Source organism: Buteo buteo, chromosome 4 (genome assembly GCF_964188355.1).
Source record: "Buteo buteo chromosome 4, bButBut1.hap1.1, whole genome shotgun sequence".
NCBI lineage: Eukaryota > Metazoa > Chordata > Aves > Accipitriformes > Accipitridae > Buteo > Buteo buteo.
The window spans coordinates 24,132,219-24,204,124 of record NC_134174.1 but is presented as its reverse complement, the minus strand read 5'-3'; the positions used below and the strand labels follow the sequence as shown (position 1 = coordinate 24,204,124).

The following is a 71,906-nucleotide window of genomic DNA, read 5'->3' as shown; positions in this document are numbered from 1 at the left end:
CGTACTGGAGCAAGTCCAGCAAATTGCTACAAGATGAATAAGGGATTATAGCATTTGTCATGTGAGGAGAGGCTGAGCGAGCTGAGATTGTTTAGCTCAGAAGAGAGATGGCTTTTTCCCGCTGTCATCTCTGGGCAGTTGGGGGAAGTACATGAAGCCCTGTTTTCTACAAGACTCATCAAGCAGATGCCATACAGATGAGGTATTGCTTGTGAAGCAATTTGAATGAACAGAGCCATACCTTCTTTCCTGGTGATCAGATCTATGATCTAAGTCTAGCTTATGAAAATGCTTCTTGGCAGGGTTTCTTTAGTTACCACATCAGCAGCTGTGGAATGATGAAATATCTGTATAGATATTTAGACTTCAGTCCATCCACTGCTTCTACACCAAGAACTTGTTTGCCTCCTGTGATTGATAAGGCTTTTTGTAAGATAATAATGAAATGGACCATTGAAGACTAGGCGAGTGAATCCAAAACAGAACTGTGAGAACTCCTGTCCACTGCTGCTTGTTCATCATCCCAAGAGAACCAATAAGCTTGATCATGAAAGAGGATCCAACTTTTTTTTTTTAATTAGTATGAAAGCAATAAGCAGTCATCACACATACCTCTTGATCCTAGGGTCTTGGGTGTCTGTGGTTTCACTTTTCCTTTACAGTTCTTGGCCTTTCTGACTGGTAGTTTAGCTTTCACACTATTGGTTTCCATTTCTTCCAAAATGTTGATGAAAACTTGTCCATTGAAGAAACAATGAAAAGCTTTCCTGTAAAGGACAAAAAAAAAAAAAAGCTAAACTAAACAAAAAAGTGCAGAACTACATTTGAGCAGAGCTCAGCTGTTTGTGAAAGGACATGGAGAACTCTTTGCAGATATGTGCATGGCGCTGTGGACACAGTGTGGTGCAAAAGCCATTTGTATTATGTTGAGGGAAAGAGAATGACAGGACCAAAATCCTAGCTGAAAGTTTGTGCCGGTCTGTGGAAGAGAGGTGCTGATGACATTCATGGTAGACAATGTAGAACGTGCTTGAAGTTCCTTGACTTACGGTCAGAAATTGGGCTCTAGCAACTTAGGGGCAGTGCGACTGAGAAGACAGTGGTGCTGTCATGGCTGGTGGGACAAAGCTGTTGCAGTTCTAGCTCTGCTGTACATTGGACCTCACCACCTTTGCTACATTTTACTTCCCTTCCTCACCTGTCTTTCCTATACCTGCAGATGAGTTCTGAAGGGATGTCTGATACTGCACAGGTGTACTTTCTGCTCCTTCTACTTGCACTTCCTAGTCCAAGACTATAAGCTTCTGTTTTGGAAAAAAAAATTAAAAAAAAATTCCTCCTTTGCTGCCAAACCCTCTTTCAAGAATCCCTGCTGCTATACCTGGTGCTTGTTTGCCAGTCTTTCAGCTGTGTATGCTTGTGTCTTTGAGTAGCTGGTTTCATTCACCTGTGCTGGCACCTCTAAGGCAAGAAAATTGAATGGGCTGTTGTTCCCTCCCCAGTGTGCCCAGGAAGAAAAAGAATAAAAGGGAAAATATCTCTACTGCCTGTTGACATCAGAAATGATAGATGAGGAAGAAGCAAAGTGGGGTCTGCAAAACTGACTTGCTAATCTGGGAACTTAAGTGTCTGAGTTCTGGCATTTCTTGAAGATCCCTGTAATGCAAAACCTCTCCTCTGGGAAACTCAACTCCTAGAGACCTCCTCCTTCAGTACAACTTTTCCATTTGTCTTCATTTCCTCCTAGCCCTCAGAAGAGGCAAATTACCCTTAAATGAAGAATAATCCCAGAATCATCTCTAGAGAGTGTGATGTGTGTGACTAGGGGCAGGATCTAGTCCACTTGTTCACATAGGTTCCTTCATTGTTTTGATCCCCCAAAGGTCTAGATTTCAGTCACACTACTCTGCCTCCCCTCCCCTCCAGATACTTCCTTTCACACGTGGTTTTCTCCTACAATCAAAGCAAATCTGGAGTTTTCAGTAGATTCAGATGTGACCACACAGCGAATCTCATTGTGCTACTACTACAACAATCTCTGCTGTGAATCTGGCTTGAGGAAGGTTCAAGTCTCCATTGACCTTTCATTATACTGTCAAACTTTTCTGGGTATGCAACAATTTGATGGATAGAGGCGTCTTGCCATTTTATTGAAACAAATTAAAAATATAATCATGCAGCCAGAGGGATGATGAAAAAAATGCAAATGGGTAATAACTGCAACCTGTTGTCTGTATGCACTGTTGGGGGAAGAGAGATCTACGATTCTGTGCTGTCCTGGTTTTGGCTGGGATAGAGTTAATTTTCTTTTTAGTAGCTGGTAGTGTTATGTCTTGGATTCAGCATAAGAATGTTGATAAAACAGTGATGTTTTCAGTTGTTGCTAAGCAGTGTTTATACGAAGTCAAGGATTTTTCAGCTTTTCATGCCCAGCCAGCAAGAAGGCTGGAGGGGCACAAGAAGTTGGGAGGGGACACAGCCAGGACAGCTGACCCAAACTGTCCAACAGGGTATTCCATACCATGTGACGTCATGCCCAGCATATAAACTGGGGGGAGTTGGCCAGAGGGGATTGCTGCTCAGGAACTAACTGGGCATCGGTCGGTGAGTGGTGAGCAATTGCATTGTGCATCACTTGTTTTGTATATTCCAATTATTTTATTAGTATTGTCATTTTATTATTGTTATTAATATAATTATTAGTTTCTTCCTTTCTGTTCTATTAAACTGTTCTTATCTCAACCCACGAGTTTTACCTTTTTCCTTCTGATTCTCTCTCCCATCCCACTGGGTAGGGGGGGAGTGAGTGAGCAGCTGCATTGTGCTTAGTTGTTGGCTGGGGTTAAACCATGACGGTGCCCATACAGTTTATAAATTTTACAGTGAGTTATTACAGAAACGATGAACAGAGGGAGAGAGATAATTCAAGATGCAGGGACTGAAGATTTGCAGTTCCCACTCCTAGCTGAATTCAGTAAATGCAAACCAAACTTTTGTTTTTATTAATCTGTCCTCAGAGATTTTACATTGCCAGCCACCCTGTGGCCCACTTCATGGTGACTCTATTTTCGTGCACACTCTTATATACCCCTTAGATACTCTGTGCCATTATCATAAGGCCTCTAGGGAAAGTGACCGATCCAGGTTTGAACCATTTCAAAATTAGGAGGAAAGTGGATTCAGATGAGATACTGCACAGAGGAATGCTTTAGCTACTGGGCTGCTATGTAAAAGTTGATGACCGCACCATGACTACCACACTACCATTATGTTCTTGAATAAAACTTAAGTGTGACTTCTCACTGTGGGTGTATGGACAACCTCAGCTTTCCTAATGAATTACACCCTTGGGCAGATTTGGATTTGGAGCCATTTAATCTGTAGATCTCAAATGGCCTCAAGCAACATACCAGTGGCCATATACCAAGATGACACGTGGCTTTTGACCCTGTTTAAAAGAGCTCTGGACAGAAGATAGAGTGCCTATAATATTTCAGATACCTCAGTGAGTTAAATGATGTACATGGGTTGTTTTCTTGCGTGTGTACAACAGTCCAGGTTCCAATTTTGTGTAATCTTGTATCTTCCCTTAAGTGCTCTGTAAAATTAATGAATTAAGACCTAGAACTTCATTTTGAGATAGAAATATTACATATAGATTACTGTTAAGAGAAGACATTGTGAGACTGCTCATGTTTACAGACATCAGTCACTGGCACAATCAGGACTACTACCGAGCATACTCATTCTGATTGATGACTCACTGGATACCATTCTACTGTCAGTTTTATATCTACTTTTTATATATATACAATTTTATATATATACACAGTTTATTTTCTCTGTGATTGTACACTGTGCTTTTCCTTCAAAGGGGAATTTTATTCAAAGATTACAATATATTCAAAATCACAAATGGTGTTTGTTTCATGGTTAGAAATGAAGTATTTATCATCCTTTACTTTATCTACATTTGTCTCTTTTTCTGCATTAGGTCTCAGAAGTTGTTGAAAGGTTTCCTGCAGCCTGAAATGACAGATCGCCTCATATAAAGAACACCACTATTTTACATCTAAGGAATATTGCTTAATAGATATTAATCTGAAGAAATATATTGTATGGTAAAGCTTTTGACAGACTGCTGACCTTCTGAACACCCAGAGAGCATTTAATTTTTGTCTGATCAGAAGCACCTAATGTCACTGCACATGCTACAATGGAAACACTAAGACAAATACAAAATTTTGGCATTTGTGTTACCTGTACATATCCTATAGCATCTGGTATGGTGTTTGCCACTCTTCTAGTTTCTTGCTGCTCATCTCTGAACATAAGAGCTCGTCCACTTGTTTCTAATTCACCTTTCCTTTCTATCTGGAATGCTCCTACAGAACTTTGTACTGAAAGGACTGGAGTGCAGCTGGATATGAGATTTTTTTCTCTCATTGGAAGCACACTGAAGACATCCATTGGGCAAAACATCACTCTTTTCTATCCAGACAGGCTTGGCTACTATCCTTACAAAAATGAAGTCACAGGAGAGGCGTTCAATGGAGGACTCCCTCAACTCTCACTGCTGGAGAATCATTTAAAAAAAGCCAAAGAGGACATCCAGTTCTATATTCCTTCAGATGAACAGTTTGGATTGGCTGTCATTGACTGGGAAAACTGGAGACCTGTGTGGATAAGGAACTGGGGATCAAAAGACATTTATAGACAGGAATCCATTGAACTTGTTCAGCAGAGAGACCTCAGTCTGTCAGAAGCCGAAGCCAGAACTATAGCTAAAATGGAATTTGAAGCTGCAGCTAAATCAATTATGTTGGAATCTTTAAAGCTGGGCATAGAAATGAAGCCAAATCGTCTGTGGGGATATTACCTTTATCCAGACTGTTATAACTATGATTACAAACAAAACCCACATAATTATACAGGAACCTGTTTAGATATTGAAATAGAAAGAAATAATGAGCTTAATTGGTTGTGGGAGAAAAGCACAGCACTTTATCCATCTGTCTATCTAGAGACAGCCTTAAGATCTTCCAGAAATGCCCAGCTCTTTGTTCGCAACAGAGTTCAAGAAGCCATTAGAATTTCATATGTCTCTAATTCTACTCATCCCCTTCCAGTTTTTGTATATACACGTCCAGTATTCACAGATGTGTATGAGGAATATCTCTCCCAGGTGAGTGGAGCTAGACCTTAAATATTTCATATTTAAGTGGAAAGAAATTACCAGGTGACACCTATCTAGCAAATACGCTAACTTGTATCAGAAAAAAAGTGTGTAGATTTTGTATAAAAAATTAAATTAATCCATCAAAGAAATTTGATCAAATGGAACACTGAGGTCTATTTTTCAAACCTTCCTCATGATATTTATCAAATAGTGTTTTATTCTCTGAGTAGTCTTCACATGTAGCAAAATATTACAAAGCTAGAAAGCGTATTTAGTACATTAAGTCAGAGAAAAGAAATCTAAGTAACATCTTCCAAAGAGAATTAGTAAAACTGGGCTGGCCTAATGTCTGCTTTTTAGGTTATAAGAAAAAACAATAAAAGGAAGTCTTTCTTCTCCTTAAAAAAAAGTTTAAAAGCTAGTGAGAAAATTACGTCCTTAGTTGTACTCTAGTAGCTTTCTAAATGGTATTTCAGTATCTCATGGGTTAGTCAAGGTTGGGCTCTGATTAAGGTCTGATCATCTTATTCCAGTTCCAGCTACACTTTTCCCTTCACATTTTTATAAACACCCACCCTATGAGATATACCACCAATCTGGGGAATCTCCTCCTGATCATCCCGGCCATGAGGAAGGGGAAGTTAGAGGCTGTGGTCCTGGTGACTGCATTGTGTCTGGTGTCCTCTCACATTCTGGATAGAGCATCACCAGGCATTGCTCCCAGCTCCGTGGATACCTTCAGGGAGCAAGGGGTGCTATCAGGGTCCCTGCTGAGCTCCTAGTAAATAATTTAAACCCTGTAATGCTGACATTCTTCCTTTTCATGTGTTCTGCCCGGCAGTAAGTTGTTTTTCCCTTGTTCTTTTTCTACCTGTAGTCCTCCTCTCCGATCCCAGATGGGCTTTAAGATTTTGTTAGGGCTGGGCTAATAGCTGACCCTAAAAGGAGAACTGAACAAAAACAAATTTCCCAAATCAATCTCTGTAAAAGGCCAGAGCCATTCTCTGAAGAAAAGAGATTTCTGTTGGTGAAAACTCTTTCTCTTTCTACTTTTCTGCTTTAGCACTTTCTGGTAACTGAAATTAAGTTAAAAAATAAAAAAGAAAAAAAAAGCTGTGTTTTCCAGCTTCTGCTTCAGGCAGCATTACTGAAACCAGTTACAACCAACTCTGAGCAGCCAGGAGGCAATGCAGCAAAATAAAACTTAAAATGCTTGGAGGAGTGTATGTCATATGCCTAACCACTGGCTCAGTTTTACAGCCTTGTTTTTCTAACCAGATGACATATATCAATTGGATATAGTTGGCAACATTTTCTGGCATCACCTGCGCAACCCAACCCCAGAAGAAAATAGTGTGAGAGCAGAATGTTTGCATTGTGTATAATTGCTTGCTGTCTTCAAAGTAGTTATTTTGGATATATAATTTAACTATATGCACTACACCTTTTGCCCTTATGTTACAGCTTACTTACATTAGTATGATTCTTTGCACATTTCCCCTCAGGATGACCTGGTAAATACCATTGGAGAATCTGCTGCACTGGGTGCTTCTGGAATTGTGATCTGGGGTGATATGAATTTAACACAAAATAAGGTATGCCAGATTTATTATTATATGATATTTTTAAAGAGCAATAAAGTGAAGAGGATATAAAGCATTATGATTACTTACATCATATCTTCTACTTTTAAAATTATGACTCCATATTGCCAGCAGTCTTCTCTAGTCAAAACACAAGCATGTTTGAGGCTTATGAAGATTGTCATTGACTACACAGAATGAATTCGATCTTTCACAGTATCAGTGTTGGCTCTGAGTAACTGGACAAGCTACCACGATAACTGTAGGCAGGTTAGCACTTGTTTAGTTATTTTGGGGAAAGAATTCCTGTGTCTTTATTACATTCCAGTCATGAGGTACAGAAAAAATTACTTGTGCATGCCCAGAATAATTTTTAAAAGACTATTCTGCTCTTTAAAGTGGTGCACTTAGCAATAATATTTAAAGCACTAGGAGGGATCAGTCTGTGAAATTTCAGCTGTAGCCTGTTCTGTGTTCTAAGTAGTACTTCGATTAATTTCATTGTAAGAAAGATCTGAGTCAGAAGAGGTAAAAAAATCCAGTTTGTTTTAGGAAGGTCAAATACATAGTTTGAGAAACACTGTTAGGAGGATGTTCAAATAAATCTTTTGAACTAGCTCATTCATGCACGGGCAAGCTAGGTACAACAAACTACTGTATGGGAAGACTCTTAAGTCTTCTAAGAGCAAAGAACTGAAACTCTTCAGCACTGCTAAGCCTTCTGTCACAGAAAGCATGGCCAAATAAACCTCCACAGCTCTGTAAAGGTCAAATTCCCAAAAGCATCCCACTTGGACTTTTTTGTATGTGCCTGCCTTTGAGAATGGATATCAGTTGCACCTGATGGTTTTTTGCCCATTACCCCAATACCAGAACATAGATGAGCAACAACTTTTATTGCTTGAATTTTGAGATTTGTGTGAGCAAATAGAACTTTCCACAGCCCAGTCAGACTATGTATTTGTGCACTAATTGCACCTTTTTTTTTTTTTACAGCTATCACAGTCAGTAGCCTTTCAGCAATGAAATATTACTGTGAGCCTCAATTCTGCAAGAATTGCATCAAGCAAAATTTCTAGGCAGGGTTTTTAGATATACCTAAAAGAAGAACAAAACCTACATACACCTCAGATTCACTGAAGTTATCTCCATGGGGGTAAATATTAGCTGTATCTATATGTGGTATTAGGCAAATGCCCTAAGGAGACACAGTATCGGAAAGAAAGAGTTCCAAAAGCCTCTGGTTATTAAACTGCACCAAACATATACAGAATATATGCCAACTTCATGATCAATTAGAATGATCAATTCTCTTAGCATACTTTCAGTTTGACCATCCTCCCAAAATGCTTTCCATTCAAAAATGCTGTGAAAGCTCTCTACTTCTGCAGCCTAGCTATTCAGGTCAGGGGAAAATTGAAGAGTCTCACAGAGATGATTTGATACAAAAATTATTTGTTCAGGCTGAAGAAGTGAGGTTTTTTTTAAAGATCCCTTCAAAGCATTCAAGACATAAAAAGGAACTTAGATCCTTCATGTAACTTCTTTAAATGCATCTGATTCAAAATGCTACATGAAATATACAGATAACATGAAAGCTTAAAGTTGTCTGCTTTCAGATATAAGTGCTTTTCGTAACATCTCCAGCAACTACCCAACATAAATTTGCTGTGATCCTTGAACTACATAGCAACTTCTCAGATAAATCTGCTTCCAACAACCAGTTATATAACTGTTATCAAAACCTCAGGAGAAACATTCATAGATATCCACTACAGTACTGTTATTAGAACAACAGCATTTTAATGGTTTCCGTACTAAACTATGCAGATATGATGTTCTTTTCGCAGAACACCTGTAGAACTCTGGACAACTACCTTAGGAGGACTTTGACCCCATACCTCATCAATGTCACAATGGCAGCCAGAATCTGTAGCCAAGTGTTATGCCAAGACTCTGGTGCTTGCGCACGGAAAAAATGGAATTCCAGTGACTATCTTCACTTGAACCCTGAGAATATTGTCATTCAAATGACAAAGGATGGAAAATACACTCTACAAGGGCAACCAGCATTTCAGGATCTGCAAACGTTCATAGAGAATTTTGATTGCCACTGTTATGCAGGGCACAGTTGTGAACCTAGAGCTGATATAAATGACATCCATTACCTCCATGCTTGCATTTCAGAAGATATTTGCATTCAGATATCCTCAAATTCACTTTCTAATACAGAAGCATCTGAAGAAAAGATCCTGTCTAACAGAACTGTATTTTCATTTACCTCTCAGAGTAAGGTGACATTATCTACACATCCTGAAATAGAAGATTTCCAATCTACCTTTAGAAATAATACACTCAATACAACAACTGCAGAATATAACACTGTCACAGCTGCCACTAGGTATGATTTAGAAGCAAATGATACTCGTACTTTCAGTAGTTCTTCATCCTGTAAGACAAAGATGTTTAATCTGTTTTGTTTAATTCTAATTTTGAGAACTCTAACATAAATGACGCACTAAAGTGAGAATACTCTCTTCCCTGGCTGCGTTTGAAATTCTAAAGGTTTTATTTACAAAGAAAAATCATTCCTGAAAGGCATATGATCTTATCTGTATCAGGTAACCTTTTCTATTCCATAGGTGACACTTCAGCTTGAATGTATTTCTTCAGTTTAGTTCTATAAACTGCTATTTGTGCCAAAGATACACTGGTCTGTATATACTGATTATACCATGTGAAAGGATAATGCAGAATAAGGAACATTTTTTTACAGTTTATATTTTTAACAGTTATATTTGAAAAAAAAAATTGTTGATAATGCTGTTTTGTATACTTCAAGTTAAGCCAGATAAATACATCTCAAGTTGGATTTCATCGAGTCTCAGCAGTCAACAGGTTTGATACTCTATGCGGGAATGAATTTCATTCCATATGAAAATTAGATCTTAAAAATATTTGGCTTAACTTTAGATCTATGGGACTTTGCAGCATAAAATATATCTGATTAATGTAATGTTTCTCCACGTTTCACAATATCTACAGGGACACTGTGGTTTTTCTTTTAAATAAATACATTGATAACTATTCAAAAGGTTCTAACTTTGATGTAAATGTTGACTTCAAATATTACAGCTTCATTATTTAAAATTTGAGCTGTAGTGGTTTATCCTTCTTTTTTTCTTCTCTTCTTCTCCCAAGGCCTCCCCCTGATTTCATATGTCCCCTCCCTTGGCTTTCAGTTGTTTTGTCTGGCCAATACTCACAACTCATCTGATCTGCCTCTGCACTCCCTACTGGCATTGGTCACCAGTCCTAGTTTCCCCGTCCAGCCAGCCCTAGCAGCTGGATAGGGCTGTCCATGCCATTTGGACAAAAGCCTGTGAGCGTGGAACTTTCTCAATGCCTGACTATTTCCTGAGTAGTCTCTTTGGTGGAAACCAGTTTGTCGCTTAGGAAAACCCAGCAGTGGAGGCTGCAAGGTAAGTGACACTGGGGACCTGGGACTCTCTTCACTTCCAGTGCCCATGATCCCCAATGTGAAGACCACCTTTTTGATCTAGTCTGCTGACAGAACTGTACTACTATTTGCTTAATATTATTCCATTGCCAAAAGCAGTGTGAAAGTAGCAGAGACACCTCAGAAGAAAACTACTCCCAGTATGATATCAGGAGTCTAGTTATGATTTACGTATAGTCACTTTAAGCATTTAGAAGCAATTAACTGCAGTTTATTTGATAAAATAACCTTTTCAAGTTATTATGTCAGATGCTTAATAGATGGCTGGACTTCTGATGGGTGAAGAGTGGCTGCTGGCATGGGTACATCAAAAAGTCTCCCTAGGGCTACGCATGATCTGCATAAATAAATCACCACCTCCCACAGATACAACCTGCCTTACTAATGGAAATACCTGGGATTTCAATATAGTAACCCTTGATTTACAGAAAATTCAATGCCTTAATCTAGCAGAAAACATGTATTATATCTATTGCCTTTGAATTTTCAGGTTGTTAGTCATAACAGATGTGCAGAAAAATAGATGAAGCCTTTAGACTTAACATGGAGAAATAATGTTTTGTGGCTTTTGGCCAACAAGTTGTCAGGAGGAAGTGACAATTTTCTCACCACAGCTACGGTGTTGAGTCCACAAGTCAAAGCTATTTCTGCTATTAATGTTCCAAGTAGAATCATGAATAAAAAATATCTATGTAGCAGATTATCTGGCACAAAAGAAGCCAGCTGGTTTTGATCACCTCTGTAAAAACATGGTTTTTTCACTGCAGCTTTGATATTAGTTATTTGATCTTGGGTAAACAAAAGCCATGGTATCAAAATTCCTGTATCTAAGGTCCTTCCCTCTTACAGTGCACTTGTGGTAACTATCAAAGCATGTTTCTAAAAACTAGAAACATCACTGGTAATGCCTTAGCATATGTTGTATGACTTACATAAGTTTTATTTTTTCAACAGAGCGCTTTAACATGGCTAAAATTTTATGTTGGCACACAGAGTTCCAGTTCAAAGGCTGCACTGCTTTGTTAAATGTTTGGCACAGTTTCCTGAGGTTAGGCTTGTTTGTGTCTAATGCACTGAAAGACGCTGGATCTGTAACACTTTGTAATAAGAGAGCTCGCAGGTTCACAAAATGTACAAGTCTTGCCATAAATATTTTTGACTATCAGCCAAGTAATAGCAAGCAGAGCATTTGTGATGGGGAAAGCATGAAATCACCAGAAAAGGAGGAATGAGAAGTTAAAATCACAGAAGACTTGAGACAGAGCACCCAGGACCTCTCAGTGGATGCAGACACAAGTGAAATGCAGAAGGGAAAGAGTGAAGCAGTGGGGAATGTGGACAGACCAGTCTCTTCCCATTCAACAGTTTTTATCTACCTGGCATTTAATACCAACAACCTTTCCCCAAGACTCACTGTAAAGATAAAGGAACACAGTAACTGATATGCTAGATTAGACCTATCCATCTGATCCCATCTCTTTTTTTCTTGAGGAGCAGAAAAGTAAAAGGAAGGTGAGAGGAAAGCAGACTATTGCAATAAACTGTGCACAGAAGTGTGTCTTCCTAAGCTGCATGCATAAATAGCTAGCTATGTTGTGCTCTTATGCACAATGCTTTACCAACCACCTTTAGAAAGTTCATTTGGGGCGTTTATGTTACCTACATGTATCTGCAATTCATGTTTTAAATCCTACAAACTTCTTGCCATAGTGAGATTCAGGCCAGCTACGTGCTGTGTAAAATTACAGTATTTTCCAAATATATTATTTTGCTCTGTATTATATTTGTCTTGCCTATATTCTATGCTAAAGAGTCACCAGGGAGTCAGCTAGTCTTTATGGAGTAAAGAAGGAGAAAAGAAGGAAAAAAGGGGTGCTATGCCTTGCATTGCTGGTGACTATCTTATGTTCAAAGCCAAACTTATATTCTCCTGAAGCGGACCACCCCCCCCCCCAAAATCACCTTCCATTCACTGCATTTCCTGTAATCATTAGTTGTCTTTGTAGCATTATAGTTTCAGTTGCTTATGCTCTTGTATTTTTCAGAAGATTAAATACTAGAGGAACATTAATTTCACTTTCATTGTCATTCATTATTTTGTACTTCTCCATTCTAGGCAGAATTCAGGCTGGCAATACTTAGGGACTGGGAAATGCTAAAATGGGTTTGATGAAATGGTCCAAATGAAAGTTGTTTAGCTACCTCAAGTGCCCTCGTTCAATGTCTAGAAATTTTGCTGAAATTTTAATTTAAATTCTGCTTCTCTATCTGAAGAATCTGGATCTGGTTTATTGTGTTGCTTATTCTTGGACACCCAAAGATATTGGCACTTTCAAGAGAGATGCCTATTGGCACTTACAGAATCTAAACAGAAGTGAAATCATAGTCTAGTCCCTGCCTTACAGTTTCTTGCTTCTCTGTATTAATAACAACAACACAGAGAGAGATTTTGAGAGACAGGCCAATAAGACCACTTCATAGACAGACTGGGATCCGACTAGCATCCCAGGGAGTCCAGCAAAATTTGCTTGAATCCCTGCATCACACTGGGACACCCTGTTGTATGTATATACCAGCAAAGAACTGCGTGGAAGATTTCAGACCTGTGCAGTATGCACTAGACAACTCCCAGACACAGATTAGATTTGTACATGTACCTATCTGTCACTTTTCAAAACAAACAAGACAGCAAAGACAGTTACATAATTTCAAAACATTTTCAGTTATGGAGCACTGATGACCTTTTTAAGAAGACAACTAAATTCCATCCTTCAAGCATACACACTTAAAACTTACTAGAAAGGTTTTTCACAGTGTGCTTGTGCAAGCCCCTTTGCACTGGCAGATAGTCATTCTGCCAAAGCAAAACAGCCTGCAAAATTAGGGTCTGAGATTTCAACAGTTGTGGGTTTCATTTGAAAGAATAACATCGATACAAACCAATGTTTATTGCATGGGTTCAAAAAAAAATTACTGCTTTATTTAACAATGACTTCATCTTTCTTAAGGAAATTTCTTTTTTTTGTTCTTTCATGACAGTTTTTTTCCTGTCCTAGTCAAAACAGTTGTATAGGTGGCTGGAAAAAGATTCAAAAAGTTTATTGGTCTAACTTCATCCCTTAACACTTCTAAATGTTTCCTGATGCATGGCTATCCCTGACCTTTCTGTCTGTTTTTCTGGAAAGACTCCACTGAAATTTAACCCAGCATCATGGTATTTTTTCTTTATGATGATAGTCATGCACACATGCAGTATTCAAGATCAATCCTAAGTTTTTGTGTATACCAGTCAAGGATCAGGGTCTTTAGAGAACAGTTCTTTTGTGTAGGTGTTCTGAACCTTTCACAGCTACTCTTCCCTTCAGTGTCAGTAGTACTCAGGACTGCAAAATCTTCCTGCATTTGTTGTCCCCTTGTTGCATATGATAAAGGGCAAGGAGGTAAAGGGCACCTATCAAGATTAGCATCCTTAAGGGAATAACTTTGGATTTCATTATGTTCACTAATGTGTTACCACCATCATGGTATATTGATTACAGTTCTCCTTGGCCAGTAGTAATTACATGACATTTTTCAGTGTATGCTTGTATAACCCTTAGTTTTTATAACTGATAAGGTATATATTGATTAGTAATCGGACACAAACAGACAGTACGAAAATTAGTATGAATCACTACTTCATATATTCAGCCAACATTTTGTTTCTGTGCTCACAATTCCAGAGCGTCGTGTTCAGCAGCATATATATGTGGACATCAGACAATATGCAGTCACCCTTCTCTGCCTTTGTTTTCACCTCAGAAAATATATTTATTCAACAGAACTTCAAGAGCCTACAGAAGAAATATACGATAAGTTGGCAGTCTCCTTCTGAAGCACACTGCTCCCTCAGGCTACTAGCAGGTTGAGGCAAGATGATAGCTTGCCAGTGTCAAGTGATGATTTCCTGAGGCAGGGACCTAACAACCACCCATTTAAAAGGAGGCTGAGGGGAGCCTGCAGTCCCATAACAATAATATTGTTAATGTCACAACAAAGCATGAAGTACCTTACTGCTGGGACAGCTAGTAATTAAGGGCACTGGACTAATAATAGACGTAGGCCGTCTGTAAATCCTATGCATTGTTTCAATATGTGCTGCATCTACCAAATTTAGGTATCCAAAACACAGAGTTCTTGAGTTAAAAACCTTAATCTGCCCCACTCTGCCAGTGTAACAATCCTTACAGAAATCCTTTTTCACCTCTTCCCTCACTGAAGCGTGACAAAAATTTAAGATACATACTGAAGAGTCTCCAAGGCGCCAGCCAGCAGAGGGCATGGACGACACACCCAGTCACTGGCGGGTTCGTTACAATGCTTTCACTGAGAAGTTCAATACAGTCTTTCTATTCTCTTCAGCAAAGCAGCTGCTAGACTCTGGCCTACAAACAGAAAAGACAACTAGTCTCTCACTAATGCAGTGCCTCATTAGCAGAAAAGATGTACAGCTTATTCTACACGGTTTTTTTCCCCAAACATCTGGTATATCAGGACAAACCTAAAAATACTGGAGTGAGACATCACCTCTTCTCATGCTCTCCTCTGGAGATTTCATTCAGCTGAAGGCTTCTTCTCATTAAGATCTTCAGCTGTCACTAAAATCCATGCTCTGGATGGCAGATAACATGATCTGATCTCTTTGGTAGTACTCCAAAGTAGAAATGTGGGTTCCAAATATCTTGTTTCTCCCCAAATGTGGAAGTATCTGGATATGCAGTGTTGATTCAGGTCAAGTTTTGCTGACCACATATTCATAGCATCACCATTGTCATCATCTGAAACATAAGATCCATTGTTACAAAGTTTTATAGCACAAATAAGTCTCTGCAATGGAGTAAGCTACTTTACTATCACTTCAGAGACAGAGCACTTGGAAGACTCAATATGCTAGGTGCTGCATGGCCATGTAATACTGCTAAACTGGTCCTGAAGCATGTAAATCTCAGTAGACAAGACAGAAAAGTGAAATACTTTATCAGTGGTTAAATGTTTCCCAGAAAGATTAAGTGGCTTGTCTACAATCACATGGGATAATGAATTGTGGCCTTCTGTGCCCCAGCTCAGGCTTTTAGCTACAAGAACAAATATCCTCTGAGCTGCTAATTGTAGCAAGGTAGCAATATTTTTACATAACAATATTCTATTACCAAACTGTCTGCAAAATAACGAATTGCCTTTCATAATCATAGTTTTGCAAAAGATGTAACAGATTTTAGAACAATGTAACAGATCTTTGAAGTTGGACAAACTCTCCAAAACTTTTTCATATATTATATTTTGATCCCCTAGACACTGTAAAAGACTTCAGTCAGTGTACAGCTGAATTAATGTTTTAGAATTTATCTGCCCATCCTCTGCTGGCCTTTTATGATGATATGACTAAAGTATTTTTTCAGAATATGTTACTGTACCTGCAACATACTGTTTCTTTATGCTTCCATCACTATGAGCCTCAAGCACTACTGCAGAATTTAAAAATTCTTGCAAAAATAGACTGCTCAATTTTATGTGAGTTTTCCCCCATGCAGCAATCAGAACCACTTTATTCCCAGAAACCACTCTCACGAATGGACTGTCTTTATTCCACACATCGCCAACTGGGTGATATGTGGAGATGGGAGAAATTCTTGTATTTTTCAGTTTTAAGGCAGTCAGAAACATTTCACCTATTCACTCTAAAGTCAAGAAATGCTTTGGCTGAAATGAGTTTTTAAAAATAACATGATACATAGCAGAAAAATAAAAGAATAGTGTTTTGCCTGTGAATTATTTCCTGGTCCTTTTACCCATCCAACCAGAATAACCCATTTCCTCAAGGTCAACTTTTCCACCCATGTCTCTTACCTTTAATGTAAATGGTAACTGCCTGGTAACTTTGTCATTGCTGGCTGAGGCAAGGATGTAGGTATGTATTGAATAGCCATCCGGCTGCTAAGAGGCAAGTAAACCAGCAGAGTTCTGCTACACTCTCCCTCAATGCAGGATCTGATCAGGTTCCTCTCTTTCACCATGTCACCAGTTTTGAAGAAACTTTGAGAGGTGTACCATGCTCTGAAACTGCTGAAGACACCATCACTGCCTCAGTTTTAAGAGTGGCATCCAAAATTCTGACTCTAACCCAAAACACCAATGCTAGGGAATAGCATTAGGACAAAGGGACTACCTTTATGAAGGGCAGCACCTTATGCTACTGGGGGGAAAAAAAAAAAAGAGCCTCTTTTTGTTTGTCTGGGACTTGCAAGTTAAATCTGCCTGCTTTCCTCCAGATTTTATATTAAGAGAAGCAATGAAAAATAATTCTTTAACACTACCATTGGGTAGCAGCCAGCTCCAGTGCCCAATTTCCTTCTGGGAATGTTCAATTAAATTTATGAGAGTAAATAAATGACTATCTGTAAAAAAATCTTATCATTACACTGAGTCATTTTGACTATATCTACAAGCAGGGCATGAAAAAGCATAGTTTTTTACCTTTACAGCTAGCCCAGAACCAATAGCTCCTGACAGCAAAGTCACAAGAGCTTCCAGTTTTTGTGGTCTGGCTGATGTAACCAGTGAGGTTTGTCACAAATTGCATTCTCTAAAATGCTGAATTACCTCTCTAAAAAGAGCCCGAAAAACAAATTTTAAAATGTCTTGATGAATTTGCTATGTTTCAATAGCAGAAGTATCTATATTACATTTTTGAAGTGCCTGTATGAAAGTCCTTCATCAACCAATACCACCAGCATTGTAACCTTCTAGAGCATCATGTATAATTTCAGCTTCAGACAACTTCAGAGACTGACGGATGGATCCAGGTTAAGTGTTAGCTCTGTATTTACGGGGAAAACAAGCCTTTCTCTAATGCTGCATGGCAAGACACTACCCTAAATGTTGCTTATCCAGTGCAGGCAGAAGATTCCTGGTGAAGTGGCATGTCCCGTTGTTGCCCACTATACAAAACCATCGTCACAAGCATCTCTTGTTGAGGTAAGAAGCACGCTAAGGGAGACTCGCCAAAAACCATCAGAGAAGAACCCAAATAAAACCACGGTAAGCCCTGGATCTGAAAGCCTGTCCCTACATGATGAACAATTCAAGTAGCGTTTCATGGGAAGAGTGGAGGTCCTAGGGGCGTGAGAACAGCCATCACTACTGGTGAAAGACCTACAAAATTGATCCTGTCCAGGAGACTTAAGTGCACCAACTCTCATAAGCCAGCACTGCAAATGTGGCCCTCAGCCATCCTGCATTGGGTGCGGGGTGCTGCATAGCCAGCCCACGGCGGCAGACCTACACCGGGCCGCCCTGTCCTGCCACACTGCCGCCAGGGACCGGCTCTTCACCTCACACCATCCAGGCGGTGCCCCATGTGTCCATCATAAAATCACAGAATCATTTAGGTTGGAAAAGACCTTCAAGCAAGATCGTCGAGTCCGACCATCAACCATGCCTGCTAAACCATGTCCTGAAGTGCCCTGTCTACGCGCTTTGTGAATACCTCCAGGGATGGTGACTCAACCACTTCCCTGGGCAGCCTGTTCCAATGTCTGACAACCCTCTCAGTAAAGAAATTTTTCCTAATATCTAACCTAAACCTCCCCTGGTGCAACTTGAGGCCATTTCTTCTTGTCCTATCACTTGTTACTTGGTAGGAGAAACTGTTATTTGCCTGCTACAGCCCCCCTTCAGGTAGTTGTAGAGAGCGATAAGGTCTCCCCTCAGCCTCCTCTTCTCCAGACTAAACAGCCCCAGCTCCCTCAGCCGCTCCTCATCAGACTTGTGCTCCAGGCCCCTCACCAGCTTCGTTGCCCTTCTCTGGACACGCTCCAGCACCTCCATGTCTTTCCTGTAGCGAGGTGCCCGGCGTCACCCTGCTGCTCCACGGGGCTGGCGGTGCCTCCACCAGACCGCCTCGGCCCCTTCGGCCTCGCGGGACGCCCCTCCGCCCGCCGCCCCGGGCGCGGCCCCGCCCGCCATTTCGTGTGGTCGCCGCCCCGCTCGCCCCCCGCCCCGCTGCGGACGCGGCTCCGTCACCTCACACGACGGACGCCTCCCCGCCCGCCCCCGGTCAGCGCCCGACCCTGAGTCCAGCGCGGGCCCCCCGCAGGGCGCCCCGGCCGCTCCCCCGCCCCCGGCCGGGCCAAACCGCCCCAAACCCCTCCCCTGTCTGCAGCAAGTGGCAGCAGGAGAAGGGCGGTGGCGCCATCACGTGAGGGCCCTGCCTGGCGCTCGGCTCCCCGCGCAGCCTCACCGCCGCCGCCGCCCCCCGGCCCTGGCCCCGGCCCCGGCCCGAGCCCTGCCGCCTCCGCCTCGCCTCGCCCCGCGCTCCCATGCCCAGCAGCGAGGCGGTGCCGCTGGGGCTGGGCGCCTGCCGCAGGTCGGGGGCGCTGGCCGGGATGCTGGCGCTGGTGGCGCGGCTGCTGGAGTGGCTGCGCTCGCTGTTCTGGAAGGAGGAGATGGAGCTCACCCTGGTGGGGCTGCAGTACTCGGGCAAGACCACGCTGCTCACCGTGCTGGCGGTACGCTGCCGCCGGCCAGGCGCGGGGCGGGGGCGGGGGGCGCTCAGGGCGGCGGCCCGCGTTGAGGGGGCGGGTGGGGGGGGTGGTGGTGGTCGCCGCGGGGCGGTGAGGCGGGCGGCGGCGGCCCGGCGGGGCTGGAGGGGTCCGCCCGCCCCGCCCCGCCCCGAGCCGGCCGCTTCGCGTCGCTTCCCTCGGCAACAAGTGCGGGCTTTGCCTCCGCGGCCTGCGGCCGAGCCGCCTCCTGTCATGAGGTGCGGCGGTGCGCTGCGGAGGGAGGCAGGGAGGGGAGGGCGGCGGGCGGGCCGGGGGCACGAGGCAGCTCTGCCACCTCTTGCAGCCTCGAGAATTCCACAGCAGGCTCAGATGGGTGTGAAATTGTTGTAAGAGGGAGAGAGAAAATGTCTCCTGTGTCCGACCGCAAAGCGTGCCCATCTCAAAGCAGACTCCTGGGCACGGACTGTTGCCCGTGATTCAGAGTTGGCTTTTCACGGCCAGCGTATCCCAAAATAACTCGGAGTATATTGTGCATCCTCCAGGGCCACAACTCCCCTGCCACTGAATTTTCCCCTCCCATCAGTTGCATCAATATTAATGCCTCCCACAGTTCCTTCATCGCTCTTTCCCAGCAGTCAAGTCTGGTTTTTGGTGTTCCCTTCCCACTGTGGTGATGGCCTTGCAGCCTTGGTACCTCTCTTAATGCTGACACCTACCGTGACATTTTCCATTTTGTCACCGTGCTGAAATACGTTTCTCATCTTCGTTTGCAATGCTCTCCGCCCTTCTGCTTTGGGTCCATCCCGAAGATTTACTTTCCATTGGAAGATGGAAACAAATACATGTGTTAAATATGGTTACTACTAATTGTGAAGCTTAGTGCATGCCCTTTTCTGCAAGGTGATGACTGTTGTGAGATGTACTGCAGCTTCACCTGCCACCAATAAAGGTTTCCTGACATTCTTCACTCCTTATCCTGAAGAGTTACTAGATCACGAATCAAAACCAGACTGGGAGGTTTGTGGCCTAAAGTCAAAGAAATTGAAGCAATGATGACATGAGTATATGGTATTTGTTATTTGCTTTCACATACAGTTATGGATTAAGGGAAAAATAGGAGATTGTGAATTAGCGTGAGAGAAGAAGTGGAGAGAGAGCAGGAGAAAAAGGAATGGGGTAGGGAAAGTGCACGATGAAAGTATGTTTTGGGGGACATCAGCAATCAATAAACAGAAAATATCTGGAACTGGTATTTTAGTTAGTTTGTTAGGCACTCAGGCGGTCTTGGTAACACGGGCCTCCACACTCCTCGTGCCCATTGGAAGTGTTCCTCTCCCATGGGCAGGCTTTGCTGAGGAAGGGCGAAAAGGCATGACAAATTATATTGCTTCTTGGATTGATTTCATAAATGCAGCAAAGAAAAACACGGCGGTTCGGAGACCTCAGTAACAGTAGTGTGTGGTATTAGACTTTGCGCGTCTGTCTGCTCACTTATACTACGCCACCAGTGGAATGGCATCATATGTTTGTCTCTCTTGTGCTAGTATCCTGAACACCAGAGCACTGCTGTTACTGCAGGTCTGATTTTGCCAGCAAATGTATTGCTTAAGAATATTCTACAAGGCATCCATGTTTTCTGACTTGGGGAGCGTCACAGATTGCAGGTTTTGTAGCTTTTGGATCTTTCAGTCTGGAGATGACGCGCCATGATAATCACCAAAGAAGGGTGGTTGGAGAATTTGGGAGTAAACAATTTAGGATAAGGCAATGGATAATTGCTTACTCTCGACTACAGTTGATACGGGGATGGCAAATAGATTGGGAACTCTGTGTGCATTTGTGTGTATGTGGCTAGAGTCTGACAAGACGAAAGTAACCATTACAAAATAGTGGCTACTTCAAGTGCAAACTGCAATGGGTCATAAAAACAAATGGTAGGAAATGACTTTTTTCCACTTTGCAGTAGTATTCAGAGATCCTATCATGCTAACGCTGAATAAACACCCTTTGAGACAGTCTCGTCCCCGAAGAGTTTGAGTCATGTTTAGTCCTCTGTTACCAGTGGGAACCTTGGATAACGTCACTGCCTTTTACTATGGATGTGCACTGATGTAATGGAGTAGAATCTGGCCCATGGTTGTTGGTATGGTAGGGAGCAATGACAGTATTCATTGTCAGCTCAATATTCAGCAGCATTTAAAGAGGGCATTACAAACTTCTTATCATCAGTTATTTTCATCTGTGTCAGGATGTAATCTCTTTTTTACTGAGATACGACAATAAACTTGTTTGCGCATCTTGAATATTCACAAAAATAGGTAGTTTGTCATGTAAAACTTCCTTAGCAAGCAAAATGGAACAGACTTTTTTACTTTATGGTGCTTACAGCACTTGAAACAAAACACAGTAATCAGAGCTTTTGGACTAATGCGGGCAAAAGTTTCAACATATTACTTTATTTTTTTCATTGTGTGGGAAAATAAAGAAACTGTAAACATAATACTTTCTTTGTAGCTGATTCCTTTCAACCAAGATGGAAAATTTTTAGAGGAGAAAACTAAAGACCAATAAAGGGGACACTAATTCTTTGCATTCTATCCCCAATACCAGAGCAGTTATGATGGCTTTTTTAATTATTTTTTTCTTCTAGTTTAGCACATTACATATGGTGTATAATTTGCTGACAAAAGTGGAATCCTGAGGTTTTGAGTTTGTTTAAACAACAGCCTCCTGAGTCGGGAGGCTGGTTTTCCAGGCATTCCGGTGCTTGAGTAATGATGCTACATTCTAAGGGTTTATGTGTTCATATGTCTGTCCTCCACAAATAACTGTCCTATATATTTTAACAAATTAGGCAGGTACCTGCTACAGGAGATGGTTACTGATTGGATTTGTCTTACTCCATCCAATTAAAAACTTCTGTCACTGCTGGGTATGTGTATCTGTATGAGACTGCAGGTGCATTTGTCTTCACTGTTTTTCCTACTGCTCTTGACAAGTGACTGAAGCAGGGAAAGAGGAGGAAAAAAAGAGACTTTCAGAAACAAGAGATGGGGAAGATGTATAGTACAGAATTTAGCAAGAAGGTTCCCATAGGTAAGGTTGAACAAGTAATGGATGGAAGTTGTTTCTTGCCTGAAGGATCTCATTCCAACCCCCCAAATCTTGTGAGAAGATCAAGTAACTGTCAAAGGTTATACAGCTTTTAAAGTTCCAGATTAAAAATAATTAATCTTAGTTTGTGAACACAAACTGGAGGCGTAGTGTATTCTCACTCTGCCATGAACAGCAAAGAGAAAAGTTGCAGAAAGCGTACAAAGACCAGCAATAGCACTAGGTGTAGCTGGTGGCAACGTGTGCGCTGTGAGGCATGTCACTGCTCCAGTGCACCCTGAAGCTCTGATCATCCACTTCTCAGATGGGAGGGGACCTGTCGGAGCATGCCTGCTTCCTTCCTTGTCCACATACCCATATTTTCTTCCAAAAAACCCCCAGGGCACATGGGATGATGAGGTAGGTGAAAGGAATATGGGCAGATAGATATGGAAGGGCAATGGCAAGTCCAGGAGGTCCTGCTCTCCTTTCTGGATGACTGGATAACCAGGACTACTGTCTGTGTTACAGAGAGCGCCTGGGCTTCCTTGTAGACAGAACTGTTGAGTAACCAGCTGCATATCTTAATGCACCATGCCTAGGAGACACAATGCCTTATTAATAATACATTTTGAAGAAGAAGAATGAATAATGGCTTATCTACTTAGATCTGAGTTCCACCTTTCTCCTCAAAAGCTGTCTTCTGTAGTAGTGGGTAGATGTGTGTAAGGTTCCCGTTGGTGATGTCAAGCATTTGTCTTGTAAAAATATTTCTCTGAACTGGGGGAGGAGGCAGCACTTTGGTTTTATGTTTTGGGTTTATGGTGTGCTGAGTTAGTAGCTTGTATTTTTCTGTCTTAATGGTGTTCTCTTAGCTTCTGCAGTGGGACTCCTCTGCTGTCACCTGCTCAGAAGGAAAGGGTCTGCACGTAGTACTCTGTACATGAGTACTCTTTCACCATTTATTATATTTGGAGTTAAACCATTGGTAACAGTAGTGAGAAACTACAGGGAAAAATCCTGGTATAGTCAGTTTTATGATATTTTATCGTATTGGGGGTTGGACTACGTGACCTTTAAAGGTCCCTTCCAACCCAAACCATTCTATCATTCTACATTTTGACCGTGCTGCTTTCTGGTTTGCTGGAGGATCAAATGAAGAATTATCTGAAGTCTCGTGGTTTCTGGGGTGACCTATGTTGCTGAGGAGAATAAAAGATCGTTTAAAGGGGCTGAAATGAACAGTCTTCCTTGGTGTGACAATGCATTAATTGAAGTGCTGGCCAGTGCTCTTGCAGAAAATTAATGTCATGTTTTACAGTGTTGTAAAATAAAAATTTTAGATTGCAAACGAGAAACTTTTCTGCTGTGTATCAACTATGTAATAATAAATTTATTTTTTTTTTCTATTCTAGTCAGGGCAGTTCACAGAAGATATGATTCCCACAGTAGGCTTCAATATGAGAAAAATAACAAAAGGAAATGTTACTATAAAGGTAGGTGTGCATGTTTGAATTAATACAGAGTGAGTAACTAATAGACAAAGTGATTTAAACTTGGAATGTGAAAGCGTATGAAATTTCTTTTAAGATGATAGGATCATTTATCTGGTTTTATGGCTCAATAATAATTTTTTAAAGCGTATAGTTTTATATTTCTCTGTTATGTTAATGTGTTTGATTTCATTATGTCCACACCAGGCAGAAGCTTTGTTGTGCTCTTTCGGGTTAAAAAGGTCATAAGATTCTGAGATGGTAAGGGAGCTGAGTTGACTCCTGGAGGTGCCTTGCTTTTTTCCCTCTCCTGGCTGTAAGTGAAATCTGAAGCAACTTCACTCCTAACTTACACATCTCAGCGGAGAGTGCGGTTTAACTTGCATAATGTTAGCTATACAGAAATATAACATCTAACGTAAGTCAGTTGGGGGACCATCTCTTAGTCTTATAGAGAAATATAGATGATGCCACTTTGGTTGTGATTCATGCCATAGGCATCAAAATAGAGATAAATCACTCCAGTAGCATTAAGTCCCTCTCTGTTGTTTGATTATGAAGGGAGCCTGCTTGATGAGTCCAGATCAAATTCATAACTTCTATCTAAAATTAGGTGAAGGGAATACAGGTTTTTGCCTTTACATTGACTTTTCCCTCCTTTTCCTTCATTTTCTCTCCTTCCTCCCTCAGTTCTAAAGATACTCTTTTTCCTCTGGTTTGGTGTGACTCCTAAACCTAGGGAGGATTTTCTCAAATTACCTGTAATGTGAATATAAGCAGTTGTTAACTGTCTACCCATTCTATCTAAATTGCGAGCAGGTAAAGGGTGGTAACAGGGGTAATTGACTTCTGTTGGTTGGGAGATGTTGAAACTGAACTGAAACCCCCTAAACCTAAAATGACCATAGTGGTATAAATACTGTGACTGCCTGTCTGTTTCTGATCTTAGTATCTTGCTATACTTTTTCAAAATGTCACATGACTGTGACTGCTGTACATTTCACTTGTGTATCTACTTCTGTGTTACAAGCTTGCAGAATAATCAGTAGGTTCCTCTACAACTGCTTGTATGTTACAGTGCCTAATAAGCCAGTCTTTTGAAATCTATTGAAATGGAAAGTCTAATGTCACCCAACTATTTCCTCTCATCACCCCAACCCTCCTTTCCATATACCATCTTGAAATTCATGTCAGGTTTGGCTGAAATAAAAACTCTTAACATTACCCATGGTCTGATATTAATTTCCCAGAAAATTTTGGCAGATTGCCAAAAAAAAATGATGGCGAGTATCTTAAAACTAGATCCACAGTAAAAACTAAAAGACTTAAAAGGAAAATGGAATAAAATGTAAAATGGGGTAAAAGTAAAGTGGAGGAGGATCATTATTGCCTTGGTAACCTCAACTTGGTGACTTTGTGCATGATCATTATAAGTACATGATTAGAGCCTGCTCTGGGAGAGAATCTGACCTCACTCTTAGCACAGAGTAGGTGAGCAAGAAGACAAAGTAGCATCATATAAGCATTTTTAATTCACATGTTTCCTGAAAGGTAAATGATTGATAAAAGCCTAAACTTTATTTTCGTTGTAGATGGGGTGTGTGTGAGTTTCAAAAATCCAAACTGTCACATGATGAGCACTGCAGTACTCAGTGCCATGTGTCCAAACTCTTATTCAAAGTAAACAGTCAAGGCTAGCATTACTTTACACAGCAGGCAGCTCTCTGAAAACACAGAGGAATTTATATGGCAATATGAGTAAGCCTGTATCAGTTGGACTTTATCTGAGGAAAACATAGGTGACCAGAATCAAAAGTCTCTCCGCATTAATTCTTGCAGTCAACCCCCTATGCTCAGTTTATTTTGGAGATCTATGAATCAGAAAGAGTAAAAGGTAACTGGTCTTTCAGGAGACAGAAGTAGTGCACAAGGTGCATGTTCTGCTGAGTAACAGTTATGCAGCTTTTTCTTGTAAATGGAGGCTGTTATTTCATGATGCTTTCTGTTAGTTCTTATAAATGCTATGTTTGAAACTGGTGAAAAAACATAGATTTTCATCGATGATGAGGTTTCATTTCTGGTCTTGGCCCTTCTTCACCTCTGTTGTCAGTATATACAAGATCATCCAAGCTCTTCCTCATCTCTGCTGATTCATTTCTCTGTGGCCAGCTGTGCTTGTGGCAGTGCGTACACTACATTTAAGGTAAAGCTGGTAAGGGCAAATTGCAATTTACAGGAACATCTGCTTTGATTGCAGTAGGGCAGTATTCATGCTGCATAACAAGAAGGTATACTGATTGGCCGAGAGCTGTTTCCTTTCTTTCCTTGCCATGGAGTTTCCTGCCAGCTATCCTCATGCCCTTAGCCTCTCCTCATCAAACATATTCCCCTCTTCTACTGCCTGGTTTCTTTGTGCCTCAGCCATTTGCATATGCACACAAAGGCCAAACCCCACCTACCTCATTCCTCAAAATACCCACTCCTATCCCTTAAAGAGGAAGCAGCAAATGTCCTCTCTTAGTCCAGGAGTGAGTTTGTCAGCAAATGAGAAAAAAAAATTCTAGTCTTGGGTCCCTCTGTTGAATGTGTTTCAACAGCCATCCACGTGTTGCTGAGCAAAGAGCTGAACTCCGCTATAGAAAGAACATACTTCAGCCTAACAGTAGCTTGGTACATTCCTGTTTATCTTCTCCCAAAAGAATGCCTTTTTGATCAAAATCAGAACTTCTGAATATTTTTTCCTTTGGGGTCCAAATTCTGCTTTCCTAACAGAATCTTTCCTGTAAAGGGAAATAAAACCAGCCCCTCTTAAAAAAAAAAAAAAGTCACAAAATAACCTTTTAATACATCCACTTTTCTGCCTGTGGTAGCACTTCTAAACCTCAGTATGATGTTTCTCATGCTGCGGACAAACTAGAGTTACCTTCTGGGAAACCTAGAAGGGAATCAGGCCAGCCTAGTGAGGGTGGCAGAGATTAAAGTTCAGCTTTTGCAATCAGCTTAAGTAGATCATGGTGTGAGTTTTATATTCTACTTTAAGCATGGCCCTGCACCCTTGCACCCCTTTTCCATCAGCACCAGTGATCACATGGCAAAGCGGTAGTCATATCCACCAACTGATCTAGATGAAAGCAACCTCTAAAAAAACCAACCAACCAAACCAAACCAAACCCGCCCCCATGCTAGTTTCTCCCCAGTCAAATTACCTAAGTAGTGTGCTCTGGAAACAGCTGTGTGATTGCTGGTGCCCCCACAGTGTGGGAAAGCAGGACACAGACACAGGCAAAATGATGCATTTTGGGGGCAGCCTGGACAGATTGACTTAGCTGCAAAACACCATATTTAGAGTGCAGAATCTGGACAGGAAAAAAGCAGTCTCTCCATTTGGTGAGAAAAATGAAATTTTCCTTCATCCTTCCACTCTGGTAGCCGCAAACTTTTAAGCACAGCTAACACTGCCTGTTGCTAGAGGGCTGCCAGAATTATGTGTTCAGTACGCACAGATAGACTGCTTGTGGATTCAGATGGATCAGTGACAATATTTAAAAAAAATAATTGTTTAATGCTATATTGTTAGGATTTACAAACTGTGGATGGTGTTAAGTTTTCTAGTCCTTATAATTAATTCATGATTCATATTAATTATGAAAGAGAATTTATGGAGAAGTCAATGGGCATTGATATCAGAACACTCTGATTGATGTACTAATTTCCCCCCCCCCAAGATTCTGTTCATTATACACAAATTAACATGTACAGTAGCTATGACAGCAAATTAAATAGTGTATTTGCAACAAGAACATCAGGGGTACTGCCTTACAAGTGCAAATGCGTCGGAAGGCCATCCCATGCTTTCTTGACCTCTTACACGACAATGGCAGGTGTGTAACAGAAGGGGACCAGTGATAAAATTGTGATTAGCATTGTGATACGAAGCAGCAAGTGCAGACTCACAAGCAAAAACTGTTTGTTTCAGTTTAAGTAGTCAAACTGTCTTAAGTTTTCACTCATTCAAAGAAGTATTTTTTTCTTACTGTTCTTTCAGGCATGCAGCTGTTCTTTGTCCTCCTGCCTGAGTCTTCCCTTCTCTTTCAGAAGACCACATTTGTACTGATGCAGTACCTCCCACTTGAGCTTTAGCAATGCTTCCAAATTCACCTAGGAGAGGATTCTATTTTAATTATTCCTATATGTCAGTTTCATACACTTTTCATTGCATCTGCCTTTGTTTACCACTGATGTAAGAAGTCCATAGATGTCACAGTCAATAAAAAACTTACCGCATTCAACCATAGTTCATAGATAATCCACAGGAATAGGAATTTCCTTTCAGTTCCCTTGTTTTCTGTCTTTTGCATAGAAACAATAAGGCCATGATTTAGAGTTTATATAGAGAAAGCATAAAGGTAGTTGGAATGCTATACTGATGCTGCTACAGAATTGTCGGATGTGGAGGAAAATGAGAAAGCTGTTGATGGTTCGTTCAACTAGGCAAAGAAAAGGAATTTGCCAGTAGACAAAGTCTTCATAATAAAGTATTTTTTGAGCCAGGATAGTTCAAGTAGGTGAAGGATATAGTTGTCTGCACAAATGATATTGCAAGATCAAGCTCATGCAGGGAGGAGGTGTGTGAGTTTCTGTGGATCTGTGCCTTGTTTGACACTTTCATCTCAAAAGTCATGTTATATATAGTTGTTATAACAGAGTTGTTAAGAATAAGGGGATAATGCTAACAGTATGTTTATTAGTTTGAAAAACAATACTTGGTTTGGAAGCCAATCTGCACAGAAAATAATTAATCTTAATCAATTCTCGTGGTCTCTCTGCTACAACAGCATACAGTGAAGGTAAAAGGTGTAGGGAAATATGGCTGTTATGTATAGACGCTTACTTCCTTAAAAACCTGTCAAGATGAAGTACTTGTATGTCACTATTCCTCTGTCTAGGTAAGCTGTTAAAATTGTACAGTCTAATTGCTAGATAAAGTTTCCAAAATTTTTTTTGCTGTGAGGGGAATGACATCATTTGTTGAGAAGTTGATGACTGAAGAATGGTGAGGGGGATGCCTCTTGCTAGAATCCTTTGATGTACTATTTGCAGCCTGGTCAACAAGGATTCAGAGTGAAATTTGCTTTAACCTTTTTATCCCAACAAAGCAGGTTACCTTTCTTATAGTAATATTATGATATCCAACTGTCAGCTATTATTAGAATTCCTGGATGAAGTGTTATTTTACTAAACCTGTGAAGCCCTTCAAACATGGCAGGAATGATGTTCATGGTAAGCAGATAGGTCTTGCATCTGACCTTTTTCAAAGGTCTCAGGGGACACTGCAAAACAGAATCAATTAAACTTAGTATAAGAGTGAAGCTGAGAAACCATCTGGGTCAAAAATTCATCAAGTGAAAAAATGACATTGCAGAAGCGTAAGACCGATCACCTTAGGCAAAGTAAGTTGCAACACCAACAAGTAGGTGATATTAATCCTTTATCTGTTTTTTGCCATATTTTGGGGTAGGCCACTAAGAAGGAAATACGATGCCAGTGCAGCATCACCACCTGGTTTCTTTACTACAGTTCTATCTCAAGATTCAGTGCAGTTCCAGAAGGCAACAAGAACTAAGGAGCCACGGTCTTCTTTACTTTCTTTTTTGCAGTAATTTCCAGAAGCCAGTAGATTTCTTCTTATATTTGGTCTCTAATCCTAGTGTGTAAAAGTATGGTCGCTGGCATGCCTGTGTGTATAAGTATTTATCTGAACCACACTGAAAGGAGAACACTGATTTATGCAAGCCAAAACATTTTGTAAGAAGATGCCAATTTCATATGCTCTTTAATTAAAGATGAGCACGATCAGAAATGTAAAGCTGTCAGCTTTAACCATCAATTGTCAAATTTTGGCTTGTCAATGGATTTAATAATACCTGTCACCTGTTATTTTCAAAATTGAGGAGGCAAAGAGGAAAGATTTTACCAGGCAGTATTTGAAATCTAAGCAGGAGGCTTTATGGATTTTGAGGTTGTGGTTGAGGTATTAAATTACAGGATGATTTCCAGCATCAAAATACCTAGTGTACTACAACTTAGTTGTTAAAACTGTTTTGATGAAGTTCATAACAAAACTGATGGTTGTCACTTTTTTTTCTGACAAAAAAATCTATGAATTAATTTGGGGGTTTAATTCCAAGCAAGTTTTGTTGTTTGCCGAGTGATTTGATTTTGATGGAATTTCTCTATTTTTGGATCAGCTCAGTATTAGTAGTCTTTTTGCTTTGGTGAGATTTACTGTTCAATAAGCTAGACAGTAGCTAAAAAATTTCTTTTAACAAACCTAACTTTCAGAGTCTCAGAAGACATGCTTTGCGAACAGTTATTTTAAATGATTGTGAAGCTCCAACTAATCAACCTTTGATTCTCGCAGTGATGGTCTTGGAAGCCTCAGGTATAAAAAAAAAAATATATTGAGCAACACGAGACATGGATGCGCACAGGCAACGCAGAGCTGCATTCTCCTTGCTCTTGCGCTTCGTTTTCTTAAAATTGCACCACCCCCCTGGATGTTGCAGTCCGGAGGGAGCAGGGAGCAGCTGCTGGGGGGACTGGAGCTGCGGAGGTTGGACTGCGGTCACCCCAGCTGCCACCACTAGAGGCCAGCGTCCTTCCACGGCAGCTGCAGCTCGGGCCAGCGCAGGCCGGTCTGCTGGAGGGCGAAGCCAAGCTTCTTGCTACTTGCTGTTTGCTCTGATGTGGGAGACAGGGAGGAGGAGGATCCCGGCTCTGTGCCTTCCTCTTCCAGCCTCCTTCGTGGCAGCACTCCTCTCCCCCGCCCTGGGCAGTAGAGTTTCCAAGTCTCCAAACATCCTCGTAGAAACAGAATACTCCTGCTTTGTCATGCTTCATTCTGCTATTCAGCAGCAATTAAAAAACATCTTACCTGTCATGTCATCATCTCGCGTGTCATGCAGTAATACGAGCCTCTGTGTGTACTACATGTATAGCTCCAGCAGTGTTTCAGCAAGTACTGGCTGTTCCACATGGCTTGGGTTACTCTGAAAAGGCTGTGCCGTTATCTGGGCTGATTTCAAGCCAAAGTGGTTATTTCTATAAAGAATTTTTGTGGGATGTCCCAGTGATTTGTGATAGTAGTGTGTAAGGAAAAGCTGTACTGCTGGATTCTAAAGGGCTGTGATCCACAGCAGGAAGTCCAGTTACTACTGACAGACCCCAGGGATTGTTTAGCGTCTTCATTAGTGACCTGAATGATGAGACGGTGCACCCTCAACAAGTTTGCGGATAATACAAAACTGGGAAGAGTGGCTGATATCAGAGGGTTGTGCTGCCACCCAGAGGGACCTTGACAGGCTGGAGAAATGGGCTGACAGGAACCTCATGAAGTTCAACACAGGGAAGTGCAAAGTCGTACCTGGGAAGGATCAACCCCAGGCACCACTACAGGCTGACTGGCTGGCAAGAAGCTTTGCAGAAAGGGGCCTGGGGGTCCTGGTGGGCACCAAGTTGACCATTGGCGAGCAGTGTACCTTTGCAATAGAGAGACCAACGGCATCCTGGGCTGCATTAGGAAGAGCTTTGCCAGCAGGTCAAGGGAGGTGATCCCTCCCTTTTACTCAGGACTGGTAAGGCCATACCTGGGGTACTGTGTCCAGTTCTGGGCTCCCCAGTACAAGAGGCATGTGGATCTACTGGAGAGAGTCCAGCAAAGGGCCGTGAAGATGATTAAGGGACTGGAGCATCTCTCATAGGAGGCGATGCTGAGATATCTGTCTAGCCTAGAGAAGAGAAGGCTTAGGGGGATCTCATCAATGTAGCCAGAAGATGTAGCCAGACTTTTCTTGGTGCCCAGTGACAGGACAAGTGGCAATAGGCACAAACTAGAATATGAGAAATTCCATTTAAACCATGAGAAGAAGCATTTTTACTGTGAGGGTGATTGAACATTGGAACAGGTTGACCAGGCAGGTTCTGGAGTCTCCATCCTTGGAGCAGTCTGCTCTAGGTGACGCTGCTTTGACCAGGGTGAGTTAGACTATACAATCTCTAAAGGCCCCTGCTAGCTTCAGTGGTTCTGTGATTCTGTGAAAAGGAGTTAAATGAGGGTTAGGGAGTAGCTCAGAGAATAAGTATGGAGCATATTCAGAATTACTCAATTATCAACTAAGAAGGAAGAGTAAGAAAGCAGTCTTCCATCTGATAGTTTGGGAAGAGAAGCCTTGGAGACTGTATCTGTGCTGGGAGTTGTGTGCTGCAGGGTGTGACACAGGATCATGCATTAGATAGGAGCCTCTACAGTGGTTGGGTTAAAAACATAGGGCCAGAAGTCAGTGTCCTGAGTCAGAATAGGCAGTATTGAATATCTCACCAGTCATTCAGAGTAACTGTTTGTCCTGGTTTCAGCTGGGATAAAGTTAACTGTCTTCCTAGTAGCTGGTACGGTGCTATATTTTGAGTTCAGTATAAGAAGAATGTTGATAACGCTGATGTTTTCAGTTGTTGCTAAGTAGTGTTTAGCCTAAAGTCAAGCATTTTTCAGCTTCTTGTGCCCAGCCAGCAAGAAAGCTGGAGGGGCACAAGAAGTTGGCACAGGACACAGCCAGGGCACCTGACCCAAAGTGGCCAACGGGGTATTCCATACCATGGGACGCCACGTTTAGTATATGAACTGGGGGGAGTGGGGGCTGAGGAATCGCCCCTTGGGGACTAGCTGAGTGTTGGTCGGTGGCTGGTGAGCAATTGCACTGCGCATCATTTGTACATTCCAATCCTTTTATTACTATTGTTGTCATTTTTTTAGTGTTATCATTATCATTATTAATTTCTTCTTTTCTGTTCTATTAAACCGTTCTTATCTCAACCCACGAGTTTTACTTCTTTTCCCAATTTTCTCCCCCATCCCACTGGGTGGGGGGGGAAGTGAGTGAGCGGCTGCGTGGTGCTTAGTTGCTGGCTGGGGTTAAACCACGACACTGTTAGGACTCCTGAAAAAGAGGACCAAGAATTGATCTCAAGGAATCATCTAAACCAAACTTGTGCTCTGAGGTGAATCAGATATTTACCCAAATTTATCTTAGGTAATGGTTTCTTAAAATTTGTTCTTCCATGAAGAAGGTTCTACAATATCCCTTGTTTTGTACAATGTTCTTTCACTCTAAGTGTTAGAAAGCTTTTTTCCTAATATCTGACATGAGTTGCTGTCATCACAAATTGAGCTGCTTTTTTCTTCTATACCTGGCAGCCATTTCCTGGGAAACATTATGGTTTTGCTTCCCCCCTCCCCTCTTTATAGGTCATATTTTCAAAATCTTTTCTTACCCTTTCTTTTCTCTTCTGGACTTTTTCAAATTTGTCTGTGTCTGTTCTATAGACTGATGCTCAAAACTAATATAGGATCCTCCCTGACACGGAGGACAGGGCAGTACCTCTAAAATTGTACATAAGATGCTTCTTCTAGTACATGCTGATTTAAGATCTGCAACACTGTTGAAACACATATTTAGTTTGTGAACTGCTCAGGCTTTTTGTCCTGCACCTCTACCTGGTTATTATACATTTTGTGCTAGTGCATTTGGTTCCCTCTATCCAAACGTAACATTCTGAACTTCTGCGTGTTAAATTTCAGCTGCCTTATTTCAGACCATCCCTCTAGTTGGTCTGGATACTTTAGGATTCTGAATTTTTCTTTTTATCTACTCCCAGCTTGAAGTTATCTACAGCTTATATAAACATGTTCTATTCCAACATCCTGTTAGGAAACCTGGGAACCGTGAGTGCTGTCCCTGGTTAGTTCTGTCCTCAGCAGCATTGCTTCATTGATAAATGCTGGGAATCTGTCAGGATTGCTCAGACTTGAGAGCTAGAAGGTAAGGGGGACACATGAGGAGAATGCCAGGGAGCTGGTCTGTGGGTTAAATCTGTCATGGGAGAATGTCCTTTTCTTGTCTAATGTACCAATATTAGATTACTTTTTCCCAGCATACACGCTGTTGCACATCCTCCTGGTTTTTCTGTGCTCTTGAGCGACTACTAATTTTTGCTTTCATGGTTTTATGTTCCTCAAGGACAAGCAAAATTAATGATCACTACAGTAGTTATTGATCAGCTGTTTTGACCTATTGGTGTCCTTGCCTCTGGTCTCCTTGCCCTCAGTCTTTGAAGTGCAAGTTCTGCCTACAACTTACAATTTCTATATGCCTACTTTCACCAGAATCTCTTGGATTTTGATGTCTAGAGACTGATTCATGGTCATGTGAAAAGAGGCTACAGAGGATTGCACATGGTCATGCAGAATCAGGGCTTTCTATTTTGGGGAGGACACAATATTGAGGCTAGGATGGATTGGCTCCTTCTATTTAGAGGTGTGTTATGTCTTGACTGAGAGGATTACAGTCTTATCTCTAAAGCTGGGTTCCCTGGTACTTTCCTGCCTTTGAACACAACGTGGATGTAAGGAACACGAGGTTCAGAAAACAGTTTCTGAGAACAGACTTCGTGTTTGTGTCCTGTTTAAAATCCACCTGTTGATCCTTCCAGCGTTGTACCATGTGTCTGTGATAAAATGTCAAATACACCCTAGTCATTGAGAAATAAGTCCTGCCATTAAAATGCCTCTGCACTTGTTTTCAGGAATTGAAGATATTCAGCCATTTTGTATTGCAAGTCTGAGCACACTAAGTACTCCCACACTAAGTACTTTCCCATTCTTCAGTGAAAGTACTATGATTAAATTAAAAAATTATAAACTGAAGTGTGCATATAGCATTTTTTCTGTCTGACGTGATAAAATACCTAGTTACAAAAAATGTTTAAAAGTTGGACTTTATCACTAGTGAGGAGTGATAACAGCATTCTTTAAAGGACCAAGACTGATTTTGAAGAATGTAGTCTTCTGTAGTCTTCTGCCTGCAGAAAATGTAGCCAGCTTTAAGAGCAACTGTAAAGGCATTTCCGAAATATAGAATAATAGACAGGTAGTAAGTATTCTAAGGTAGTAAGGTGTTCTAACTTCCATAATAGGTTATGTGGCTGGTACTACAAGTAAGGCTCTGTAGTTTTGTTATCCACAGGGCAATTTATTAAAAAATTTAAGGTTATTAGATTCAGCTCTTTTCTTCCTGTTTATTAGACAGGGCAGCTGAACGTTACTGGCTGAAGATTCCAGTCTAGAATAGGTGACTCTTTAGGATTTGTCTCAGGTGAAAAGGAGGAAGCCAGCCTGAGCCAATTGTCTAAATGCAGTGGAGAGCAGTGCAGAACTTTGCAAGAATGGTTCACCTGGAAGGCAAGGTAGGTAAGGCAGATGGAATAATTTCCTGCTGTGGGTGCCCTCTGAGCTCTTTAGCACCCACAGAGAGATTTTAGGCACTTGGATTAGATGCCTACGTTTTAGGTAGCTGAAGTTGAGGGAAACGAATCCCATGCTTTCCAGTTACTCCCTGTCATTACACATTGAGTGGGCTATGAGTGCTGTGACTGTGCTTGCTGCATATGCATGAGCTCATTAGTCACATCTTGGTATATGTGGACTTGTCTGTGTACAATGTGATGTTGGACGTTGCTGGTGCTATGTTACTCTGCCTAAATGTTTTTCTGTGTTCAGAATTTCCTCACCTGTTTGTTCAGGTTTAGGTTTTATGGCTGGTATTTTCTGAATACTTCCAACCAGAAAGATATATTTCTGAGTCCAGGTATTTGTAGTGTTGGATTCAGCTAGCAAATTAAGATGTCTGAATGTAAACAGGTATATGTCTGCAGTGAGTGTTAAGCTCCTTCAATAACAGTCAGAGGAGCTCTAGTCAGTACCATCAAGCCTAGAGCATAATTCTGTCATCCTAAAGAAGACATTACATCTGGTCAGGTGGATAGCTGTCTAGGCTTCACTGACTGTGGTGAGATCTTAGGTACTGAACCTGCACTTTGACATCGAGATACAAATGTGTCATTGTACACATCTCTGTCCATAAGATACATCCTACCCAGCATGCCTGGAAGAAAAGCTATGTAAAACTTGACATCTAGAAAATACTACTTTTCCCTTCCTGCAGCTTTCTTATTAACTGTCAAGCTCTCCCACAATATAAGCTATTAATTAATAAAGAAGTGCAACTAGAGTGTTAATGAGCCTTCCTGTAACTGAAAGCTTTTGAAAACCTTTGGACATACTGCCCACCTGCATTTTTGCTCAACTGTCATGATACCTCTGTGCAAAAGGAAAAGATTTGCTCCTTAAACATAGCTGATAGCCACAGTCTTAAGAAGGAGCCTTAGAGCCACATGAAGAATGGAAACTGAACAAGAGACATATCCAGAGAGATTCCTGTTCTAGAAGAATTTGATTTAACAGGTATGGTAAATGATGGTTCCAAAGTATAACAATTAATAGTTTACAAATAAAAGCATTGCATTATTTTATGAGAGTGTAAGCCTGCAAGCACAGTAAGAATTAGTACTCTATAGGAGTAGTCAGGAACAAATAAAACAGTGATTTATAAAATGCAGTAGGAATAAGATGTATGCTTTGAGATTGAGCCTAAACAACAACTCCTTGAGATTTTAATCTCTGAGGCAATGGTACTGGGCATCAAAGAAACTTTTTGGCTGTTTGGTCATTTTGTATGCATTTTCTGATTCTTAAGATCAGCTGATCTTCTAGGGATAAAATTACCTCTTAAATATTACAAAAATTTTATTCCTGAGAGACCAATGAAAGCCATGGGAGCAATTTGAAGTCCAGTCTCTTTTTAAGAACACTGAGACAAAACAAACGTTTTATAGCTAGCTCTATATTCTGCTGTTTAAGATGTAGTCTCCTGCCTCTCCCAATTCACACCCAGAGTATACTTTTTATTTGTGTATTAAATACTGGGATCCAAAAATAGGTGATGTACACAACATGCAAGGCAAAAAAACTTCTTTAACTCTAAGACCTCTCCCCTTTCCTTCCTAGGTGCCTCTTGTATTCTCACAGTTCTGACTGTTCAGTCATTTACAGTGGAAATGGTTTGGGGCAGAGATTGGTGTTTTGAATTAAGTAGTTAATTCTGTCATTGGCTATTCAATATAATAAAGAATATTAGAAAGTTACTACTAGAACCATTTTAATTTCATAGGCAAAGAGGTGATTTTTTTTAATACATTTTTGTTCTTTCTCTATTTCAGATAATTATAACTTAATATATTGATGTAAACTGGGTTCCCAAGCACTATTAAAAACACCTAGGCAATCTTGTGTTCTTCATGATGTACTTTAATGGATAGTTGTAAGCCTTATTAGGGAAACTGACTGGAAATGACTTATCTTTCCATTGTTTCAAGGTGACTCTTTCTCCTAATGAGAATAATACTTGTTCTGCAGTGCAATTTAATATAGTATAGATACAGTATAGATATAGTATGTTATCCAACAAGGACAAAACTAGTATTTCTTTATCTTGTATTACTTTTGTGATTAGTCCAGGCTACATTATCTTGTAGGTTTTTCTGGCTACCAGGAATAATCACTGTCCGTCTCCAAAAATCTAATCTTACTACTGGCCTTCCCTGTCCTCTTTCCCCTTCTTTCTTCTCTGATCTACCAAGAAAATAATTTGGTTTCTTTTTCCAGACACACAGATGTGCACCAGATGGTTACTGATAGTTTCAAGGTCCTGATGAGTTATTGGAATAATTAGTGTTGGTGTGAGGTTTGTCATCTAACTATAATACTGAACTGTGTACTCATCTCTTTCAGGTTTTTAAAATAAAAGGTTTATTTTATTACGACTTTTGAAACAGTGCTTCAAATGTCAGTGCAGATAATAATTGATACCCAGTTCATGGTCAGAAGTTCACTCAGCTCTCTTTAATGTGTAAAATTCTTGATCTTATAAATGGGATCAAAGGCAATCTACATTTAGATGATATAGTAATTTTATGCCAGAAGGAACAGTAAGATATCAATCAGGGAATTATTTTAATGGTGAACTGGGAAATATTTCTTTATAAAATATGAACATAAGATGTTGAAAATAGTAAAGAAATTGATACATAAATATGATTTATGGATTGTGGAATTAAAAATGTAGTCCACATTAGTTGAAAAAGGTCTTACCTGAAGGGTCTATTAAGTCTTGCTCTTTTGTGCAAGTCTTTGTTGCCACAGCAGGTTTAATATGTTTGGATTTATAAAGTATAAATATGAAGACAACTCTCAAGAAAATTTTACTTCTGTGTATGTTACTTCCAAATTTAGTTTGTGCTGTAATGGATGTGCCTCCTAGTATGTAGTACCTATTGTTTTGATAGCTAAATCTGATTAAAATAAGAAATAATTACTTCTCTTTGACATAGGAACAGATCTATTCCTTTTATTTTTCAGTGTTCATCACTGTTTTAATAGATGTGTTACTTGTAACACAACTGTCTTTGGATGTAGCTGCAACACCTATATCATCATGCAGCCCTTGCCTGCATGATTTAGATCCTTTCCCTGGTATTTTGATCTTGGAAACAGTTTTAGAACGAGATTATTGTCATCCACCAAAAATACTGGATTTTTGCAAGCAAAGCAGAATAAGTAACTCCTGTACAGAAAAATAATGTGCTAGCCTTTTAATGATAAGGAATTCAGTGGGATTGCCAGACACTAACAGCATGCATAAGTATTTGCAGGATTGGAGCTTTATAAAATCCCAAGCAGAATTTGAGCTTCCTTTCCTTAAGATTCACTGATTAATCACTTCAGGCCTACCCTACACTACTGTTCCCTTTCTGGTTCTGATCAGTTAATCCATGTGTCTTTAAAGCACATTTGATGAACAAATGGCAGAGCTGTGGAGGTATTGGATCTCCCTAGAATATATCATCCTTTACATGGACTCAATCTGCTCTCCGACCAACTCTTTATTTACTTAATATCCGTCTTTATCCTGCTGAAGGCCTGATGCATTCTTAACTCAGGTCTCCCTAGCTCCATAAAAAATGCAACTTCCTAACTGTTTTCATACAGTGATGCTATTCTTTCTGGGTTTTAGACTGTGTATTTGCAGAATTCGCTTTGGTATCCGAGTAAGACTTTTTTTGCAGTGAGCGGGAAAGGGTGGAATTCTCCAAATGGACATTTGGAGCTGCTAAGGTCACAGGACTGACTCGACCTCTGAATGTGCCTATCCCCCTCCATTGACTGGAAGGGGCTGAGAAGACCAGTCTTTTGAGGAAGGTCACTTAAAAAAACCTGCCTACATTTAGGCATTGTCAGTACAGCCTGCATGCTGCATGGAAGAGTTCTTTTGTTCTGTTCTGTTAGTACTGTGTAGTTCAAAAATGTTTTTGGGGTTGGGGTGTTCTTACCTTTTCCAGGTATGGGACATTGGAGGACAGCCAAGGTTTCGAAGCATGTGGGAGCGTTACTGCAGAGGAGTCAATGCAGTTGTGTAAGTTTTCTTGTGTATGCCCATAGAACATATATTTAAAAATATGTATTATTAATATAGATTTGCTTTTCTTCCTGTCCGCCTCTATCACATAAGAAGACCCAACACAATAAAAGTAGTGTGTTTTACACATCCAGCAAGCCCACTGTATAAGTAATTGCATGTTCCAGGCCATTTTTTCCCCACAGCCTGTATTTAATCCTGTATCTTCCTGTATTGATAAGTGCAGGGCTTACACAACTCAGGACTGTTTTAATGCTCTTGTCAATGGGAACACATTGGTCACATTTCAGATGTTTTAATGCAACTTTCTGCAAGTAATAGACAATACCATAAATAACTGTGTTCCCATTGCAGTTACATGGTGGATGCAGCAGACTTAGAAAAAGTAGAAGCTTCAAAGAATGAGCTGCACAGTTTGATAGATAAGCCACAATTGCATGGAATTCCAGTAAGTATTTTGATTATTATTCTTACCTGAATGTAGCCATTGTAGCCTAAATCCTCATGAATTGGTTCCTCTGGACTCTTGAAACTAGCTTAAGTATGATGCAGCCTTGATACATTGTGTTCTTACAAAAATTATTGTGGCATTTTTTCAGAGGACTCAACTTCTTATCAGTGCTGCAGTGTGTTTTTATGTTGTCTAGTCTAAAGGTCAGAATAGATTTGGAAAAAAATCATTTTCACATGTGGCATTATCAGACAGTAATTACTTCTAGTCAGTCGCCTTGTTGGCTTGGTTTGAACCAGTGACCCAGATATGTTTCTGGCAGTATCTTATGGTGTGTGAGATTTGTCTTTCTAAAGAGTGGCAGACACTAACATCAAATAGCGTCCTCTGCTTCCAGAGATTGTGGAGGAGCTTGACTTTTTCTGTGTCCTGACTTTTTCTTTTTCTTGACTTTTTAGTTTTTCAAACTAAACTGTATGAAAAAAATTTAAATATGCATCTGTTCTCCAGTAGGAAGTATCAAAGAATAGTATATTCTGCTGACATTCTAGTGAGAAATTACAGAGGTGGAGACTAATGTTGTTTAATTAAGTGTAATCTGCCAATTTGGAGCTAGTAGGAATCAGTCAGGTTACCATTGATCTTTGATGTCGATATCACCAAGCAAGAGTTCATACCTTTGATCATAAGAAAGAAAACAATGGTACATACAGATCAGGAGGAAGGTACTCACAGCTTGATGGCTCTTGCTTGGCCCATTTTTTGTAAGAAAATATTTGGACACTTAGCCAGTGCAAGTGGTCGAAGTCATCTGAGGATGAGTAAACAGACAGCTGACATGAAATCATTGTGAGAATAAAGTTCTCACATGTCTGTTCTCAAAGGAAAATTTTTCAAGTGACTCCCCATCTTTTTTATAAGGTTTGCTATTGTTGTTGCATTTTTTTATGTGAAGTACATATTGAACAAATCCTAGAGAAATCTACAGTCATGCTGTTCATGGTGAGTGACTTCGTCCTTTGTACTGTCTTCCCATCCTGTTTTATTTACTTTGCACTTTTCCTTCCTGAAATGATAGGTGTCTCATATCTTCAGAAGTATTTAATTAAGTTCCTTTCCTTTTATATGTTACAATATCACATTCCAATTGCCCAGCCTGACCAGCAGAGTAATTTCCAAGGTGCAGTAATGTATTTTTTACTTATTTTTATTTCATAGGTAGTAACTAGTATTGAACTTCCTTCAATTTATTGTACTCAGGCTTTGGCATTATAGATTTTAAGGTAGCTTTATTAATCTGAGACTGCAAGTAATGAGTTTTAACGTGTTCCAAATTCATGGGAAATAATGGGACAAGCTTGACTCAGAATTGTAATGCATCTGGAAAACAATGCAATCATAATTAGAAAAACCTTCCATTGCTTACTTTATCTTAGAATGTACTCAACCCATTCATCTGATCTTAATTTATACTTGAAGCCTTAAGTATTGCGTAGGAATTCTTGAATTCCAGCATCTGTTCAGTAAATTTTCTGTGTTTATCAGACTTAATTCCTAATGGCTGCCCTTCTGATTTCTACCATGGATGCTCAAAGGGGTTAGAGAGGAATGAGTTATTTGGCTGGTGCTTGGGTGATATATTGTTTTGGATGCCTGGCTGTTTAGTATGTCAATGTTAAGAAGCACAGGAGTAAAACTGTAGAGAGAATAAATTCTGGATCTTAAGGACCCAGCCTCTACTTCTGGGGCCCTACTTTTGATTAACATTAGTCTGGTCCTGTGGATTGAATGTCTGTTGGTGGCTTGAGTGCACCTGGTGCATGCTCTCATCCAGGTTTAGTTGCATGCAAAAGGAATCCACCTGGTGGAATCTGACACCATCCCATAATGCCATCCCGAATGGAGAGATTCACTTCCAGAGGAAACTTCTGATACTGATATACCCAGAAATAATTGGATCCAGCTTCCAGAGGGTGTGTACCCAGCATCTGACCCTGGCTAGGAGCAGGATTTCCATGATGCTCCCACAGTCATTGGTCATTTTGAATATGTCCGCTACTGTGTTCTAAATACTTGGCTGGAAGATCCAAAATAATGCCAACAAGTGGTTAAAGACAAAAATAAACTTTTATTGCTTCTGGATTTAACATGAATATGAATGATTTCTTTCAGGTGTTAGTCCTTGGAAATAAAAGAGACCTCCCAGGTGCACTGGATGAAAAGCAGTTAATTGAGAAATTGTAAGTAGCTGGCCTGTGTAAAAAGCTGAAACACTGTGATATTCAATATATAAAAGAAAATCGTTGGTAGTCCATGGCAATAACCAGCTATAACAGATTCCATTTTATATTCTCAGATACTCCACTCCGAGCTCTGCTGGCAGTTGAAATAGCAATCTAGGCTGATAACTGACTACAGTAGATTTGAACCTCTCTTGATTATTATTTCGGTTGTATACAGTTGTTTCAGATAATCCTGTTTTCTCATCACTGAAGATCTAACTGCTATATATAGTAATAGGCTCATTTACACTTTTCAGAGTACATTGTAGTGGCAGTTTAATGCTCAAATGGCATTAGAACAGAACCATTTCAAACTACTTTCTGTAAATTTAAGCAATTCAGATATTTTTGGCATGTAGCCAAGCATATACTTACGGATTACTGAAACTAACTTAAATTGATGCATTGTAAGGGTAATAGTAAAGGAAATATACAATTTTGTAAAAATGGCCAGTATAGCAATAATTTTGCAGAATAGGTTTCTGTGTCTCATATCACATAATTTCAATCAGTAGGAAGTGCAAGTGAAATGCAGTGCAAGTGCAGTGAAGGGAAAGGAGGCTTCAGTATAGAAGGATGGTCCAGAGGCTAAGCAACTAAACTGAGACTTAGGAAACACAGAATCACAGAATGGCTGACGTTGCAAGGGACCTCTGGAGGTTTTCTTGTCCACCCACCCGCTCAAGCAGAGCCACCTAGAACTGACTGCCGTCGACCATATCCAGACGGCTTCTGAATATCTCCAAGGATGGAGACTCTGCAACCTCTCTGGGCAACCTGTGCTAGCCCTCAGTCACCCTCAGAGGTAATAAGTGTTTCTTTGTGTTCAGAAAGGGCCTCCTGTGTTTCACTTTGTGCCCATTGCCTCTTTTCCTGTCACTGTGCTCCATCTTCTTTACAGCCTCCCTTCAGATACTTGTACACATTAATAAGATTCCCCCCTGAGCCTTTTCTTCTCTAGGCTAAGCAGTCCCAGCTCTCTCAGCCTTTCCTAATATGTGAGATGCTCCAATCCCTTAATCATTTTAGTGACCTTTCACTGGACTTTCTCTAGTAGCTCCACATCCCTCTTCTACTGGGGAGCCTGGAACTGGACACAGCACTCCAGGTATGTTCTCACCAGGGCTGAATAGAGGGGAAGGATCACCTCCCTCGACCAACTGGCAACACACCTCCTAGTGCAGCCCAGGATACCATTAGCCTTTTTTGCCATGTTGCTAGATCATGTTCAACTTGCTGTCCATGAGGACCCCAAGGTCCTTTTCTGCAAAGCTGCTTTTCCAGATAGCCCCCAGCATGTACTGGTGTTCCTTCCCAAGGGCAGAACTTTGCACTTCCCTGTGTTGAACTTCATGAGGTTCCAGTCAGCCCATTTCTTCAGCCTTTGGAGGTCCCTCTGGATGGCAGCACAACCCTCTGGTGTATTAGCCACTCCTCCCAGTTTTGTGTCATCAGCAAACATGCTGAGGGTATGCTCTGCTGCATCATCCAGATCATTGGTGAAGATGTTGAACAGGTCTGGACCCAGTACTGATCCCCGTGGTACACCACTAGTTACTGACCTCCAACCAGCCTTTGTGCCACTGATTGCCACGCCCTGGGCCTGACTGTTCAACCAGTTTTCAGTCCTCATCACCATCTGCTCATGCAGCCTATACTTCCTCAGCTTGTCTGTGAGGATATTGTGGGAGACAGTGTCAAAAACCTTACTGAAGTGAAGGTACACAATATCCACTGCTCTCCCCTCATCTAGCAAGCTGTAGATTTCATTGTAGAAGGTTATCGAGTTGTTCAAGCATGATTTCCCCTTTGTGAATCCATGCTGACTACTCCTGATCATCATCTTGTCTGTCATGTGCGTGGAAATGGTTTCCAGCATTAGTTGCTCCATCACCCTCCCAGGGATCAAGGTGAGGCTGTCCGTCATGTAGCTTCCTGGGTCCTCCTTCCTGCTCTTTCTGAAGGTAAGGGTGACATTTGCTTTCCTCCACTCTTCAGGCATCTCTCTAAATTGCCATGATCGTTCAAAGGTTATCAGTGAATGGCCTCACAATGACATCAGCCAGCTCTCTCGTCACTTGTAGGTGCATCTCATCAGGGCCCATGGAATTCTCTATGTCCAGTTTGCTTATGTATTCCTTGACATGATCCTCTTCCATCAGAGGTACAACTTCCTTGCTCCAGACTTTTTCCCTGGTCTCTGGGGCCTGGAATTCCTGAAGTCTAACCTTGCTAGTAAAGATGGAGGCAAAGGTGGCATTGAGTCCTGCCTTTTCCAGGTCCCCCACCTCATTGAGCAATGGGCCCACATTTTCCCTTGTCTTCCATTTGTCATTTACGTACTTACAGAAGCCCTTGTTGCCTTCAACATCCCTCACAACATCCAATTTCAGTTGGGCTTTGGCTGTCCTAACTGCATCTCTGCATGCTTGGACAGTGTTTCTGTATTCCTTCCAGGTTACCTGTCCCTGCTTCCACCTTCTGTATGCTTCCTTTTTGTGACTGGGTTTTGCCAGGAGCTCGTTGTTCATTCACTTGTGCCTCCTGGCTTTTTTTCCAAACTCATTAGGGTGGGCTGCTTTTGATCTTGGAGATGATCCTTGAATATTAACCAACATTCCTGGGCCCTTCTTCGGTACAGGGCCTTATCCCATGGGACTATTTCAGGCAGATCCCTGAAGAGGCCAGGTTTGCTCTCCTGAAGTCCAGGGAGGTCACTATTTAGTTCTCTAATTTATTAGAGTCTCTTGTATGATCTCAAGACTCCTTCCTTCTCAGTGCCTCCACTCTCCATCTGCTCCAAGAACGTAATCTCTTTTCTGCAGGTCTGTGCCACTTGTGTGAGGATAAATAAATGAAAAAATAACAAAAAGTGCTCAGAAACTCTGAGGGGGATAGGGAAATTCCCAGAAAGAAACAAAAGTTAATTAAGAATCAGTTTCTTCCTAAATGTAGAGGCATCCTTTCAGCAGGAATCAGATCTGATATGTTTGAGTATGATATAATAAAAGTCCTGAAGATTAATGGTTTGATCATTTGAGTACTGTTATTTGATTATTAGAGTTATTAGAGATAAAAGCTCTGAATTCTAAGTGAAAAGAGTAAAAAGTGAATGCTAAGACATGGTAATGTTACTTGGTTGCCACTATGAAATGTTATTTTCAGCTCATGGATTTCTGTGGTTTTATTAATCACTATTACACTGACTTAATAAGAAATTTGAATTTTGTGAAATGACTTTATAACCTTTTGATCTTTATAGTTTAAGAAACATGGGTTTTTTCTGTGTGCAGTAGCATATTTTCAAAATTTAATATCTGAGGATAGAATTGAACCCACTGAGTAAAAAGCAGAAAACATGTAATTTAATGGAAATTTCTGTTGTCAGTTTTTGTGCAGTTATAGCACTATGTTTTTTTTTTTTCCGTAGAAACCTTTCAGCTATTCAAGACAGAGAAATCTGTTGCTATTCTATTTCCTGTAAAGAGAAGGATAACATTGGTAAGCTTCTTTTTTCTTACAGCATCATCAATGTATACTTTGTACTTTGGATCCGATGTTAAAGTTGTTAATGAGATTTGAATATATAACTCTAATATATAACTGAAAATCTCAATTTACTTCGATTTTGTTGCAAATATTGCATGTAATTGTATTTGTTTTAATACAGAATTATGTGTAATTTAAAAGTCACTTGTAGAATTATTTAGTTCCATGAGTAGTTAAGAAATTAATTTGACAGGGGCCTTGGAAAAGCATATTTAAAACCCAAAGTAATTGAATCCCTCACAAAAACTGTGTTACTTCTGAAAAAACAGTAACTGGAGAGGAAGGTCTTCCAATTATTAGGTGATACTTAAAAAAATTTTGGTAAGTGTTTTGCTCCATACACGATTTTACTTTGTAAGCAGGCCTTATGTGCATGTGGCTGTAGGGTGGTGTTCCTCAAACTGAGGGACTAGTGCATTTGTCCTACTGGAGACACACAGAGTATATCCTGAAGTCAGTGAGGACCTGTAAAAGCTCCATGAAATTGTCTCCCATCTGCCTTTGCTTTTTGCCTGTTCCTCTCTTTCACCCCTTTCTTCCACTTTCCTGTGTCTTTCCTCTGTCATGTTCTCCCCTTCCTTCCCTCCGCAGGGCAGGAGAAGGGAGTTAAGCACAGGCTGAGCCAGCAGTAGTGGTTTCCTGCGGGCATGCTGGCTCTGTGCCACCATTCTTCCCTGCATGGTGCTAAGACAAGTGGTGCTGGATGGGAGGGATACAGCCTGGGTAGATATTTATGGCTGCTTCTTGAGGAAGCCAGACTCCTTAGAAGAGCTGGGCAGCTCTGTGGGGCTCAGCTGAATGAGAGACGGTGGGAGTGGGAATGGGAGGAAAGCCAGTTTCTCTCAGCAGCAGGGGAAGTTTCCATCCTAGGCAGAGAGGACTGGGTAGCGGAGATGACAAGGAGACTATGCCATGACACCTGGGCTTCAGAGAACTGGGGGAGATTTCAGCTGTGTGCAGGGACGTGTTAGGCAGTGAGGGCTGCTCTTGGAAATGGTGTACATGATTTGGGTGTGTTGGTTTGAAGAAGACTGGACCCAGGTTTGCTGCAGCTTGGGATGCAACAGTTATCTCTGAGTAAGGGAAATACACAGAATGTGCTGTTACGCTGGGGAAGATTAGACTTTGGGATACAAGGACCGAGGAAGACAACATAGTCAAGATTATCTACGTAGGTGAAGGGCAGTGAAGGTGATTGAGGTTTTAGAAATGCAGTGCTTGATCCTTATCAAACTGGCAAGGCTGCAGGGGAGTATCTCAAAAGTGATAAAACCAGCCCAATTTCTGAGAGGATCCTGGAGAAAATAGGTTTTGATCCTGGTTCATTTATATGGATGGCATGGAAAAGAAAAGCATGCAAAGAAAGTATGCTAAAATTCGCAAATGGGAAAATAATGAAAATAATGATCACTAATGCAGAACCGTGTAGGTCACTTATTTGTGGAAGTTCTGGGAGCAGTGATGAAAAAGGCTCAAATCCTAAGTGAAAATTAGTCAAGTATCTTCCAGTCTAACATTGTGCCTAGAAAGGCTAACCTGGTTCCTGAATATTTGCCCAAAGAAATAGCAAATGGGAGCAGACTGCGTATATCCTGTGTTTGGAACTGTGCAGGCATTACTGGAGCACTGTGTGCCGTATTTTGAGGAAGACCTTAAGAAACTGAAAAGAGGTTGGGCAAGAACCTAGGGAGATCAAAGGACTGGAAAATATAATTTGTAATGAAAAACTATAATGAAAATGTATTTAGCTTATTAAAGTGATGAAACTACTAGGCTGTTAAGGAGAAGACTAGGAGCTGTCTTCTTCCTCTGCATTTTGATTGATGTCAATGCAGTTGAATGAGATGATAGTAATTTTTCAGTGTAAACTGCAGCCTAGCTAACTGGTCTTGTCAGGAGGTGTAGGTGTAAGGCTGCCATTTTCTGTGTCCTGAGAGACTGTGGAAGATTAATATATAGTTATTAGCTTTGTTTTAGATACCATGGGGTGCTTTTGCCTGCAGTTGCAGTGCCTGAACTGGTCTGCCAGGATATTCATGGAGTGCTGTTTTGAACTTAGGACAGATGTGGCAAAAAATTTAAATTTGAGGGCTAGAGCTGTTGCTGCCCCCTGACAACCTTGCTACCTCCCTGACAGATGTTACTGCCTTGAGGCAAAAACATCTAATCTGCTTATGAATCAGTTCATGAACTGCTGCAGTTTTCAGCCCAATGCAGTTGGGTTAGATTGTATCAGGAGGGGTACCAATTTCAGCTGTCGAATTTCAGTCCAGTGTTGTGTGTCTTTGAGAGACCTTGGACTCCTACAACCTGCCTAAATGGCTTCTTAATGCTTTGTCAGATGTTTGCCCTTCTCTTTCCTTCCAGTTGTGTATTTCTGCCTTTGTTCTCACACTACATTTCATTCTAGTCTGGATTTTACAGTTCATTTTATGGTCATCTTAAATCTTTGCTTTTCTAACAGTTCTTCATCTGTGGCTTAGAGAACTCGAAGTCAGTCATCATATTTCAAGAATACAAAGTGCACATAATTTAAAACCAAACAAAAAACAACAGAAAAAAACTCTACCTGGAGTTTTAAGTACTGAATTTTTAATTAGGTGTAAATGAGAGCCTGTGGTTTCTGGGTTTTGTTTGGGGTTTTTTTATTTCTATTAACCTGCTGATGTTCTGTTATCCTTTTACACTCTGCAAACAGGCTGTTGAGTTTTTCATTTTGTTTTATCTATCCTGGCAGACATAACATTACAATGGCTTATTCAGCACTCCAAATCAAGACACTGTTGAAGAAAACTTTTGCTGAAGATAACTCTTTCTCAATCACTTTGACTCCTCTCAGCTATACGCAACTGAAAAGATAAAGAATGCAACTGCGTACTACCAGGACTCACTTTGGTCTTGTTTGTTAACAGAAGTAAAACTGAATTATAGCTTGTCTTTCTATTTTGGTTCTTTTTTTAAAAATCCAGATATTTGTCTGCCTAGGTGAAATTCCTGAACACCTTAATACAAGACTGAAAGAAACGAATACTTTTTTGGGCTGAAATTTTGAGTTTATGCATGTGAATCGTCAAATACTTAGTAATTTTTTTCTAATTTGAAACTGAATAAAATGCACAGTGGAAACAGATATGACTGGTTTTTTTGAACATATCATGTAATTACTCATGCAGAATGTTTTCCCTGCAAACACCTGTAGTTAAGTATCAATAATCAATTAAAACCATAATTAAAAGCATCTTACTTGAACAAAATGCTGTTAATCAGAACACTTTCAGATACTCTGATTGGTGAAAAGTTATTTCCAAAGTCATGTATCTGTAGTTATCTATTTTTTCCAGTCATTAATGTAAATGATTCATATGAATATTATTTGGGAATTAAAAAATAAAACAAATTCTAGACAATCCTGTCCTCCTCTATTGGGAGAGGAAAGAGTCTGGAATTGCAATGGTTGTTTTTCTCTCTTAAACAGACAACAAAATACAAAGGGAGAGCAGGTGAGATCATGTGCATCTTTTCTGACATTATCTCCAAAATTAATGGATTTCCTAAACATTTTTATTGTAAACGAAATAATTTTTACAGTGCTTCTGGACTACTCTTTCCATTCCTGAACCTTGCAGAATTTTCGAGTATACACCCTAATATAGCTAGGCCCTGAAGTAGGATTAATTCTTTTGACACAGATTAAAGGAGCAATTCACTTTTTAAATTTTGATGCTTTGCTAACATCTTACAGATACCTGCTTCCAAGTGCTTCACTTAGAAGCAGTCTGATGGGAATTCTGTGAGTTTGGAAATTCTATTAAATACAGAAGGTTCCTGTCAAGAAATAATAGATAGACTTAAAACTTATGAAAGATAGATGCTCAGTGGCCAAGTGTTTCAAGGACACTTGCAGATCTAGGAGGGAGAAGTTCTGGGATGCTGGTCTAAAGATGTGGTAAATCAGCTGATTGCTATAGTATTAAAAAGGTTATAAGTTGTTTATGCAGTTCTTGCACTTAAGTACATGATCTATAAAAAATAGCAACATTTTTTGTCATGTCTGTTTGAGGATGCTTTTAGCTAGTGGCTCTGATGCACTGCTTAAAACATACTGCACAGACTTGGTAAAATCTTTCTCAAGTGTCACAAGAATGCTACTACAAGCACGATAGTCAGGTTATAGCGGTTGTTCATAAATGTTTGCAGTATTGCCTGCAGAAGTCTGGCCAGAGGGGCTAATTTTTCTATGGTTACATGAAAATAATTTGACTATGTGTGAAGTGCTGCGTGCTGACTAAGTAAGTTAATAGTGGATGTTCCTGAAATGGGATGTTGGGAATGACCTTCCAGAATCAGACATCTAGTCCATCTAGTGACATTTTGTATGCTGAAAAACCAGCATTAGATGACTAAGGTGATGAATTTGAACACTGTTACTGCTCATGGACTTTTGAAGTAGTAAAGCCATTGCGGAATGTGCTAGAATTACAGTCATTATGCATACAACACAAGAGAAGAGCCAATTCTGTACCAGTGGTCTCAATATCCTTCCTGTAGTTGTGCTTTTTGATGGTCGTGCCTCATCTTTCCAACCTACTAACATGGCATGCAAGGTCATGCTTCTGGCATAGGAGCTCCGTATCAAATCTTGCTGTGTCACTCCTTAATCTGGACCTCTCTTGCCCCTTTGCTGTGAGAAGTTTGTGGGAGTGGATGCAACCTCTTTGCACGTTGATTGAAACCAGCCACTTTTCCAAGACTGCACTGGTGAGAAAAGTGGTGCTGGCTTCTCTCCTTGCCTTGCTTTGCTCAATGTAGTATTTCCTTGGGAGATGACCAAAGAAGTTAACTTCCTATATGTGGTATACACATCACCAAGTACCAATGCAAGCTAAAGACAACCTGTGGAGGGAGGAGGTTAGGTTCCAGGTTGGCTGAATGAATCTCTGGGAATAAGAAATGAGAATGAGCAATTTTGCTATTAAAATTATCCCATTATACAGCATATGTTGATTTTTTTTCTCATTTCTCCTACTGTGTGACCTTGTATCTGAACCTACCGCAAATCAGCACAGGCACTAGCCTCACTGTTCCCATTTGAAACGGCCTGTCTGTTTTTCAACAACTTGCCTTCCAGTAATTTTTCAAAATGGGCTTAGCTCAAAATGAGGGTTTGCTGTCACACTCAATAGCTTTGTGGGGAAGATGAATCGTAGCTGACTGACAACTCTTGACATTCTATGTCTGAGACTGCATATGGCCATAAAGTGTTACAGAGGTCTAGACCACTGGAGACAGCACTGCAGCAATGTTATTTGGAGAGGTCACAAACTCTCTGCAAAGGAGCCTCTGTGCAGGGAGTGTCCCCTTGCTCAGACAGCAATATATAATGCAATGCCTTGCATGGATCCACATTAGATGTGTTTCAGAAGCAGGGAGGGCATGGAGATACATGGAGTGACCACACTGTGATTGCTTTCTGCTTCTCAGCACTCCTGAGAAGTAACTGCAAGATGGAGCAGCAAAGACTGCTGTTGTGCTCTGGCTTTGCTTGGAGGTGGCAAGTGCCATGGTGTGCTCAGTGGTCCTGATCCCTAGGCACGCATGATGGTGGCAATCTGGCCAACATACACAACATCCTCCAGGCTATGGGAAGAGAGCAGTGTTGGGGGATGTGAACAGTTGAGGAACTAGAACTAACCCTCAGTTTAGGCACAGCTTGTAGCCCCAGGCCCCACAATGTCAAGAGCCCTAAAATAGCATGAGTGCAAAAGTGATACAGACATGTTTCCCTTCCCTTTTTTCCCCTCTCCCAAGCATAGGAACAGCTTAACTGTCACCCAGGGCTGTACAGAACCACCAGGTGCCAACCATCTGTTTTACTTCCAGCGCATTTTATTTATTAATTTTTTTCCTACTAGCGATGTAATTTCCCCCATATTTCTTTTCCATTTGCATTGTGTATTGTATAAAGCAATCATGAACATAAAATTTTAGTTAAATGATATAAAAAAAAACAAATCAAAGTTGAGTTTTTTATCAAATGCACTATAAAACTTCTTACATTTATTGCAGAGAGCAGTGACACATACATAATTTGTTCCTGAAAAAGCTATTTTGTAAAACGATGGTACTTCAGTTACCTGAGCAGCATACTAAATTGAATGTCTCTGTTCTATGCTTTAGGACAGGGTGTACGTACTGGCTGTCATGAGACTTTCGAGTAAGCTGATGGAACATATACAAGAATTGTGTATAGTGACCCCAAAATTTTAAAGCTTGTGAAACAGGACAGGCTGTACCCTTGGCTGGCATCTCCAGCAAGGCTCTTCTGCCTCTTGCTATGAGGCAGTCTGGTCTGTAGCACACACACTGTGATCCTGCAAGGGCCTGCATAATAAACTCTGCCTAGCTTAGGCCATAATGTCATGGCTTAAAAGCATGCAAGGGAAATGGGATATGGGTGAAGGGGTGGCTTCTGGCTATTAGTTTTCTGCACCATGGTTTAGGCCAGTCCATGCCTTGGAGTCAATATGTGGCAGTCTATACACTATGTCTGTGCAGCACTTCTTCCTATGGATTTGTCTTACTCAAATGCCTTCAAAGAGCAAGACACATTTATAGTTTTCCCTTCAAAGATCCTGGGGTACACTGACAGGAGCTATGGTATCTCTTCATTATATTTTTGTGCTTGGGACCTAAGACACCGACACCTTCTCTTGTGGGAAGAGCCTGCAAACCTGGCCTAGAGCCAGAAGTCATCATGACATGATGCAGGACAGGCTACTGAAAGCAAGGGAGTATGAGGAGAGATGTCCTTACATCCTTCTTACTTATGGGGAAGGATAGTTTTAAGATCTGTGGGGCAATGAATGAGAACAACGTCATGTGTCATCAAATGTAATATGATCAGATTTTATCCCTGGCAAGAGATAGTGTTGCATTATGGTCCGAATCAAATGATTCATGTCATCATGTGGTCAGGCTAGAGGCATAGACCAGCCATCACTGGTAAATGAAAAGAAAACAGTATTCCAGGTTCTTGGAAGCTATGGTCATCTAAAAGCCACCAGGGCATGGGACAGGGTGGAACAACTTTTCCTCCACCGCAGAAGACACTGAAATGGGACATCTGTGAAGAGTCACACACTACTCCCTGAGCACAGACACAAGGTCCCCATGAGAGATGGAGTCTCTCATGGACTTCATGAGAGACTGCAGTCTGTCAAGTCTGGACAGACTCAATGCTGTCCTGTTTTCAGCTTTCAACAGAAGCCTTTCCAGATTACTTGTGACCTACTGGCAATGGTGTTACCCTCAAAAATACTGAGCTCTGTCTTTCTTGGTTGGCCCCCTGCCAAGACAGCCATCTTCTCTTGCAACTCAGGCAAGCGACCTCATACTTGTCTGTCCTGGCTTTAACCCTTGTTCTGGAGCTGTTTGCAGCATTAGCAGGATCTAGCACACTTCACATGGCTTCGCTTGTGTGAGAGCCAGATTCAGACTTAGTCAATTCCCAGGTAGGTCTGGGAAGGTCCTGGTCTCGTGTGGTTTTTGCACAAAATGAACAGTCTGTTCTGTTGTTCCCATTCTTTCTGCACTTGTCTGTTTCCTGGAAAAATGGGCATAGTCCACAGAATCTTCTCAGTGCTAAAGTCATCTTGAAAGAAAACATCATGTCCCACTTCTTGAGGGCACTCTGTCTTCATTGCGGCATCACATACAAGATGCCAAGAAGAAAAGGGAGTTTGGAACTGGGCTAACAAGGAATGCTGGAGAGGAAATGCAGTCCAAGTGGTATGGGTATGTGAGAAAAAATGAGCTTGTGGTATACCATCAGAGACAGTCCCTTCACCAGCTCCAGTTCTGCCAAGACTAGTGGTGTGCCTCATGGCATGACCTGCAGCATTTTTGCTCTCTCCCAGCACGTGAGCATTATGCTGGAAAAGTAGTTACATGAGCATTTTGCAGATAATCTGCCATGGAAGAATGTGAAGATTGGGCAGGCAACACATCCTGGTTTAGTAGCACTAGTCTGTCACAGCAATCTCAAAATGGATAAACAAGAGCAACACAGCTGACCCATGGCATGAACTGATTATTATGGATGTTCTCAGCCTTCTTTGTCTCCTTTGCCTTAGTCAGCATGGTCACTTGAGCGAGAAGATACATTCCAAGAGCTACCCATGCAAGATGAGCATTTGCAAGCTGAGTAGCCATATGTTTCTTGGAAAGTGGACTTTCTGTGGAGGAAGACTCTCATAAATCAGCCTGGGGATATGGATAAGCCAGGTGGGAGGTAGGTGCAAGGCAGCAGGCAGAATGCATGAGGTGAAGAGGTGCCTTATGCTGGCTCCCATCCCCTGAGTTCCTCTATAAGGGGCATAAAGACACGCCGTGATGACCCAAACTGTCCTGCCCTCTGTTTCTGATGTGGTCTGAAGTAGTCAGCACTTGGACTGGAAATAGACCACTTCTCTGGGGGTTGGTCATGGTCTCTGTAGCCAGTGCCCAGCATGTCAGCAACTTTGGCCTGAAGAACAGTGGAGCAGTGTGGGAAGAGCAGACTGAGAGCTGGGGCAAAGCCAAGCAGCAGGCAAAGGCAGTGTCTGTGTGCTGCATAGTGTCCAAACCCTTTGCTTTCCTTAGCCTTTTCTCTACCTGTGTGACTGTGTCTTCTATGCCAACTGGCTCTGGCAAGTGCTGCCTCTCTTGCTTTTCCAGGTGTGTCTGCTGGGCAGGTCTCTGCTGGGTAGTGGGAAAGGGAAGAAGGCTGATGCCACCACAGCCACATGGCAGCTAAGAGGTTTGGGGCCAGCTGGCCCTTCAAGGCTCAATGCTTGCTGAGCCTTGCAGGCCTGCCATCTTGAAAAGGCAAAAGGACAGGAGATGTGCAGCTCACGACAGCCTCTGTGGGTCTCTGCTCTTCACTTGGGAGGGAGAGAGGGAGCAGGATGAGGAAGGCTATTGCCCTGCTGTATAGTCTCTCCAGGGGCGATCCAGGTGCCAGGCTCTTTATGGCATGGTTTGGTAATTCTTCTTGCAGGCGCCTGTTGCTGGCATGGGAGCATGCTCAGGCTGGTGAAGGAAGGGGCTGGGATCACTGCTTGTGTCTGAGAGATTTTGCAGAAGCACAGCTTTTGAGAAGGTGGACAGGCAGTCCTGTGGCATCCAGTGGTACAGACTCTGCCTTGCTGCTGTTGGGTGTGGACTGTGGCCTTGGCCCCTCTGGAGGGGGCTCTGTCAGCATAAGCATTTCAATTTGCATTGAAAAAATCATTCAGAAGGGTTAGCCGCCTCTGCATAGATTTTCCCAATGGCCCTCCAAGGCCTCGATAGTGTGGACAAGGTGTGGGGCCTCGTAGCAATTCAGATATTTCTTTGGGCAGCTAAGCCTTTCTTTGAGAACTGCTGCTCTGGATGATTCTGCTTTTCATGGGCTGTGCTGTGGTGTCCAGCACATCCTGGGATGGAGTCAAAGCTCCGCACTCACGAGTTGAAGAAAGAGGGAGGCAATTTCTCTGTCATCTCTGAATACTTAATCCTTGCTGCCTGTTTCGGGTTTGTGTGGTGGGTTTTTTTGGCAGCGGGGAGAGGCGGCAGGGCGGGCTCCTGTGAGAAGCCGCCAGAAGCTTCTTCCCCGGCTGGGAGTGGGCCCCGCCTCTGGCCCAGGCCGAGCCCGCCAGCGACAACAGAGGGAAGAGGGGGAACCTGCAGCAGAGAGGGGGTCGGGATGGGAGAGGAACCCCTCTGCAGACACCAGGGCAGGGAGGAAGGGCAGGAGGAGGCAAGATGGCAGGCTGTCCCCCCCCAGCCCACGGAGGGGAGCGGAGCGGAGCGGAGCGGGGGAGCAGGTGCCCGCCTGCAGCCCGCGGGAAGGACTCCCCTTGGAGAAGTCGGTGGAGGACGGTCTCCCGCGGGAGGGAGGGAGGGACCCCCCGGTGGAGCCGGGGCCGGGTGAGGAGTCCTCCCCCCGAGGAGGAAGGAGCGGCAGAGACAAGGGGTGAGGAACCGACCCCAGCCCCCGGCCCCTCTTCCCCTGCGCCGCCGCCGCCGGGGGGAGAGGAGGGAGAGAGAGAGAACCAGGAGTGGGGCTGGGGCGGGGAGGAGGGAAAGGTCTTCTAAGGTTTGGGTTTGCTTCCCAATATCCTTGTTTTGTTTTGACTTGTGGTAAATTAAATTAGTCTTGTTTCTTTCCCAAGTTGAGCCTGTCTTTTGCCCGTGACCATAAGTGGTGAGTGATCCCTCACAGTCCTTGTCTTGACCCACAAGCGTTTCTTTGTATTTTCTCCTCCTCATCCCACTGGGACCAGGGCAGGGAGGAGTGAGCAAGTGGCTTCGTGGTGTTTTGTTACTGGCTGGGCTTAAACCATGGCACTACCAAAGACAACTCATCTCTGGGGCTCACAGATAGGCATTTAGAAAATACTTTTGTTTTTTTGACTGAGGGGACCACATTGCACCTAGTGCACATAATTTTACAAAACAGTCCCCAAAGAGGGTAGCTTATCTGCCTTCCAGTTTTGAAAATTGAAGTACTGTGATACATCTATGTAGGCAGTATACTTTTTCAGGAATAAGGTATTTACAGATAAGTGCACTTAAAGTAAGTGGGTTTGTTAAGCAGCATTGCCCAACTCTGCTCATTGTTATCTACAGATTGCATGGAAAGTGTTTTCGGTGAAGTGGAAAACAAGTCAATACATTTCCCTCATCTGTCCTTCAATGTAAAAGCAGGCACATGCACTGCTGGTATTTAAAGTTATTTATCAATTAAAGGATAAGGAATGCAAGTTTGCAGCATGTCACCTGATTTGGAGGCTGCATGGTACAGACATATTGGACCAAAAGCCTTGTTACATAATTTCAAGAATAAAAGAGCTTCCATGTTTTGAATGAGACTGTCCCCCCTAATGCTGATAGCACTACAAGTAGTCCCTAAGCAAGGTTCTCTCCCTCGTATGCTATGGAGTGGTTGTCCTCCAATCTGAAAAAGACTGGAGTAGATCCCAAGGCAGTCAAGACCACTGGTGCAGCATCTTGTACCTTCCTTCAGCTGTCATCTTCTCCCCCAGGTTTATGGCAGTATGACTTGAATGGAAAGTTTTAAAATGCTCAAATAGCTGTATTTTGGTTTTGACAGGTGTGGTGAAGCCTAGTGGAGAGATACTGCATGTTTGCTGTTCTTTTCCTTCATTACTCACATACGGACACAGAAATCCTAAGGGTGAGTAGATTTCACATAAGGTAAATTGCGACTTCTGTACCCAGAAACACAATTTCCTGGCTAGTGAAAAGGTGATCTGATGCCTCTTCAGTTCAGAAGACAGCACAGAAAGGTATATATTAGTGCATGATATGACAGAATGTAGATGAGTTGTAGACAAAAAGGATTTCTTCACATATGTTGGTCAATATGTAGGTGTATTATTCCAAATATAGCTAAAATCAGACCTTTAGGAAAACAATCCTTCACTTTCAGTCTCAAGAGAGAAGCAAACTGGTTTGAAAACTTGTATTTTACCTTTATTTTTAAACCTTTAACTCAAATCCACACACTAGGTCTTGATCCATGCACAAGCCAAATGCACATGCAGCTACTTTGATTGGATGTACAAGTATACATCCATGTACTTTACATGTAGTTGTACAGGCAGATGGCTAGTTGGCTACCTGCCTATTTGAATAGGGTCAGAATTAATCAGATTCTTTAGAAGGACAGGTCATCAGCCACAAGGAAGGAAGATCCCAACATGTCCTGTCTTTTGCAGAGATTAATGCAGATGATTAACTCTTAAGTATTTTTGCTGTACTCATGCTGTATGAAGGTCTGTAGAGATCCACAGAAAATTTATCAAGATGGTCCAGGTACATTTCAATATTTATTATACACTGTGTCACAAAATTCAGCTTCCAGATTAGATTAATTAAGAGACTGTGATACTACTCCACATCTGACAGCCTTCAGTATGTGCTGTCTTGGATCAAAGTCCCATTCCTCAGCACTCCAAAGCTCAGCCCCCAAACCATCGCTCTGCCGATTTCCTTGGTTCTTGGTATGCAGCAGATGGAATATGCCTTGAGCATCCTGGGGCTGAGTGTTAATCTGAAAACTGCCACTTTAAGACACCTTTCATGTTTCTACAAACTCAGCTTCCATACTAAGTGAAGGAAAACATCCTTATCATGCACTTGTTTATCAGCCAGTTTTTTCCCTTGTGCTATACAGAAAACTCCACCAGTACACTGGAGGACCTCCTGAGGAGTGGAGAAATGGTTTGGTCAAAAAGTAAGTTTTACTTGCCATACAAAACTGCATCATCTTTGAGAAAGGTGAATTACTGGCACTGTACAAGCAAATCTGCCATAAAATGAAATGGAAGAAAATATGTTTTTATTATGAACTACTCAGCAAGGCTGTCTTCTATTTCCAGGACCTGACAGTTTGATTTTGTTAGTTTTACTTGTAAGGAAGCCAGATATTCCAAGCAGCGAGCCTTTTAACGTTTTTATTACCTCAGGTCCTACTTCTTTGACTCTACACAGTTTTCCTTGCACTCTGAGATTTTCTCAGTGTTTATGGCCCAACTTGTGTTGAACTTCTGAAACCTTATAAATTATGAATTTCAACCTTAGGATTTAGCATTTGCACCTTTTGTAAATGTGCTAAATGAAAAAGGAATGGACATAACATAAAATCTTTGTGTTTGGGGATACTTTTTAGTTAACACAGTGATGCTTAAATATGTGCCTAACACCTAAAAGTGCTTTGTTTTGCCTGCAACCATCAGCAAGTGCTCATGACCTATTCTAGTTATCATCTATATAGCTTCTAATATACTGGTCTATTTTTTTGGTAATCTTGGAAGTAAAGGTATCTTATCTGCAAGAAGTTAAGGTTAGCATATCCATTCAGGCTTGGAGGTAGACAAGGCATAAGTATTTTTGTGCATTGGAAGAATGAAATCACCTAACATGTTCTTAACCTTCTTTTAACTTCTCAAATTATCTTCATTCTCATTTCTCCTATAACTTGAAAGTCCTAAGGCTGTTTTTCATGCATTTGACAAAACACTATTACGTGCTTCATTTGCATCAATTACACAAAAATCAGAGCTGAATGGCCAGTAAGTGCAGGTAGAACTGTACCTTTAATGCATCAAGAAAGCAATACTTAACAAAGACTATTCAGAAAGATCTATAGTGCTAGAACCAACCATTCTTCCTGAAAACATTTTGGTTTGGAAATATAGGAATGGACAAAGAGAATGGAATACATTTATGACCTAAGTTTTAAAGATACTGCTAAAGAGATTAGCAATTAATCCTACACTCATTTGCAATTTTGTTGCTTAAAAACTTCGGTTTGAGTTATTTGTTTGAAGTCAAAGTATAGTAAGGTCATTAAAGCTCTTTTTGCCTTTATGTTTATATAATCATCATGAAATATCTTGCAAGTGGCTTTATAGGTCTCTGTGAAAAAGGAAAATTAAAGGAATTGGGGAACAAGGAAGGCTTTACTGAGGGGAGGGATTATAATTCAAAAGGACTTTGTTTTTCTAAGAATTTTACTAGTGTTTATTGGTTTTTATTGAGAATAAAGTCAAAGCTGTTACACTGCCTTACATGTAGTGTAACTACAAAGTTCAAAGTTGTAGTTCAGTCTATGTTGAACTAAACATAAAAGAGGGAAACACTAACAAAATAATGTTGCAGTATTTGAACTGTTGGAAAACTGATTCCTAATTAAATCTAGCATAACTGTCAAAATAACCGTGCAGTACATTTGAGAAATGAGACCCAGAAGTCACATGTAAGAAGTCTGAACATCAGGCTTTCTCAATTTACTGGCGCTGTAAACTAATAAATCAATGTCTTTAAAACAAGAGATGAAAGATGAGGGAAGAGCAAGAGATATTTTCACACTGTACAGAACAAAATGCATTGATGTAGTGGATAGTTTTAATTACATTTAATTGTTGTACTTTAAGCCTTTAACAGAGGATTTTTAATGGACACAGTAAAATCTTTGCCATTAGTTTTTAATGGAATTCAATGCCTGATGCCGAGCTGTTAATAATCAGTGAAACGCCACTGAAGTCAGTGGAGTTGTAGATACACTGTCTGAGGCTCAAGTCCCTTATTTTGCATTAAGTGCAGCCAATCTGGTCTATTAGACAGTGTAAACAGTGAAACATGCTGTGTAAAACCTGAAGTATGGGAATGGCACCTTTCGGGGAGGAGAACTGGAGGTCATCATTGCTGGCTGAGGTTTGCTGGTCCAGGGGCTAATGAAAACTGACAGACTACTCCTCGGGAAAAAAACATCTCCTCACAAAAATAACAACCATGCAAATTAATATGATACACAAAGGGGGTGAAGATTTATGTGACTGTTTCCCTCATCCCTTTCATATGGCTTCCTTTTTTTGTGCTGTTCCCTAATGATGCTCATTTGTCGGCTTCACTTACTGCTGCCTGCCCTTCCTCCAGTGCCACTCCTGTATGCTGGGCTCACACAGGGCTGCACCCTCCTGGCCTCTCATTCTCTATCCCTGCTGATTTTTTTTTTTTATTTTTGATGGTGGTCAGACTGTTGCAGCTGAAGAAGCTCTATTGCCTGTCTCTTCACACCACCTCTCTGCCAGAGTTGATCTCCTTGCAGCATCAGTGGTAGGATGGGCGGCAGCCCTGCACTACAGCCACTGCCGATCATAGCCTCGGTATCGCATTCAACAGAAATGGGTGGCAATTTAAGTTAATATACTAGGCTGTGAGGTGACTGAGCCAAGGGTGAACTGTTCTACTGCCTCCTTGGCTAGCCTCTGTGTGCCAGGCTTAAGCCTGACAGAAGCAGTGAGGCAGAGCCGGGCTGATGAGGCTTCAGCCCAAGTCTATGGAGATCAACAGGAAGATTCCTACCACTTTTAAAGAAAACAGGATATTGGCTTTAGATTATCCACACGACTCAATTCTGCTGTGATAATTACAAAGAATAAAGAGATCCATTTGAGCAAAATGTGAGTCAAGCCCTCATTTCTGCCCCCCCCACTGTACACAAATCTCTGCTGAGAAACGATGGGATGACCTTTCTCTACTTCCATCTTCCCTCTTACAGCCCTTCCCTATCGTCTCCTCGCCACTGCATCTGAAACCAGATTCAGGCTTCTTAGAATAGAGTCCCTGGCTTTCCATTTAGACTGCAAGATGTTAGCCTTTTTGAATGTTGTGAGATGATAAGTATGTCACAGAAGATGTGTTTTCTGCACTTAACTGGAGAGTAATTAATCCCAGAGCTTTTTCCTTCCTTCTGAGAATGGTAATATCAGCTACTTCCTGAGGATGAGAGGCATTTGGCAACAGGCAGCTTACTTGATGAAGTGAGATGGATGGTGGAGTTCTCTGAAGATAATGATACTGAGCTGGGTCTGTTTGAGAAAAGAACGAAGCAGAAGGGATGGAAAAGGAGGACAACTGAGGAAAACCAGGCTATTGTCCCCTTGTCCCTCAAAGACAGGGTTCAGGGACAGCTCACCCCAAGTGTTGTTCCAAAGTGGTTGGTTACTGTCGTAGCTGCTATCTATCTAAAGCAGCAAAAGAAATGTAAAAAATACATGTGCAGGTACACACACACACAAGTACACACATACATATATATAGTATGATAGTTGATGCACTTTAAGTATAAGATGCAGTGTATTAATGAGCTTCAGCCTGAAGTTTGAGTTTTTCACAGCACAGTGTGAAGAGCTGTTGTGGTGAAAAATATCAGCATTAGGTAACTTACTGAACTCCTTACTCAGGTACAGGAAAACTTACAAATAACTGCTCATTTGTTTTTCATTTCTGCACATTTGTGGCTTTGTATTTTGCAAATGGTGTCTTCTGCTTTGTTTTTGCAAATAAGTACTTTTACTTGCTTTTGCCTTAGCCTGCTATGAGATAAAGTTATTTTTAAAGTCACTTTCAAATGTCAAGCCATCCCTTCCCTGCATATGTTACCACCTTTTGAAGTAGGAGACTGGGAAACCTAACAAATCCTTGGCTCCGCAGAACATTGCTCCAGGTTGGGGAGTGTTTAAGAGTGATGGACATGTTTTCATATTAGCTGCACAGGCTGGTTTGAAAATTACCAGTGTGGGATTCTGAGAGGTAGATGTGTCTTTCTGTGACCGGCAGAGTGCAGGGAAGCTGGCTGACCTATAGCAGGGTGTGAGGTATGCATGTAAAGTGCAAGAGTTTTCAAGGTGTTATGGTAATCACACCATTAATGTTTGATAAGGCTTGTGAAATCTGCTATTGAATAAACTTCAAGAGCTTGTCCATGTTCACAAAAGATTTGAGAGTGTGAAAAATCTTTTAAGCAACTGTTGCCATGGTCTACAGTAAAGATCTCCAAACTTTCATGGATTTGTGTTCACTCTCTTTGCAAAGACTTCTGTTAAATACTGAGTGGGTGCAAAAAATATCAACGTACCAGTCCACAGAAAAAAGATCTTATTCATTAATATCACCAAATCCACAGTTTTTTTGTCCTAGAAATGGAAACATTAACAATCTACATGTGTGGAATAACATTTACCTGGGTCCTTGGCAGGTCTACCTCAAGGAAAAAGACTTCAGAATCTGCAGATTACAAAACCAAAATGTGCATAAATTACACATACTTTTTACGATTGAATAATCATTTGGTTTTGGAAGCTTCAGCAACCCAGAATAAGTTATTTATACCTTTGGGGTTGTTATCTGAGAGTCCCATGAGTATTATCCATTTGTTCAAGAAGTGATGATCCTTTTAACATGCATGCAGTTGATATAGCCAAGAAGAACTCTTTTCTGTCTGTTGGAGAAACTTCTTTTCATGGGCACCTGGAGACATTTGTGTCCTGCTGTGTTTATTAAACTGCTGGCCTAGATATTGCTGAAATAGATAGCTTTGGGGTAACAAGGGGGTTACATACCAAAGATATTTTTTACCACTCGTTTGCTCTAGCTGGGGCTACATGTAGAGAGACAGCAGATCAAAGAAAACTCAGTAGCTATTATTTTGCAGTCACAGACAAGTGATATTTGCTTTGTAAGTCAATGGACTGTTAGGTTTATTGCTTGTATTTCGTTTCTACTTTCTATTAGAAGCTGAATATTTGAAAAATGTAACGCAAAACTTAATCTGAAGAAATTCTCCTGATAAATGCACTATACCAAAACCAGTAAGCAATGCAGTGTGCGCCCTGTTGTCCTTTCAGGAGGAGAAAAATAAACTAAGGTGTTGAGAGAGAGAGAGAGAGAGGGAGAGGTGCCAAAACAAACTTCATCCTGGTCTTGATAATGCAGTCAGCATTGAGGATGGATACTACAGCTATATATTTGCAAGCTAGGAGGGCTGAGTGGCAGAAAGATAAATTGGTTATCCAGAATCATTCACTTGTTCTGTTTGCCACCAGCTGATGTACCTTCATCATTCTCCCCTGAGACTAATAGTGAGATTTACCATTGCCTTTGTGTTTGTGAAAGACCCTGAGCTGAATTTCAGGTATTGCAACAAGATAAATCTATTTAAAACAACATAAATCTCTGGTAAGGCTCGGGGCTACTTTTTTTTCTGTAGGCTTTCCTGGACTCTGCTTGGCAGTTTGTTAGAGTGTACGCTATGTCCATTATTGGACAGACCAGTAACTTTGCTGAAATGCTGCCTCTTCAGTGAAAAGAACAGGAACCAGCACTCCCTACTCCTGTGTTTAAAATTTGGGAGAAATGGTGAAAAAGTTGAACTCTCTGTACTCTATGGAAAGTCTGTTCCTCTCTTAACTGGATTGAATAAAAGCAGTGAAAACAGGGACTTTATTAGTTCTTCACGATTCCTTGAAAATACTAGATTTTTTTCCTACATAATCTTAGAATGGTGGCTTTTAGCAAATACTTTATAAAATCCAAGTTGTCCCCTCTTGCAACACTAACTAGGATCATGCAATACTCAAAGAAAGGGAAAGAGAACAGCTTTCAATAGAGCTGCCTTTGTTTTCAGTGTGACAGTGACACACAAGTTTGGAGTAGGATGTAATTGATTGTGAGACAGACTTTATAGAGCAGGTACCAGGCAGATCCTGCTGGCGCTTCAGGCATAATGGGATGAAAGAGCCCACAGGCTTGGGATGGATCAATACTGTCTCTGCTCATGCCATTTCAGACAAAGCAGTTAATAATTTATTTAGAATACCTCTAGCACATTTTGGATAAACACAAATAAAAAGTGTTGGGTGTCTTCTTTATTGCCATTTTGCAGACTATAATCACTGATGTATTCAAGCTAACAACCTTCCCTCTGCCTGTTCTATCACAATAAAATTGACATCCTTTAGTTGGAAACAAGTTGGACAAAGATTCATTTTTCTGTTAAATTCCATTGCTTTTTTTTAAATTTTAGCTTCCTACACCAGCATCTCATCTATTTTGTTTTGTTTAGTTTTTCTGACTACCCACAGAGAGCTGTAAATTCTCTGAACAGCTGTCAGGACTGCAGTCAGGATTTTGGAGGCCATGGGCACAGTACTTCTGGAGGGGTCTCCATCATCCCAGACAGGTACCCTATATGTACAAAGGATGGTTATATGACATGCACTGTAAAATCCAGTCAGAGTCTTTGAGCATATGGTACAGCACAACTGTCTGCCTGCACAGATGGAGCGAATGGGGTGATTTATCCGTTCATGTGCAGTAGCCGCTTCTGAGACACGCTACAATCAGTATGACCATGGAATTACATGTAAGATGCTAGCTGGGATGAACAGCCGTTCCAGTACTGATTAATGTGTCCTTGTCACCATTCTGAGCAGGCATTCAGCCTTATACCGAAAGATAACATTAGCACTCTGTGATGTCTAGCATAATAGGAACTCTGAGCCAGGTTCACAGGTGTTAACATGATAGAGGGAAATGCTAACTTACATTCAGACAGTCTTCAAAGTTACCTGGTCATGGGAGCCTAGTCTCAGTGCCTCTTTCTACAAGTCTTTTCCTGGGGATCATTGTTTTATTAAGAGACTGAAGATGGGAGAGAACTCAACTGTCTTAGGAGTATTTTCTTTTGTTGCTTCAGTCAACCATTTTCCAACTGCCTCTACTTTGCGATCTCCTCTACAGGCTAAGAGCTTTTGCATCTCCTTGTGTTTTTAGCATAATAGAAGTAAAAAATATATTATTAGGAATAATAGTGGCAACCACATCATTATCATTTTTTCAGGAGACCAGTACATATTTCAAATTTATGTGTTTCCAATGTGTTGTTTCAAGAAACCAGTGAAAGATATTAAACCTCAAAGGGGTAAGCAAGAACAATAGGGATATACGTGAATAATTGTTGCAGATTTCAATTCTAATACTTTTTCCAATTACTTACAATCATCCCAGTTGCACATATTCTCAAGAAGATGCAATGAAACCCAGCATTATACTGTGATCAAATAACCCTTGCCAATATTCTTTGTAATCCACAGCCTGAAAGCTTAGATTCTTCCAAACTTTTCTTATTTAACTAAAATTATTTTAATTCATATAATTATATTTCTATATATAATTATTTATATAATTATTTTTATTCATATTCATTATATATTCATATAGTGGATATTCATATTGACTTTATAACTATTCAGTAATTTCCTTAAGTTCAGCAACGCCTTGTAAGCTTAAGTTCCACAAACTAATGGTGTGTTGTGGGATGGCCCTTAAAAACCTGTACATCTCTCTCCTGTCATGGGGAGCTTTACCTCAAAAGCTACTGTATGGTTCAAAGACCTGGACTGTTGAGTAGGGGAGCAGATTTATCTCTGATGGGAGAAATGAAAAACTTTAGTTTTGCTATAAAGCTCCAGGCATTATAGTCAGCCAGGTAATATCCTGACTCTGCTTAAATCACTGGCAAAATGCTGACTTCAATAAGTCCAGGATTTCATCCACAACATCTTTAATAATCTGTGTCAAAATGAGATCAATTCTTTGCTGTGGGTGGGAAGATGTGAAATTGTTCTAAAATGGAAACTGGACAAGTTGCCAATAACTAAGAGACATCAGAGAATTTGAGAAGCTTCCATCTGGGAAACATCTTCGGTTAGTCTTTCCTATATATTAAAAATATGTTTCCTGTTTTCTACAGCTAATTAACTGGGAAAAAAGTATTCTCCTGGTGGATATATTCAGTGATCAGCCTATGAGATAAAATCAGCTTGTCTATCAGTGCCAGAAATACTGCTAAAATTTTGACTTGTACTGAAGTGTCATCATGCCCCCTTTTTCATAAATCTGTATATCAGGCTGTGTGCATTGAAGTGAAACCTAAACTGCTATTTAGAATTAATTAATATAATCTAATATTATGGCAAGATATTTTACAGAATAATTAAGGTGAGCAGATAGGATTTGAGTCATCCTAGGTTTCCAATAACTTGAGCTCTAATCCAGAAAATACAGTATATACCACTGTTAATTTCAGCCCAGATGAACTGGCAGTGAAGTACCAACAGACAGAATATGATGAAGTCACCTGAGAGAGGAATTAACCTTTCTGTCTTCTCTGAGAAGACAGTGACACTAAGTTAACGTTGCAAGAGGGGACAAATCTCATTTCAAAAAGGTATGCATCAAAGTTCACAGTTTTGCCATTAATTATGTAAACTAGTATCATCAAAGAACTACAAGGGTAAATGAAATTCTCCATTCTTATTATATTAATCAAGTAGTTATTAAGTTATCAATGTATTTTTATACCAATAAAGAAATCAGGCAGACTCTCTGGTAACTCTGTAGACTTCTAAATATATATATATGTATTAACCCTTGTCAGTTAAAATATACTGACTTTGCTGTGAAAAGCAACCAGATTCCTTTTCAACTCATGTTCAAGATTTGCCCAGAAAGTTTTAATCTGCATCTTTACTTTTTAAGCAATGGCAGGTTATCCATCTGTGCTCCTCTGCAATAATCACAGCTATTTTTTTTCTTTGTTTAATGGCAGTGATCATAAGAAAGTAACTGCTTTATCAAAGTGGCCTTCCTTTCAATTCCTTCTTCAGTGGAGCTTCTAAAAAGCCAAGTCAAACATTCTGTTGCATTAAGGAACTATTTCGAGAGGCGTTATAACTACAGGTTAAACACAGAGCATTGTCTGCTAAAACTGGAGTCCTTCTCTGGCAATACAGTGCGTAAAAAAGTAAACAAAAGCAATATAGCCTCTGAAAGAGATGAATTGCTCTTTGCTCTGTGGTAAAGGGAAGAAAACAATGCTACAGTAGTCTGGAAAGAAGGAACAAAGTGTTGGTTTCCTTTATGTGCCCATATAGTGGGCTAATCCCTTTAGCAGGAGAACCACAATGTTCGGAAGAGGAAAACCAGCATCTCCACCCACTAGTTTTATAATAGCTGCTAATATAGTAAAATTTAAAGTCATACAAGAGAAGGCCTTTGCCTCATCTACTGTTGCTTGCAAAGCCAAGGGTTCTGTAGTGCCATCAGATCTTTATGCCCTTACTGGTCTTGCTGTACCACAGCAGAGACAAAGAAAGATCTTAGACACACAGACCCAGATACTGCAAATATACAACCAATGAAGTAATGTTATATGTTGAGGAAAGTCATGTTATCCAATGATCAGGCAGAAGCAATTTGATGCATAAGGTTACTTCATGCATATGCTTGCAGGTCAGTCATACGTAGCCATAAGAGTGTTTATGCACCTGACAAAGAGTGCAAGACATCGCATGACTTTGCTGTCTTCTAATAAGAGCATAATCCTCTAGGTAAACATCAGACTCTCTCAAGCTGTCATTCTCCCAGCCCAAGTCTTATGTTCCCCAGCTTTATAGTGGTCTGGACTGAGCAGGGAGACGAAGGAGTGTTCCCACCGTGAATGCCTCACCGTCCAATGCGTCGGTACCCTCCCCGGACCAGGGATCTCGGGCAGAAACTATTCCAGGCTGTAGGCAATTCAGGGCTCGCCTTTGCTCGGCAAGGGCCCTCGGTCAGCTGGCTGCTGCGCAGGAGGACAAGGAGCGGCACTGCTGCATTTCATACGGTAAGAGAAGGGCAGAGGGCGTGTGCTTAGTGTTTGCTATTGATCGGCTCTAGCTGGCTGCCTGCTCAGCCGTGCAGGGACAAGTGACGCTTTGAGTCTTTATGTACACTGAGAAGTTGAGAGATGCAGACTCCTAATTTAGGCTCTCTGAATTGCTCTCTGGAGGTGTTCAGAGCTGTCTTGTTCTGTCTGTTGTGCATTTAAAGCAGTTGGACATGTTTTCTGAGCAGCTTGCATTACATGTAAAAAGACAGTTGACTTATTTTAAGATGAACTTAGTTTGGACATAAACTTGGGGTGGGGTGCAATCTAATTAAGGTTCACTGGGTCTATGTTCACCACCTGTGAAATGGAAATGACAACACTCTGCATGAAAGTTGTGTAGTTTTGTATACACTAAGAAACTGATGTGCCTCTGATTATGCTGATGTCTACAGTGGAGAGACTGGACCCCTTCACACCCCCAGCTCGTCTGGTCTGTATCTTTCTGTTAATCTTAACGCCCAGAGCAGTTTGGTCCAACTACATCTTTTCTGTGCCTTTAATGAAACATAACAGGAATATGATTGCAGATCTATGGCTACTGGCGAAATGTAAAATTTGTGGAGAGGAACCGCTCTATTCAGGCTGTATTTGCTGCAGTCTTTTTCGTGAGAAACAGCACATATGCCACTTAGCAATTGTTAATAGGAACCAGAAGCCTAATTGGCAGCTCACCAGATGAAAAAAGAATATAAAAGGTTACCAGTTCCCCAAGGATATGCCTAGATATCTAGGAATAAGAATACACATTCTGCGGTTCAGTTTTCATAAATACTGAATTTGTAGCTGAATTCAGTAGTTTCATGTGGTCAGCAGCTCTGCAGTGCAGGGCCCAAGCAGTAACATATATCAGAGTTACAGCACATACTCTTGCATTTTATTCTAGCACTAAGTTGCACTGTGCCACACTGCAAGGATGGACACAACATAACCACACATATCCACACTCATGTAATAATGCTCAGGGTTCCTGGTTTTGCTTTTTTCTGCTTCTTTTTGTTTAGTAATATGCTCTGAGACAGAGACAAATCATCTGGAAGTATGTAAGACTCAAGGTAATGTTACAGGTAGTTAGCACTCCAGATGGATAATAGAAGACTAATAAAAGGCTACAGTTCAAACATTGTAACTGTTCAGAAATGCTCTTCATTAAAATACATCACAGTCTCTGGGATTATTTTTTATCTCTCCCGACACTGATGACAGAATGGGATCTCTCATCTCTTCCCTATGTATTTGGTTTTGGCTTTTATTAGTCTGTGTATGCTTTCAAAAACATACCAATCTTTTCAAGGTCTGGATGTATAGTGTGTTCGAGTTTATAGAAATTAATTTTTGTTGTTGTTTGTTTTGTTAGGAAAGACATTCAAAGAAGCTAGGCAGTTGAGTAAGTCCAAAAGGGTTTAGGAGAGAGCAACTATATTTAAGAAGAGGTGAAAGCACTGATGATAACTAAACTCACTGTCTTAGGAAGAAAGGGACTGCTGAAAGGTAGTCAGACTTCAGGAAGGGCCTTGCTTTGTCTTAATGAATGGAGGAATGCAATGCTCAGTCTAGACAACTTCCCCTCAGATTTAGTATAACATGAAACAGTTGGTGTGCCTAGTAAATAGCTCTCTCTTGGAAAATGTATACCTACTGCCTGTGTCACTTCGTGCTAATTAAATACACCTACCAAAAGCTGCAGTTGCTTTATTATCGAAGGAATCTTCAAAACCCTTGTGTCACTATTCATTGCTTAGTATCTTACACAAAAACCTGCCAGATCCCTGCTGGGCCTAGGTTTATGCTTTTCTTCCCTTCTCCCATACCCCTGCAGACGTGGTGAGTGCTATTATTACAGGACAGTAGAGCTCAGAGGCCTCGGTCTGCAAGCCCTGCTGTGATAATGTGCACTGTAGACCACAACAGGTACCAAGGTGAAGGTGAACACCTACAGCCTGCTAACATGTAAACTGACTTTGTCTCAGATATGTAAACTGAGGGAAAATCTCAATGGAGTATTTGTGCTTAAGAGTGAATGACCTGCAGTGGCTGGTATTACATTTTGGAGTTGATTTAAAGTAGTCAGTTAGAGAAGTATTATTGCATGAAAGAATGTAAAAAAAAAAATAATATTGAAAATAGCTGTGCTTTTGGCATGGCTTAAAACACCCCCATCATAAATGGCGGGTGGCTGTGTGCGCACAGTGTGGCAGTCAGTGATGGTACTGGCACACAGCCCATCCTTCTTGTGTACCATCCTTCGTTTGTTCAAATTTATTATTCAAAATGATCCTATTCTTTAACGGGTGTCCATGATGTTAAAATGCAGGTAGGCCCACAACAGATGTCCACGTTATTTTTTTGTTGGCATAGATCTGCATCTTCTTTTATTTGCCATGAAGACATTTCCAGCAAACGATGAAGGGAGGATAGGCTTCCTGCCTCAGCTGATGGATGTTGATAAGTGGACAGTTCTTGGAGTAGTTTTCAAACATGGGGTATCAGAGATTTGTTATTGAAATCCAGTCAGCCTGGGTCTAAGATCAGAGATTCAGTCCTTCAGTGTAACTCAGAGAAATAAGGGACTGTGTAGATGGTTTTCAGTTAGCAGAGGTAGCACTCCTCATCTTCACAGGGGAATGGGCTCAGGCTTCCTCTATCTGCTTATAGCTGACAGAGCACCATCTCTTCCAGATGCTGTTTGCTGACAGATTGTATTTGCAACAAGATGTGTCATCTCAGTATTCTATTTATGAATACATTTAATTAAAATCCATTCATGCAGATGTAAAAGCATTTACCATTTAAGGAGGCTATGACAAGGACATAGAGAGGGCTTCTATTCCTGTAATTTCTTTGCCCTTTACTTCGGGCTTTTCAGTCCCTATCTGAATTTTCCAGGATATTCTTAGATTACCTGTTTGACTAAAGTGGCTTTCAAATATAGATGCTACAAATGGAAATGCTCACAGAGAAACCATTCAATAATCAGTCTTTCATTTCCCATCTCTCAGCTATCTGCTGTTTTTGAAATGCAGCCTCATGAGTCTGACAAGGGCTCCATGCTTAATTGCCAAGATTGAAATTGATGCACCTGCTGCAAAAACTAAACCACCACTTCTCTAAAGATTTAAAGATAGTTAAATAACCACAGCATCTCACAAAAAAACCTCCTCAAGGGTCTCCTCCAAATTAGATGTACTCATACAGATAAAGCAATATTCTAATAGTGTTAAGGTAAGAAACTAAGCACTCCAAAAGCGGCTAGTGTCAAGGATATCTACACACTCCCAGTTGTTCAGGGATGTCAGGGTTCAGTCTTTACTTATGGGAGCACATACTGTTTTTAGAGGACCTTTGTGTAGCCTGCACTGGGAATGTCCTGTGATGCCTGGACCTGTTGTTAATCTTTCTCATGCCAGGCAGAGGTATCCTCATGCTGATAGTATTAATGGTGCAGAAGGCCAGGAGGATGGAAAGGGATGTCTGCACGATATCTGCAGACAGCTGCAGCTTATCCTTCCGTGCTACCAAACCTGTTGGAGCGTCCTGCCCTGCCTGCATCCAGATAGGGCTAAACATAAACACAGGTTATTAGATTTGAGTAGAGGAGCATTGGTAGCTTTTGTAAGTGCTTGATTAGAAACAGAGGACATGTCATAGAGAAGCTGATGCCTTGCACCAGGGTGGCTAGAGGAGTTTCTTGAGTTTCAGAGATAATATTGCTCATTTGAAAGGGGAAGGTAAGCTCCCCACTTGAATGGGCTCCAGTCATGGGGGAACCAGGTCAGCAGCGCAGTTCAGAACATTTTTGCTAGATAAAATGTCTCCAAAGTATGTTTCATTTAAGCCAAAATGTTTCATGGAAGTGTAGAAGCGCATTTAAAAATTTCCTCAGAGGCTCTGTGCTTGGTGATTTGGGCATTAGGGGAAGAGATGGGAGAATTCTTTTAATTTGCTAGCCTCCCTGGTTGAAAGTGATCAGGGCAGTAAAAGAAAAAATTCTTTGAATCAATATTATGGCTATATGACTATGCCTGTCATATTCCACCTCAAGGGATAGTTCAGTACAATTCCCTTTTTGGCAAAATATTTGAAAGATTTTCTTTTATTCTCATATTAAATAAACCCACCTTTCATATTTTGGAAGCTAAAAACTTCACTGTCATCCTCTAGAGACTTCAGCTGAGGGCTCTCTGTCTAACACCAGATGTGAGGTTAATCAGCCTCTGGCTGAGACCAGTACGTGTTGAAGAGTACGTACTGTGAGTCTGTATATGCCAGGTATGCAGATGGGCTACGCGGTACCCTGTAATGGACAGCAGATTTGTGATATATAGGAAGGCTTCCCAAATGTGCACCAGATTTTCAGGAAATTAAGAAGAAATCTAGAACTGCAAAACATTTTAAGGACTTGGAATGAGTGGACTGGTTTACCATGCCAACTATCTTCACTGTTTGGTGTTGGGTAGCTTCAGTGGACAGCTATGAAAAGAACGTTTTTTTATTGTATGATACAGCTTAAGACTGAGTTCTGATCTGGTAGTAAACAGAGATTTAAAAAAAATAACAACCAACCCACCTTATATCAGTCTGACTCACTGGAAAATTCCCAAATGTGCAGAGTAAGTCATTATTTTGTAAAAATTAAGCATACCTGTCTCTGAATGCCTACACAGTGAGCGTGCATGGACAGGCACAGAGGAA

At 41.1% G+C, this 71,906-nt stretch overlaps 2 protein-coding genes and 1 long non-coding RNA gene across 4 annotated transcripts; all 3 read left to right on the top strand.

Moving 5' to 3' along the window:
• The first annotated feature begins 4,216 nt into the window (after window positions 1-4,216).
• On the top strand, window positions 4,217-9,403 carry SPAM1 (sperm adhesion molecule 1). Its single transcript, XM_075026796.1, has 3 exons — window positions 4,217-5,185; window positions 6,685-6,774; window positions 8,613-9,403. Exons 1-3 carry the CDS (start codon window positions 4,217-4,219, stop codon window positions 9,270-9,272), a joined length of 1,719 nt encoding a protein of 572 aa, XP_074882897.1. The 3' UTR covers window positions 9,273-9,403.
• A 9,081-nt stretch (window positions 9,404-18,484) lies between these two features.
• LOC142029844 (ADP-ribosylation factor-like protein 8B) lies at window positions 18,485-48,243 on the top strand. 2 transcript variants are annotated; one of them, XM_075024975.1, is made up of 7 exons: window positions 18,491-18,828; window positions 23,331-23,411; window positions 38,757-38,830; window positions 39,188-39,281; window positions 41,457-41,524; window positions 44,997-45,067; window positions 47,853-48,243. In XM_075024975.1, exons 1-7 carry the CDS (start codon window positions 18,640-18,642, stop codon window positions 47,900-47,902), a joined length of 627 nt encoding a protein of 208 aa, XP_074881076.1. In that variant the 5' UTR covers window positions 18,491-18,639; the 3' UTR covers window positions 47,903-48,243. The 2 variants fall into 2 exon arrangements, with proteins under 2 accessions (XP_074881077.1, XP_074881076.1); XM_075024976.1 differs by lacking the exon at window positions 44,997-45,067 and having other exon boundaries at window positions 18,485-18,828.
• An 8,005-nt stretch (window positions 48,244-56,248) lies between these two features.
• On the top strand, window positions 56,249-60,150 carry LOC142029850 (uncharacterized). The gene is made up of 3 exons (XR_012650042.1): window positions 56,249-56,333; window positions 57,336-57,395; window positions 59,699-60,150. It is a non-coding gene; the product is annotated as an uncharacterized LOC142029850 (long non-coding RNA).
• The last annotated feature ends 11,756 nt before the right edge of the window (window positions 60,151-71,906 follow it).

Coding starts and splice junctions, on each gene's coding strand:
- SPAM1 (XM_075026796.1), top strand. CDS start 4,217: ATGGAAACACTAAGACAAATACAAAATTTTGGCATTTGTGTTACCTGT. Junction 5,186..6,684: donor ATGAGGAATATCTCTCCCAG/GTGAGTGGAGCT, acceptor ATTTCCCCTCAG/GATGACCTGGTAAATACCAT. Junction 6,775..8,612: donor TGAATTTAACACAAAATAAG/GTATGCCAGATT, acceptor TTCTTTTCGCAG/AACACCTGTAGAACTCTGGA.
- LOC142029844 (XM_075024976.1), top strand. CDS start 18,640: ATGCCCAGCAGCGAGGCGGTGCCGCTGGGGCTGGGCGCCTGCCGCAGG. Junction 38,831..39,187: donor AGAGGAGTCAATGCAGTTGT/GTAAGTTTTCTT, acceptor TTCCCATTGCAG/TTACATGGTGGATGCAGCAG. Junction 41,525..47,852: donor AAGCAGTTAATTGAGAAATT/GTAAGTAGCTGG, acceptor CTATCCTGGCAG/ACATAACATTACAATGGCTT.